The following is a 72,089-nucleotide window of genomic DNA, read 5'->3' as shown; positions in this document are numbered from 1 at the left end:
AAGTTTTTTATATATATATTTAAAAAAAAGAAAACTATTTTTTCTTATATATTTTTCTTATATATATATATATATATATATATATATAAAACTATTTATATATATCCCCATCCCATCTTTTACCCAAACACAGTATTTCACACCTATTTACCTTTGAAACCAGTTTTTATTGTGTAATATATGTCCATTGGTGTATAAATGTGTTTTTACTTTTATATTTTTATTGTCATCTCATTAAATATTTTTTATTATCATATTTACAATAATTAGTCGCCGATATCTTTTTCCATCTTTTTCCATTGCTACCCATATGTATATATATGTATATATATGTATGTGTGTATACTTTGGCACTCTGGAGGACAGGAAGCAGCGCCCGGGGTGCCTCACTGGCGCAATAAACAGTAACAGTTCATTGTCAGGTCAACAAAGTGAGTCGGCACTCCGCGGATTTAGAACAAAATATGTATTCAATGGAAAATATAATACATTGCAAAGTGCTCCAGCGTCATCAAAGTTTCATGGCCGTCCAGGCCATTCCGTCAGGATGTGGGCTGCTGAGTAAGGTGTGCAAGTGCAGGGACAGACTGGACGGCCATGAAACGTTGATGACATTGGAGCACTTTGTAATGTATTATATTTTCCATTGCATACATAATTTTGCTCTAAATCAGCAGAGTGCCGACTCACTTTGTTGACCTGACAAAGAACTGTTACCATATATATATATATATATATATATATATATATATATATATATATATACATACGCTGGCTGTGAACCGGCACTCACTCCAATCCAGGAGTTGTCAATGGCCTTTGGGTGCCTTCCGCAAGAATAATTAGGATAGAGGCGAATGAGCAGCGTCACTCAGGAGTGACGCTGCTCATTCGCCTCTATATATATATATATATATATATATATATATATATATATATATATATATATATATATATATGGATACAGAAAAGATAAGGGTGGTCAGCGCCAGGTACTATTAAACAGGAGAGATGGATAGTTAGATGGGTACTTGACACACTAGCTCCCCTTAAGTATACGGGGTGTCAGCACAGGTTTTGGTAAAAAACGGTGGTGTACCGCCTTATAGAGCACAGGTATGGTAAAAAGAATTCAAGAACCCGGCGACTGAGTGGACAAGAATATGCAAAAATGTACGAGTATGAAAAATTTATTTTCACATGCAAAACATATAGAAGAAATGTATCTAATAAAAAAGGGGGGGGATGTAACACTATAAGAAAAATGGGAACATCACGTATAGGGGGAAAGAGCACAATGCAAAAAAATGACACAATAAAAAAAACTTTTTTTGACTATATGGGTAAAAAACACTACTATGTTAAAAACCACATAAAAGTCATAAGAATAGATGGAATGAGGTACCGTAAAACAAGTAATATAAAAATGTGATCTAAAAAAGAGGCTTAACTTAGTGCAATGAGGTAGGATTTCAGAAGCTGCCCAACATGTTTCGTCGCAAAAGGACTTCCCCATTTTTATATTACTTGTTTTACGGTACCTCATTCCATCTATATTTTTTTTATTGTGTCATTTTTTTGCATTGTGCTGTTTCCCCCTATACGTGATGTTGCCATTTTTCTTATAGTGTTACATCCCCCCCCCCTTCTTTATTAGATACATTTCTTCTATATGTTTTGCATGTGAAAATAAATTTTTCATACTCGTACATTTTTGCATATTCTTGTCCACTCAGTCGCCGGGTTCTTGAATTCTTTTTACTATATATATATATATATATATATATATATATATATATATATATATATATATATATATATATACAGGACAAGGAGGTACCACTTGAGACCTTGAAAAAGACTCCAGAAGGAGTCGAAATGCGTCGGTACCACTTGAGACCTTGAAAAAGACTCCAGAAGGAGTCGAAACGCGTCGGTTTGTTGACCCAGGAAGGAAGTGCCGGTACGTGGGACCTGTAACCTGTGATTTGCCCCGGGACAATTTCACATGCGCTTATAGAACTGGCAATCAGTTCCTACTATCCGGTAATTCTTTACCTTGCAGCCAACAAGGGGCTCCCTCAATGAATTTCTTTGCACCATTGTAATTTTTACTGGATATATCTTTTAATTGTCACTGTACATTTCTGGAGGATCTGAATATGACCTACCAGAATTTGTTTTATGTATATTAAAATTTTGTTGTACCACAACGTACTTCACTATATTTATATTTCCCTCTGCATGGTACCATTGGTATACAAAACGGCGGAGAAGTACAACATATATTGAACACCTCAGCGCCAGGCTATAAGTTATGTATACTTTCTATTTACATTATGGCTATAATTGTTGGTTTACTGTTTGTTATATAACATTACACTTACTATGCATTCCTTAGATTGTCCTCATATTTTATTGCCAAGTGTGACAGAACAATGCATCTACTGTAATAAGTTGCAGCAAACAAAACCTGATAATAACCATGATCTACAGCAGTGTATTTCAACCTTTTTACCTTGCGACACACTAAATAAGATTTTAAAATTGCCAAGGCACACCATGGGATCCCCACAGGGCAAAACACATTGCCCCCCACAGGAAAAAAAATCAAACCTATTGGCCTCCATATAACAGGTAACAGGTAAAAAGAAGAGACCAGTAAATAACAGTTGAACTGGTGGTGGCTGTAAACTGGTTTGGGCATCTCTAGATCTGGGGGCACACTTGACAACAGCTCATGGCACAGTGGGGCAGATGTATTAAGCCTTAACAAGAGATAAATGGAAGAGTGATAAGGAGAGATAAACGTCCAGCCAATCAGCTCCTTACTGACTTTTTTCAAACACAGCCTGTAACATGGCAGTTGGCAGGTGATTGGCTGGACGTTTATCTCTCCTTATCACCCTTGGATTTATCTCTTGTTAAAGCTTAATACATCTGCCCCAGTGGTTGAAAAACACTGATCTACAGTAACAGATCCCATCTCATAGCTACTCTTCTGCATTCCAATGTGTACGCTCACCCTGTGAATGTAACTCTATGTCACAGAACCGCATTAGTGCATAGCAGTCAGTACACTTACCTAATGCACCCATCTCTGCAGCTGCTTATTTTCTGATAATCGAGTAATGTAGGGGAATATAAAGGTTTCTGACCATGACAAGTTGCTGTACTTTGCCGCATTCAGGAACTACCATCAAATTACTCAAGTCATTTACGATAGTATTTCATCACGTACAACTTGGTCTTGTGTCAACATTGCATCATGTCATAGAGAGTAAAAACATGTTTATTAGCCGTGCGAAACTTAAGTGGATTACTGCTGTAAATGGCAACAGGAAATGGCAAATGAGGATTGTGGCAACATTGGTCATTTATTTACTGTAAGAAGCACTTTTGCTTCCTCTGCAAGTAAAAGTCCATACACACTAGGTGATTTTGACCAGCGTGTATGGACAGCGATGATGGGGAAAATCTCTGGGCTGAAAATCGCTTATTGCATACACACTGAGTAAGTTCCCCCCTGGCCAATGATTTTCCCAGAGGTCAACGACTTTCCATAGCAGGATGTTATGGACAGGCCGTCTACTCCATCCCTGGAACTTGTGGTTCTCCAAGTCCCTGCATGCGGTGCAGGCTTGCTGGGACTTGTAATTCCTTCAACAGTACCCAACAGTTTATTCTACTCTTACACATTTATCAGCCTGGTTGCCACCACCCAGGGCCACCGGGGACAGCCCCAGGCTTTAGCATGGACCGGTAAATTCTGGAGTGGGGGACCCCACTTCCCCAGGATCCCTGACCATGCTGAACGGTCAGGGGTTAATGATTTGGCAGGGGGGACTTGTATAAAAAGTTTCTTCCCGGCTGTGGCATTACCCTGCTGGCTGGTTTGGCCCGGTGCTGGTTCTTGAAATACGAGGGACCCCTACTCGTTTTGTCCCCCGTATTTTGGGAACCAGGACCGGACCTTATACCTGGTGCTGGTTTTATAAAATGCAGGTGACCCCTACTTGGTTTGCCTCGTGATTTTATGAAACCAGGGCCGGCTCTTCACGTTGGGATTATTTTTTCTTTTTTTTGCACTGATCTGTGCATGGTTCTGTCAAAATTGCCCATCACAACCTGGTATTTTTGTGTGGTGATTTTTAGTAACATTTTCCCGAATACACATCCCATTAAAGATTTGTATACTTTTTATTGGGAAAACATCTGGATGTGAATTGAAAAATCGCCACTTCAGAATGTGCGAATTCACAGCAAAAAAGTGTGATTTTTACTGCAAATCTCATTAAGTTGGCGATTTCGAGAAAGAGTGCGATTTACTGTAGCCTGTTTTTCGCCAAAAAGTCGCAAAAATGCCCAAAATGGCATCCTATTAAATGTCACCCTGTAGCTCTATCAATCCACAACCCTCTTTGATAGCCAAGATTCTAAGCATGAGCCCTACAACTGCATTCCCCCGGTGGACCCTTCACGCCACAGTGCAACTCTGCTTGAGGACCATGGTTGGGAACCCTTGCAGTCTGTATCCTAGGAGCAGACATATACTTGCTGAGAAAATAATATAAATGTGAACGCTCCACTAATATATATATATATATATATATATATATATATATATATATGTATTTTTGGAATCCGCACACAATTCATTGGATCATCACAGTTGTGCTCACTCCAAGGCACAGGACCATCAAATAAAGTTTTTGAAAGGAGGGCACTCACCAATTCGCAGTAAAAAATTCTTTTTATTCAGTTCATTAAAATATTGAACTCAAATAGTTGTCATCAACGTTTCGGTCCGCATTTCAGACCTTCATCAGGACAAACATCAGGGCAACAAGAGATCTTACTCCAACAGAGACCTAATGGGAAATGGTCCCATGGTGAACCTATATACCCATCCAGACAGGAAGTGTCACCCACCAACCAATGGGATTCCAATCACTCCTAATCCACCTATTTAGCGATATAGATCTATTTTAGAAACCATCAGGGTATATTGACCCCATATAGAGCAAGGTATTGTTGATCACGCCACAAAATTCACAGGTAAAACGGCGGCGATACACACCACCTATATCTGATCTGGCGTGCGTTCCATTTCAATGGAACGCACCGCCATCTTGTTTCTGTCACCGGCGTATACAACAGTAAAACAATTTCTTAATAATAGCAGACATGCTACACATGCTTAATGCGCCCCCTCACCTCTATCTCCACCAATAAAAGATCTGTAAGGCTGTCGGACCGATCGTCCGCACAGCCGCCTCAGCATCATGTAGTGTATGCGTACTCCCGGAAGTGACGCGTAGCACGTATATCCGGTTGTCTTGCGGTGCACAGCGCAATGTATGCGCTCCAGCACCTAGCAACCGTGCGGGCTATGATGATTGGACACAGTGTCTATGATGTGCTCAATTAACTATATGGTGGACAGTACGATGTATATACTTCAGTACCTCGCCCACATAGGGACTACATTTGATAGGATGTGGGCATCAGGTGGATAGAATGGACATTATACAAGATATGCATGGTATGTAAGGATGGATATTAGGTTCACCATAAGATCACCACTAGCACATGTTAACCTAGTTCAATAAAGACAGACATAATACATACATACATAAAACAAAGAATCAACCCATAGGTGTATTCACCCATAGGTACTGTTGTTTATACCAGAGGGGAAAGAATTCATTTTCACCCTCCCTGCTCCACTGTACCTACAAAAAAGGGTAGATAAAAATGGGACTGTATAATCGTAGAATCCTCCAAATCTAGAGGTGCTGTCCAGACCTATAGGTAACAACATTTGAAGAGGAAGTGCACCATTATAGAAATACGCCATATGGCAAGTGTTCATTCAAACCCTTTGGTGAACATGTGTCGAGTTGCTGTATCCATTTCACTTCTCTTTGTTTCAAGAGTTTTTCGCGATCACCCCCGCGTGTTGGAACAGGTATGTGATCGATAATCATACTTTTAAGACTTGCGATGGAATGTCCCTTGAGGAGAAAGTGGCGGGCGACCGGCTTATCGGAATTTTTCTTCTCCAGTGCCTCTCTTATTGAACGTCTGTGGTTCGCCATTCTTTCTCGAAACGTTCTGGTCGTTAGGCCAACATAATAAAAGCCACAAGGGCATACCAGGAAATAGACAATAAAAGTAGACTGACACGAGACTCTGTGTTGTATTTTGATCCTCTGGTTGGTGTGAGGATGGGCGAACGTTGGTCCCACCAACATTGACCTACATGTCGTGCAATCTGCACAGCGGTAACAGCCATTTCTACCCGTCTGGATCCAATTCTTATCCTCACGGGCCGGCATCAATGTTGGCCTCATTAGCATTTGCTTGAGGTTCGGACCTCTTTTAAACGAGATCATAGGTGGTATCTTGCTAATTGCCCCCAAGGAGGGATCCCTCGAAATAATCGGCCACGATTTTTTGATGGATTTTTGCAGCCTGTGGGACGCTGTGTTAAATGTGGTTGAGTAGATCATCCTTTTGTCATCAAAGGGTGCCTTTTTGGTCTTGTCCTGAAATCTGTATCTTGCTTTTTCAAGACATCGCATAACCACCTCACCTTTGTAGCCACGGGCCAAGAACCTGCTGGTCATCTCGGCTATTTGTCTTTCAGCTGTCTCTGGGTCTGAATTGTTACGGAGAACCCGCAGGTACTGCGAAATCGGTAGCCCCTCCTTTAGTTTCTCCGAATGATGGCTAGTAGCATACAGAAGCCCATTGCGATCAGTCTCCTTTCGATAGAGTCTATAGCCCAGACCACTCGTCTGTTTGAAGACCGTTACGTCAAGAAAGTTCAATTCATCAGTCCCCACATGTGAAGTGAATCTGATTGGGGAGTCCAGTAGGTTGAGATACCGGATCATCTCATTGAGCTCCACCAAAGTACCCACCCACACAATAAAAACATCATCGATGTAACGCATATAACTCATTATGTGGGTACGATATCTAGAGAGAATGAACTCATGCTCGTAAAAATGCATATAAAGATTGGCGTAAGCCGGCGCGAGGTTGGACCCCATGGCCGTGCCCCTGTTCTGGAAGTAGTAACCCCCGCCATAACTAAAATGGTTCTTAGTCAGAACCAGCATGGCGAGTTCCAGAAGAAATTCCACAGGGGGGCGGCCATGGGGTTCCTCACCCAACGCTTTCCTCATGGATAACAGACCTCCCTCGTGAGGTATCACGGTATATAGTGATGATACGTCAAGTGAGACCAGGAGGGCCTCCTGTGGTATTGGACCCAGTATCCTAATTTTCTCAAGAAAATCTGGTGTATCCTGTATGTAACTCTCCATTTTTTTCACACAGGGCTGTAGGAAAGTATCTACAAATACTGCCAAAGGCTGCAAAACCGAACCAATGGCCGATATTATTGGACGCCCCGGAGGTGCACTCATGGACTTGTGCACCTTCGGGAGCGTGTATAATATCGGACAAATAGGGGCATCAACCGTCAAATACTTGAAAATCTTCTCGTCTATCCATCTGTTGTTAAAAGCACACTTCAGTCTACTGTCAACAAGTTTTTTCACATCGTACATGGGATTGGTTCCCACTTTAGTGTATGTTTCAAGGTCCGATAGTTGGGACATCACCTCGGTGTGGTAGGCGGTCCAGTCCTGTACCATGACTGAACCGCCCTTGTCCGCTTGGCGGATAACTATTTGGTCATTCTTTTTCAAATTGCCAAGGGCCACCCTTTGGGCTTTTGAGAGATTGTCAAATATTATAGGTGGATTAGGAGTGATTGGAATCCCATTGGTTGGTGGGTGACACTTCCTGTCTGGATGGGTATATAGGTTCACCATGGGACCATTTCCCATTAGGTCTCTGTTGGAGTAAGATCTCTTGTTGCCCTGATGTTTGTCCTGATGAAGGTCTGAAATGCGGACCGAAACGTTGATGACAACTATTTGAGTTCAATATTTTAATGAACTGAATAAAAAGAATTTTTTACTGCGAATTGGTGCGTGCCCTCCTTTCAAAAACTTTATATATATATATATATATATATATATATATATATCATACCCTCCAACTGTACCGAATTTGCCTGTACAGTACAGTTTTTTAACAGTCTGTACCGGCAAATACAGTTTGTACCGAATGTACCGATTTCACAGCTTCGCTACTCTAGCCTGTACCATATCATAAGACGTGATTCGTCAGCTGCCATCTGTGGGCGCGATGTTATTGGCTGGTTCTCCGTTTGTTAGTTGTGCAGCATTGTTATTGGCTGGCTGATGCTGCAGCGATGTGATTGGCTGGCGGCAGTGCAGCAATGTGATTGGCTGGCGGCAGTGCTATGGAGCTGAGCTGCTGCGGCTACCTCTTCTCCGGGAGTAGAGGATGCACAGGGGAGAGCTGGCGGCTGTGTGTGCTTCCCTCTCCGTTATCACTTTCCTGTACAGTGTACGGGGTGTGCTACGGCAGGAGATCCCAGGCGGCTCTCATGCCCCGGCGGGCGTGAGGGATGATATCCTGGACGTCTTTGCAGCAGTCATTACAGTGCAGCAAGTAGGTGCTCAGCCTGGCAGACTGCACTAAATCACTACATCTTTCTTCTTCTATCCAGCACCCTGTCACACCTGTTTGCCTGCAGCTCATGTCACATGGTGGCTTGGTAGGCTGCTGGCATATTAAATAAGTATATTTAATATACTTATTTAATAGCCAGCAGCCCACCAAGCCACCATGTGACATGAGCTGCATGATGTGTGTAGTAGTTGGTGCATAGTACATATACGGAAAGGGGACGTGGTTACACCCTTTTTTTCCAGTGACCACGCCCCTTTGTTCATGGCCACGCCACCTTTCCGAATGTGTACCGATTTTTTATCTTCAAATGTTGGAGGGTATGAGATATATATATATATATAAACAAATAAATTAATAACCAAACAAAAGCTTATGTGGGTTAAATAAAACTACTAAAGGCTGCTCTCAATGGCAATCTGGAGGTTGTTCGGTTAGAAATCAATAAAGGAATATACAATTAAAAAATATGGTACTTGTTTAGTTTCACGGCGGCAGCTGTATGCTACACTATGTTTGAATCTTGGCAGCATGCCAATAGCTGTCTTACTTCTCTAAGCTATGTTATCAGCGTAGCGCCAGCAGCAGCGCTAAGCTAAGATCAGCCTAATGGCTGCCTTACTTGTGTAGTTTCACGGTGGCAGCGTAAGCTAGGTTATCAGTGTAGACTGCCGCTTTGAAACTAAACAAGTAATTACCGTACTTTTGCCGGGAACTGCATCTCTGTCCCCTGCGTCCCTGGCAAGCCTAGTCAACGCCTCTCTCACACCACTGGCGCCAGCATGATCCCCTCTCTTTGGCGGAGAGGGGATCATGCTGGCGCTGAGGGAGAGCCGCTCCATCTGTTTGAGACGCAGGAGCATCTCAGACGCTCCAGCAATGATACACTCCTGCGTCTGAGTAGATATTGCTCAGATGTATGATATGGCAGGTGTGAATGTGTTCCTGAAACACCCCCACTATCCACGCCAGCCCAAAGCGTGCCGAGCGGACACATTACGTGTCCACCTGATCTTTTCATACCCCCACTATCCACATCGGTGTGGAGTTGATCTCATATAGTGTGGCGAGCGCAGCGAGCCACCGAGCCCGAAATTCGGCGAGCGCAGAAGATTACATGTAAGGTAATCCGCGTCCCCTCTCAGGGCTCGCTGCGCTCGCCACGCTTCGGGCTTGGTGGCTCGCAGCGCTCGCCACACTATATAAGGTCAACCCCACGCCGCTGTGGATAGTGGGGGTATGAAAAGTTCAGGAGGACGCGTAACGCGTACGCTCGCCATGCTTCAGGCTGCCGTGGATAGCTGCTTTGGCGCTGACTAGGCTTGCCAGGGACGCCAGGGACAGAGATGCAGTTCCCGACAACACTAAGGTAGTAACTTGTGTAGTTTCACGGCGGCAGCCTACGCTGATAATGTAGCTTAGGCTGCCGCCGTGAAACTACACAAGTAAGGCAGCCAGGGATGCTACGCTACTTCTGACTGACTACGCTAACTACGCTGGGCGTGGAAACACGAGGCCGATTCTGAAAGGGACGCTACGCTGAGTATGTAACTGCCGCCATGAAACTTGGTGGCTCGCAGCGCTCGCCACACTATATAAGGTCAACCCTACGCCGCTGTGGATAGTGGGGGTATGAAAAGTTCAGGAGGACGCGTAACGCGTACGCTCGCCATGCTTCAGGCTGCCGTGGATAGCTGCTTTGGCGCTGACTAGGCTTGCCAGGGACGCCAGGGACAGAGATGCAGTTCCCGACAACACTAAGGTAGTAACTTGTGTAGTTTCACGGCGGCAGCCTACGCTGATAATGTAGCTTAGGCTGCCGCCGTGAAACTACACAAGTAAGGCAGCCAGGGATGCTACGCTACTTCTGACTGACTACGCTAACTACGCTGGGCGTGGAAACACGAGGCCGATTCTGAAAGGGACGCTACGCTGAGTATGTAACTGCCGCCATGAAACTAAACAAGTAAACAAGTATTATAAAATATTTATTTTTACTGGTGTGTGTATATGTATATATATATATATATATATATATATATATATATATAGTAATTGTTTCCTAGCACGGCGCCACCGATCAATTGTATGACATCGGGTCCAAATCCCATGCGATGCGACCGATTCGACCCGATTTTTATTGTACAGCCACCCTGATGGCTGATTACAATGTTAAATGCCCCCCCCCCCCCTGACCTGATTTTTAATTGTATACCCACCTTGATGGGTAATTACTATGTCAAATATCCCCCATTGTTAATGCCATGCCACGATCAACGCCAACCCGAAGCGTGGCGAGTGCATCGAGCCCCTCCGACCTTTTCACACCCCCACTATCCACGTCGGCGTGGAGTTGATTTTACATAGTGTGGCGAGCGCAAGCGCATTACTTCACACGTATTCATTATAATGGCATGCGATGCGACAGATTTGTAAATTGTACAGAAACGTCTTTGAAGCCCGAAAATCGGGTCAGTCGGGTCTGATCGGGTCCCATCGCATACCTTAAGTTATGGTATGCGATGGGACCCGACGGGCGCCGTGCTAGGAAACAAGTACTATATATATATATATATATATATATATATATATATACCACATGACTGAATCATTAATATTGAAAAATTTTATTTTAAAATAAAGTATTATATTATGAAAAGGTAGGTAAGTAAATAAAAAACAAATACAGACAATATATAAAATTAGTTTGGTAAATACACTCCCAATGGATAAATATGTCCTAATAACATTCAATATAGCCAATTCCAGATATGTATTAATATTCATGAGGGAACCACCTTCAATTAAAATGTCTTGTGCTTAATTGAAATAATATCTCGTGCTGGATGATTTAAATATAGGTCTCCAATTGTAGCTGTATATCAACGAATAGTTCTACGGCTTTTAATTGTCGCAATTTACTTGCTGAAATAAATGCAGATCCGTAGGTTTTGCTGCCCAGATTATATAGAGTTTTATCAGCTGGTAATTGGTATACAGATAGGTGAACGTGACACGGCTTGAGATGAATAGCAATACCCAGTGGTGTAAATTCGTCCCAGTTGCTCAGAGGCAAGATAAATACTGGGCAACACACACACCATCTTATATAAATATATGTATGCATGTATGTATGTTATGGATATTATGTTTAGATGTTTAAAATAAAGAGTGTGTGACATCTATGGTCCTGCTAGGAGGGGGAGTCAGCCACAGAAGCGATATCAACGGCTTTCAATTAACTGAATCAAACTCACAGTGGAGGAGAGGTGCCCCATTGGGAGCAGGAGCGCGGTGGCAGATGACTCCATTGCCTCCCAGAGTTCTGCCTCTGGCAATACCTTTAGGGATCTTTGAGAGGAACAATGTCCAGCAGCAGCATTGTCAGAAGCGCACAGACAGCTCCAGCTACATCCGCCTGGCAGCCGTCACCTGTTGACAAGCTGCTGATGACGTAATTAGCAGGAAGCAAGCCGTCCTTCTCCAGGATGGTGAGTGCAGATGCGCGGAAGATAGCTGCAGTTAGCAGTGAGTATAACCGCAGTTGCGGCAATGTAAAAGCCGGCAGTAGGAGGTTTATCCAGCACAATAGAAGGTGGTGGCCGGTCTGGTTGGCTGAATAATAAGGGGAATGTGAAAGAGCCCCAGATCCTTGACGCATTTCTCCACTATATCACTGCAGCGGTTTCATCATAAGGAAGTGGTTAGAGGCAAAAATCGTGTGTATTTAACAGGTAGATCATCCAATCTAAGACCAATTATTATATCCAGGTGTATTTTAACCCACATCAGACTGGATTAGAACGTTCATAGACAAATAGCTTGTATTATTAGAGCAATATAAAATGAAATATTAAACAATACTTAATTATAAAACAATTGTTATTAATATATAATATATAGTCAACAAAAATAAAATGAATATATAGTCAATAAAAATATACAACATAAAATACAAAAAAAAGAAAAGAAATAAAAGGAATGGAATCACATGGAATCACAGCGTTAAAGGTCAATTAAAACAAAGTAGCAAAGTTCTCTATATAAGGAGCTGTGGCTCAATCAGTAGAGCTCCAGTCTCACAACCAGGCCGGACATGGAACCCCACAGGTTCGTTTCTCACATTCTGCCAAGGCTTTATTTAGTTTCTTTATAATTACATTTTTATAATGAATGTATTGAGCTGAATAATGTTTAAAGGCCCAGTGTTCATTGCAAACATGTCCATTAGGCAACAACTATACCATTATATTTATGATGTTTATCCTTCTTTATTCATTTTTGTCTGTGTGATCCTTGTTTTGTATATATATATATATATATATATATATATATATATATATATATATATATATATATATATATATATATATATAATTGGTAGTAGTCCGGCACTCCGGCAACCAGCAATACTTGGACGGGTGCCTCCAATAAACCAACCTAGCAAGGGAAGGTTCAGTATATATATATATATATATATATATATATATATATATATATATATATATATATATATATTACGCTCCTCTTTTTCATAGTCCATATGTCTTTGTTCAAAATCACTAAACATCAAGATGTCATACGCATATATGATCTATATTGAATTATTCTGCAAACTGACAGCTTGTTCCATGCCGATTTTATCATACTGAATACGTTCTGTTTAGACTACATAAGGTTCCGTGCAGAGATGATTGAACCAATATATCTAGTCAAAATGACGACTTGCTCCCTGTCGATTATATTACATAGTTACATAGTAGGTAAGGCTGAAAAAAGACTTGCGTCCATCTAGTTCAACCTGGAATAGATATCCATTGCTGATTTGGTAGGTTCTGGTATTTTACAGACAATTTATATTTCTTATTTGTACCCATGGATGTTTTTCTCCAGTAAATGTTTGTCCAACTTTGCCTTGAACGCATTTAATGAGCCAGCCGTTACCACCTCTCTGGGAAGAGAGTTCCAGAGTTTGACTGTTCTGACCGTAAAGAAATTCTTTCTACTAGCTGAATGAAATCTTTTTTCTTCTAATCTATACTCATGCCCTCGCGTCCTAGATTCCTTTCTAGTAGAAAATAGGGTGTGTGACAGTTCCTTATATTGGCCCTTGATATACTTGTACATGTTGAGCATGTCCCCCCTTAAACGTCTCTTTTCTAATGTAAATAGTCCCAAATTGCTTAATCTCTCCCCGTAGCTTAAATTCTCCATTCCCCTAATAAGCTTTGTTGCACGCCTTTGGACTTTTTCTAATTCTATGATGTCCTTTTTATAGTGTGGGGCCCAGAACTGTACTCCGTACTCTAGGTGAGGTCTCACCAATGCTTTATATAGTGGCATAATTACCCTTGAGTCCCTAGTTTCCATTCCCCTCTTAATACATGCCAGAATTTTGTTGGCCTTTTTTGTAGCTACATTACAATGGGCACTACATCCTAGATTGCTGTCTATTTGGACTCCTAGATCCTTTTCAAGTATGGAATTACCCAGTTCCTCTCCGCTAAGGTTGTAACTTGCACACTGGTTGCGTCTCCCAAGGTGCATAACCTTACATTTATCTACATTGAACCTCATCTTCCATTTTTTTGCCCACTCATCTAGAATTGCAAGATCATTTTGAAGCATGGTGACATCTTCTGGTGATTTGATGACTTTGCTAAGTTTTGTATCGTCCGCAAAGATGGATACATTGCTGAGTAACCCTATCCCAATATCGTTAATAAAAATGTTAAACAAAATGGGCCCCAAAACCGAACCCTGGGGCACTCCACTTAGTACCGGTATCATATCTGATACGGCACCATTCACAACCACTCTTTGTTCTCTATTACATAGCCAATTCCCTACCCATCTGCAGATATTTTCACCCAATCCTAGGTTCTCCATTTTATTAATCAATCTCTTGTGTGGGACAGTATCAAATGCTTTAGCGAAATCTAGGAAAATCACATCTACAGCATTTCCATTATCGAGGTTTTTGCTAACCTCTTCATAGAACCCTAGTAGATTAGTTTGGCATGAACGATTTTTCACGAACCCATGTTGGTTAGTACTGAGTAGACGGTGATGATCTAAATATTCCTGGATACCATCCCTTAAAAATCCTTCAAATAGTTTACCCACAATTGATGTTAAACTAACGGGTCTGTAATTAGCGGGATCTTCCTTTTTTCCTTTTTTGAATATTGGCACTACCTCTGCTATTCTCCAATCTTTTGGTACTATACCTGACGATAGTGACTTGCTAAAGATATAATGTAGGGGGGTAGCTAGTTCATCTCTTAATTCCATTAATACCCTCGGATGAATCCCATCTGGCCCTGGTGACTTATTTGTTTTGAGTTTGCTTAGCCTCAGTATTATTTCCTTCGGCGTGAAATCCACAATGAGATCTGGCTTATTTGTCCCGTTTGTGGTAAATGTTCGTTCCACAGTCTGCTCTCCCTTAGTAAATACTGATGAGAAGAACTCATTTAACAGTTTTGCTTTTCCCTTGTCCTCAGTAACACTTTTTCCACTAGTATCAGTTAGTGGGCCTATGTTTTCCTTAATTAAACGTTTACTATTTATGTATTTAAAAAACTTCTTTGGGTTGGTTTTGCTTTCAGTGGCTATGCACTCTTCATATAATATTTTAGCTGCTTTGATTACCCCTTTACAAGTTTTGTTTGATTCTTTGTATTTTGCGAACGCCTCCTCATTCAAGTTATTTTTATAGAATTTAAAGGCTCTGGTTTTATTGTTGATAGCTGACCTTACTTCTTTGTCCAACCATGGTGGCTTTTTTTTGTTGAATTTACCTTTAGTTACTTTAGGAATGTATTCAATAGTTAGTGAATCAAGCACCTTTTTTAGAGTATCCCACATTTCCTCTGCATTTTTTCCCTCCATAACCGTTTCCCACCCAATTCCTGTTAGGGCTTCCCTGAATAATTCAAAGTTCGCTTTTCTGAAGTTTAGTATTTTTGCAGATCCTTTTTGATGTAATTTACTGAAGTTGATTTCCAGTGAAACCATATTGTGATCACTATTCCCTAATTGTTCAATTACTTTTGTATTTGAAACTAAGTCTGTGTTATTTGTTAATACTAAGTCCAAGAGCGCCTCATCACGAGTTGGAGTTTCTACCGTTTGTGTAATAAACTGGTCTTTAAGTAAGCTTAAGAACCCATTGCTTCTTGCTGATTTACCTGTTTCGTTTTCCCAATCAATGTCGGGTAAATTAAAATCCCCCATAATTAATACCTGACCCTGATTTGATGCTTGTTTGATTTGGTTTAAAAGAAGAGACTCTTCCCTTTCATTTATATTTGGTGGTCTATAGCATACCCCTATTATAAATTTGTTTTTTGGTTTCTTATTATTGTCGGTTATCTCTGCCCACACTGTCTCCGAGTTGTCGTCTTCCAGGTCTGTGCTCATATTTTTCTCACATGATGTTAAGTTATTATTTACATATAGGCACACACCCCCGCCCCTTCTATTTTCCCTGTCTTTCCTGTAGAGTGTATATCCCTCCATGTTTAATGCCCAGTCATGCGACTCATTACACCATGTTTCTGTAATACCAATGATGTCGTAGTCATCCCTACTGATCACCGTTTCAAGTTCCCCGATTTTACTCACTAAGCTTCTTGCATTAGCCAGTAAGCATTTTAATTTATGTTTATTTTTAGATATGGCTCTAATATTGTGATTAGTTTCACCCCAGGACCCATTTGAATTCTTTACTAGCTTCCTCTTTCCCCTCTCCCCTTCAATAGACTCTCTACAGGCCTCCCCACCATGCACACTGCCTGCCCTCTCCATAGTTCCGGGAATTCTTCCTCTGTCATTCCCTCCTTCCCGTATACTAAGATCATCTGTACCTAAGAACTGTAATGGGATAACGTGACTGTTACAACATAACATTTTATTACATGACATTCCTGATGCACCCTGAGAGTTACCCCCGATTATACCCTTGTTATGTCCCAGGACTTTGTCTATGTCTCCGTCCCCCCCCCCATCTCCTTCCCCCATATGATTCCTGATCCCAGTCCGGCTTCTCTCCCTGATGGTCCCATAATGTCTTGCTGCCCCCACCCCCCCGTCGCCTAGTTTAAAATCTCCTCCAACCCTCTAACCATCCTTCCCCCCAGCACCGCAGCCCCCTCCTCGTTCAGGTGCAATCCATCACGGCAAAAAAGATGGCGCCTGACCGAGAAGTCCGCCCAGTGTTCCATGAACACGAATCCCTCTTTCCTACACCAATCCTTAAGCCACACATTTACCTCCCTGATCTCCCTCTGCCTCCCTGAGCTAGCACGTGGCACTGGTAATATTTCCGAGAAAATTACCCTAGATGTCCTCCCCTTTAATTTCTTACCTAATTCCCTATACTCTTTCTTGAGGACATCCCACCTACCATTGACTTTGTCGTTGGTGCCGATGTGCACCAAGACCGCCGGGTTGCTCCCAGCCCCTCCCAACAATCTGTCGACTCGGTCCGCGATGTGCCGTACCCGAGCACCCGGGAGGCAACAAACCGTGCGGCGATCGCGGTCCCGATAGCAGATTGCCCTGTCTGTTCTCCTAATGATGGAATCCCCTACCACCACTATCTGCCTTGGTACCTCACTAACTGTCATCCCGTTTGAGCTAGAGGGACCGCTCCTCTGGTTGCTAGAGGGAGCCGTCTCCTCCAGCTCCGTCATTTCGTCTCTATCCTCCCCCGAAACTTCGTCCAACCGGGCAAATTTGTTCGGGTGTGATAGATCAGAGATGTCGTTCCTGTCCCTCCTGTCCCTCTTGTTTCCCCTTCTAACCGTGACCCAGCTGGCTACCTGATCCTCCTCCTCTACCAGTGACCCCATCTGCAACTCCTCCACCGTTCTATTTAGGCTTTGCTCAAGATTGGAAATATCCCTCAGTCGCTGAACGGTCCGCTCTAGATCAGTGACCTGGGCTTCCAGGGCGGACGTTCGCTCACATCTCGTGCAGATGTATTCGCACTGGGACTCTTGCTCCAGGTGCGCATACATCTTGCACAACATGCACTGAGTGAGATTCTCAATCAGGGCCCCACCCATTTTATCTACCTCCCTGCGACTAACCCCCTAGTATACAGTAGAGAGTTAAATTACAATGCAATTACACACTACAAGTTAATTTTTATCAAAATATAAGAAAGTTGATACTTATCTGTTCCTGCAGCTGTGTCACACTCCTGGTGTCCTCACACCTGTATCTGTCCGCTTCCTCTGCAATTTCTTCCAGTTGCACGTTTTCCACAGTGGCCCACTCTCAGATCATGCAGCACACTATCTGCACTTTGTGGACCCTTTAACAGGTCAGGCACCTGGGCTTCAAGCAAGAAGAGAGAAAGGAGAAAAAAAAAAAAAAAAAAAAAAAAAAAAAAACAGAAGGGACAGAAGCCTCTTGCAACCTGGTTTAACCCCTTCCTGGATGTAACTCCTTCTTGGATATAACTCTGCACTTATTTAAAAATGGCACTTAGAATAAAATGGCAGTTCAAAATTCACAAGTTCATTACATTCACTTGCCCCCTGCTGTTCTTATACTGCTGCTACTAATCAGCTACCCACCTGAGCAGATAACCACTCCCACCTTCAGCAAAAGTCTGAGCAGATAACCACTCCCACCTTCAGCAAAAGTCTGAGCAGATAACCACTCCCACCTTCAGCAAAAGTCACTCCTTCTTGGATATAACTCTGCACTTATTTAAAAATGGCACTTAGAATAAAATGGCAGTTCAAAATTCACAAGTTATATTGATTACATCTAGTTTAGACTATATATAAGATTATATTATTACAGATGGAGCGTGAGCCATCTTTGCAGGGGATGGCGGAAGAATCGCCATCCGCCATCCCCCGCCAGCCGCCGTAAGGGGACGCGCACGCACGAGATGCGCGTGCGTACCTTTACAAAGGGGCTCCCCCCGGGTCCCCGCCGTCTCGCCGACGGTCGTCCCGGGTCCCCGCTGCCTTGCCGCACCCCCCCCCCCCTAACCCTGTCTGTCTCCCTGAAGCGGAGACGGACAGGGTTCCCCACACCGACGGGAAACTGGGACGCGCGATGGAGCGCCTCTCCGCCGGCGATCGCCAGCGTACAGATTCTGGCGATCCCTGGGCAAGAATGAGAGGCGCTCCATCTGTATATCTAATTAAAATACAACAACAACATAAATATGTTAAATATAAGTTGAGTCATGTACAAATTTACAAAGAGAATATACCCAATAATATAGAATACTTTAAAGCATATTAAAGAGTATTATAAAACATTAAATATAAATTAACTAAATAAAACCAAGTTCTGACTTGGCAGAATGTGAGAAACGAACCTGTGGGGTTCCATGCCCAGCCTGGTTTTGAGACTGGAGCTCTGCTGATTGAGCCACAGCTCCTGATATAGAGAACTTTGTTCTAATTAACCTTTAACACTGTCCCCAATAAATGAGATTCCATTCCTTTTATTTATTTTCATTTTTGTATTTTATGTTGTATATTTTTATTGACTATATATTAATTTTATTTTTATTGACTATATATTATATATTACTAACATATGTTTTATAATTAAGTATTGTTTAATATTTCATTTTATATTGATTTTATATTGCTCGGATAACACAAGCCATTTGTCTATGAATGTTCTATCTAATCCAGTCTGATGTGGGTTAAAATACACCTGGATATAATAATTGGTCTTAGATTGGATGATCTACCTGTTACATACACAAGACTTTTGCCTTTAACCACTTCCTTATGATGAAACCGCTGCGGTGATATAGTGGAGAAACGCGTCAAGGATCTGGGGCTCTTTCACATTCCCCTTATCATTCTGCCAACCGGACCGGCCACCACCTTCTATTGTGCTGGATAAACCTCCTACTGTCGGCTTTTACATTGCCGGAACTGCGGTTATACTCACTGCTAACTGCAGCTATCTTCCACGCATCTGCACTCACCATCCTAGAGAAGGACGGCTCGCTCCCTTCTGATTACGTCATTGGCAGCTCGTCAACAGGCGATGGCTGCCGGGCGGACGTAGCTGGAGCTGTCTGTGCATTTCTGACACCGCTACTGCCGGACATTGGGCCTTATTCTAGTTTACTCTTTCTGACAAAATCCTTCTTAGATGGACAAAAGCATGTGCACTGCAGGGGGGGGGGGGGGCAGATGTAAAATGTGCAGAGAGAATTAGATTTGGGTGAGTTGTTTTGTTTCTGTGCAGGGTAAATGCTGGCTGCTTTATTTTTACACTGCAATATAGATCTCACTTTGAAGTAAAACCTCACCCAAATCTAATTCTCTTTGCACAAGTAACATCTGCCCCACCTGCAGTGCACATGGTTTTGTCCATCTAAGAAGGATTTTGTCAGAAAGAGTGAACTAGAATATTATTACAGATGGAGCGTGAGCCATCTTTGCAGGGGATGGCGGAAGAATCGCCATCCGCCATCCCCCGCCAGCCGCCGTAAGGGGACGCGCACGCACGAGATGCGCGTGCGTACCTTTACAAAGGGGCTCCCCCCGGGTCCCCGCCGTCTCGCCGACGGTCGTCCCGGGTCCCCGCTGCCTTGCCGCACCCCCCCCCCCCTAACCCTGTCTGTCTCCCTGAAGCGGAGACGGACAGGGTTCCCCACACCGACGGGAAACTGGGACGCGCGATGGAGCGCCTCTCCGCCGGCGATCGCCAGCGTACAGATTCTGGCGATCCCTGGGCAAGAATGAGAGGCGCTCCATCTGTATATCTAATTAAAATACAACAACAACATAAATATGTTAAATATAAGTTGAGTCATGTACAAATTTACAAAGAGAATATACCCAATAATATAGAATACTTTAAAGCATATTAAAGAGTATTATAAAACATTAAATATAAATTAACTAAATAAAACCAAGTTCTGACTTGGCAGAATGTGAGAAACGAACCTGTGGGGTTCCATGCCCAGCCTGGTTGTGAGACTGGAGCTCTGCTGATTGAGCCACAGCTCCTGATATAGAGAACTTTGTTCTAATTAACCTTTAACACTGTCCCCAATAAATGAGATTCCATTCCTTTTATTTATTTTCATTTTTGTATTTTATGTTGTATATTTTTATTGACTATATATTAATTTTATTTTTATTGACTATATATTATATATTACTAACATATGTTTTATAATTAAGTATTGTTTAATATTTCATTTTATATTGATTTTATATTGCTCGGATAACACAAGCCATTTGTCTATGAATGTTCTATCTAATCCAGTCTGATGTGGGTTAAAATACACCTGGATATAATAATTGGTCTTAGATTGGATGATCTACCTGTTACATACACAAGACTTTTGCCTCTAACCACTTCCTTATGATGAAACCGCTGCGGTGATATAGTGGAGAAACGCGTCAAGGATCTGGGGCTCTTTCACATTCCCCTTATCATTCTGCCAACCGGACCGGCCACCACCTTCTATTGTGCTGGATAAACCTCCTACTGTCGGCTTTTACATTGCCGGAACTGCGGTTATACTCACTGCTAACTGCAGCTATCTTCCACGCATCTGCACTCACCATCCTAGAGAAGGACGGCTCGCTCCCTTCTGATTACGTCATTGGCAGCTCGTCAACAGGCGATGGCTGCCGGGCGGACGTAGCTGGAGCTGTCTGTGCATTTCTGACACCGCTACTGCCGGACATTGGGCCTTATTCTAGTTTACTCTTTCTGACAAAATCCTTCTTAGATGGACAAAAGCATGTGCACTGCAGGGGGGGGGGGGGGGCAGATGTAAAATGTGCAGAGAGAATTAGATTTGGGTGAGTTGTTTTGTTTCTGTGCAGGGTAAATGCTGGCTGCTTTATTTTTACACTGCAATATAGATCTCACTTTGAAGTAAAACCTCACCCAAATCTAATTCTCTTTGCACAAGTAACATCTGCCCCACCTGCAGTGCACATGGTTTTGTCCATCTAAGAAGGATTTTGTCAGAAAGAGTGAACTAGAATAAGGCCCATTGGTCCTCTCAAAGATCATCCCTAAAGGTATTGCTATTCATCTCAAGCAGTGTGGCATTCTCCTATCTGTATACCAATTACCAACTAATAAAACTCTATATAATCTGGGCAGCAAAACCTACGGGTCTGCATTTATTTCTGCAAGTAAATTGCAACAATTAAAAGCCGGAGAACTATTTGTTAATATACAGCTACCATTGGTGACCTATATTTAAATCACCCAGGGTGAGATATTATTTCAATTAAGAACAATTAAGCACAAGACACTTAATTGAAGGTGGTTCGCTCATGAATATTAATTACTGCTCCGGAATCGGATATATTGAATGTTATTAGTATATATTTATCCATTGGGAGTGTATTTACCAATTAATTTGATATATTGTCTGTATTTGTTTTTTATTTACCTACCTTGTCATAATATAATACTTTTATTTAAAATAATAAAAAATTTTTTTAGCAATATTAATTATTTAGTTATTTAGTAGTGTGGCACTCTCCTATATATATATATATATATATATATATATATATATATATATATATATATATATATATATATATATATATATAACTTGTAGCAGTGGTCCGGCACTCCTGCTTCAGGGTTAATGTGCTCCGGTGCTTGCAGCGTAGTAACAGGTAGTAGGCAGGTGGGGTGTGCTGCAGCACAATAACGGAGTCTGGTCAGCGTGGTTGATAGTAAAAGAATTTTACTGCATCATGTCAAACATCTCTATGCCGACGTTTCGGGGTCCCGTGCGCCCCGTTTTCAAGGAGGAAGAGATCTCTTCCTCCTTGAAAACGGGGCGCACGGGACCCCGAAATGTCGGCATAGAGATGTTTGACATGATGCAGTAAAATTCTTTTACTATCAACCACGCTGACCAGACTCCGTTATTGTGCTGCAGCACACCCCACCTGCCTACTATATATATATATATATATATATATATATATATATATATATATATATATACCAGTAAAAATAAATATTTTTAATTGTATATTCCTTTATCTACTTGCTGAGAAACCCAGCTTTAAATATTACAGCACTCTAATGCAATTGCAGAATATAAAGAACTAAAAGGAAATGACTTACCAGACGTTTCAAAAGGTCCACATGTACTGCTGGCCATTGTATCAAATATGTTTTTTAAGTAATCAGATAGTTACTGTATGGTTGTCTAGACGGCATAGAACACTTCGCTTCAGACTGGTTGATCGGGCTCAGTGACTTTATTGTATGCAAACAGTAACCGAATGCTTAGTACTTCCCATGTATAGGAGGAGTGTACAGCACTATCACACACACACAGCAATATTATTATATTGCTCACATTCCACACAAGTGAATGTTGTTGTGTCTTCTTGTGTGATCTCTACTTGACCTTGGCTTCTCCGATCCTAGTGTCTGTCTGTGTGTGATCTTGACAACCAGCTGGCCACTGATCTGGGTTTGCGTTTCTCAGAGCAAAATGGGGACATTCCCAGGCCACACCTCCTTTATGGAAGATGCATTTGCTGTATTAGCAGCAGTGATGTGCAGTGGTGGCTGTGTACCCCACACCCCACGTGGCCGGTTGACCCCACCCCCCCCACCACCCTCCCCACCCTCGTAAACAAAAGAGAGAGCCGGATAAAAGCGGCACTTCTAGAGGCTTAATTGACAGGGGCTGCTGTGATTGGACAGCAGCCGGATCTGATGTCCAATCACAGCAGCCCTGTCAATAAAGCACTTCTAGAAGTTCTGCTTTGACCTTTTTTTAATGGTCTTTTTAGCCCACGGCCTTGCTCCACCCCTCGGTGCTTCATCCCCTTACACTTGTCAGTACTTACTGATGCCCCCCAAACTAATTTAAATGTTATAAATTGCTAAAGAAAATACTTATGACACAAAATATGCATCATAGCATAGGTATATTCTTTGGAACAATGGGGGGGTGGGTGTGTATTAAAGTGACCCAAAATGGGATCGCTTCAAGATGCACTTCCCGGCGCTTGGCAGTATCAGAAAAATTCAGTTTTTATATATACTAATTTGTACAGCTGCAGCATAAACTTCTGTGGGCCTGTCACGACTCACACAAAAAGAAATAGGGGGGGGGGGGGGGTTTTGAAGTGAATTGCACTGCTGATTTGAAAAAATAATGAATGGAACACACTGATTGGCTGAATAAAAATGAATGTTGGACACACTGTTTGTATTTTTAAATTTTATATGATAAGGTAGAAAATTAGCAATACATATACATACATTTAATGAAGATAAAACAAGTTTATATAAAAATAAAAATAAATATAAAGCAGACAATACTAAAATTGACTAATGAGTTGGGATCCCAGTAAATATGTACAATACTAATAGGTTATTAGCAGCAGACTTTCAACAATGGGGTTTGTTTCAATATAATGATACAGTCAATTGTAGAAGTAACACTTTTATAATGAAAAGTGGGAAAAGATATCCAGGTCATATATAATCTGATTTTATATAGAGTAAGGTCGATGGTATCAATTTGCAAACATTGAGGTGCAGTCACAGACTTGCTTCGTGCCAATTTATGTAGGGGAGAGGGATGGAAGTTCTCCAGCAATCAATTACCAGGTATTAGGAGATTGGTGTCTCCCTTAGCTGATGTGCCTGGCACTCCTCTCGGCAATGAGCCGATGTAGCCTGCCGGTGGTCCGGTACGGGTTGCCCGCACTAAACACGGCGGTGAAGGAGTGATTTGGGATGTTTTTAATATTGGATGCTCCATTTGGTGTAGGAGCCCGGCTCCCCTGATGTAGCGTGGGGAGCGGCTGGTGGAAGCAGCTGATGGCCGGCAGCAGGGGGGAACGCTGCACCTCAGCTGTAGATGGATTGGGCAGTCAGCGGTGAGCCGGCAAATGGATCTATGCTGCAATAGATTCTGGTCGGCGTGGAGCGGCTGGATAGTCAGCAGCGTGAAGTAGGCTGCGCTTCTCCCATGAGACAAACTGAAGGTCTGCTTGCGTGGATCTCCAAATCAGGTGTGTTGTGACGTCAACGCGTTTCGTCCCCTTTGATCAGGTGGGAACTTTTTCAAAACTTTTCATTATAAAAGTGATACTTCTACAATTGACTGTATCATTATATTGAAACAAACCCCATTGCTGAAAGTCTGCTGCTAATAACCTATTAGTATTGTACATATTTACTGGGATCCCAACTCATTAGTCAATTTTAGTATTGTCTTCTTTATATTTATTTTTATATAAACTTGTTTTATCTTCATTAAATGTATGTATATGTATTGCTAATTTTCTACCTTATCATATAAAATTTAAAAATACAAACAGTGTGTCCAACATTCACTTTTATTCAGCCAATCAGTGTGTTCCATTCATTATTTTTTCAAATCAGCAGCGCAATTCACTTCAAACCGGGGGGCCCCCCCTTATAGGTATATTCTTTGTATTATTTTTAACAAAATTACAGGGGAACCACTGCCTCCACTGACTGCACGTCCCTGAGTAGCAGTCAGGGTTGGACTGGCCCACAGGGATACAGGGCCCACATCATGCACTATCTAATGCTTAGTCACTATGTGGGGGCTGGCCACACCTCCTCTAATGTCTGGTCACCACAGAGGCTTGTCCCAGTCTGACACTGTTATGATGCGATTCTGGCTCATGAACAATTCTGACTATCCGATTTTGGGGCAGATGTATGATCCGTCGATATGGGGGAGAAGGGTATCAGCGCACGTTATGCGCCCCTGTCCATATCGGCGCTGCTATCAAAATGATAGCAGGCCGAATGTATGAACGGTCAGCATCGCTGACCGTTCCGCACGAAGCCGGTTTTGGCTTCGCCAGCATCAGGCTGGCGAAGCCCTATCTAAACAGCAGGGACAGCGCTGTCCCTGCTGTCAGCTGTGGACTGCGCTGGGGATCTCGCGTGAACAGCGAGATCCCGCGCATGCCCAGTGCGGCCGGCCGGGGGACAGGAGATAGCGCATCAGTATTAACTGATGCGCTATCTTCAGAAAGGGACATCGCCGGAGGGGGGAGTTAGCGCTCCCCCGCTTCGGCAGACAAGATGTTAATACATCTTGTCGATGTCCCTTCCTGCTTCGCCTCGCTATTGAGGCGAAGCAGGAAGTATCATAGCGGCGCGATAAGCGCTGCTATGATACATCTGCCCCTTTGGCTAACTGCTCTTTAAGGGTTGTACACAAATGTTCTAACCTGCAAAAGTCTATTTGGCCTATTTTACCCTCCAACATTTTGCAAATAAAAAACCAGTACAGGGGGCGTGGCCACAGTTATAGGACGTGGCCCTGGGTATAGAGGGTGTGGCCACCATTGCCCAGATCCAGCCGCGCCTCCTACATTGACTGAAGGCAGCACTCAGGACAGTGATGATAGACCGAGATATGGGGAGTGTAATGGATGCACGACCCCTGGCCCAGATAGTGGATAAACGTGAGGCACATATGCCGCTCTTTCCCTCGCCTCCTTATAGCTCTGCCTCCAGTCCCACGCCACAGCCATCATTCAAAAAAAGCATGTGCAGACAGGGTGCGCAGGCGGGTCTGCTGTGCAGCTGCGTGACGTCATGACGCAACGCACACTGGTCTGGACCCGCAATGCATCCCTGGGAATGGGTGCAGGACATGCCAGGGCCAGATTTTTTTGGTGGGTGAAGGGTGACTGAGGACTCGCTGAGTCGCCACCTGTCACAGCTGCTATGGGGAGTTGTCCGTTGCATCAAAACCGGTACAATCGGTACAGTGAATTATAACCAGTACAGACTGTTAAACAACAGTACTGTACCGGCTAAATATATAGTACAGAACTGTGCTACATAGTCAAAATCGAATGTGAACACTGTAGCCAACACAGATCCAGATCGAATAGTCAAAATCGATAGCCAGAATTAGCTGTAGTTCAGTCACTGGCACAATGGGGCTGCCAACATAGATCTTGCACTGGACAGTCAGGACAGTCAGGGACACTAAACAGCGGTGGCAATTTTTTACCTATAGGCTGCAGGGCTGCAGCCCCCCCAGGTAAAATCCGCCACTGTAGTGAAGCCAGATGCAGTCGGTGAGACTGCACTGGCTTCATTGTGATCGGCAGTGACTTCCTATTGGAAGTACGACCTGCCAGTCACCAAGGCAGTCACATTGGGAGGTGTTCCCTACCTCCAGGACGCCTCTCTACAGGCTTCCAAGCGAAATCCAAAGACTGCACATGCGTAGTACCTACATCAGTACTGCGCATGCACTGTCCCCAGTGCCTGTCATGTATTATACAGGTGCCGGGACCATGATACCCCTATTTATGGGCTGTCGCTGAAGCAGCACATAGAAGCTGGCCGCATGCACAGTACAGAGGTTTTTATTGCGCATGTGCCAGTTCCCAGCGACTGTCATCATAGCACAGGCGCTGGAAACTCTGCGGGACCAGGAGGAGTGGTGGCAGCAGCAGTGGCATCAGTAGAGGGTGCCTGCATCATGTTACCCCCGAAGCAGCTGTAGCCAGCGGCAGCCCCCCTCCCCCCAAAAGGTACGAGCCACCACTGCTCAACCGTGATAATCTTTTAAACTTGGCACCATCTCTGGAAAATAGGGATAATTAGCAAATATATCCAGAGAACATTATCCATAAAGAGTGGGGAAACCAGGAACACTAGGGAAATAATAGCGGCTGCCTTAAAAATGTAATTGCAGATTTCAAGATAGTGGACAGGAAAAATAGTTTGCCCCATTCCTGAGGTTTTTTTTTTATATTTGCAGATATTTTACATTTATTTGTTTCAGATGCCGAGTAGGGAAGGGTTGATGGTGCCCAGCGATTTTAGAAACTTGGGTGTCGCTGTCGCATTTTATGGGCCTATGGGGTTATTCAGAACTGATCACAGATCCAATGACTGCACATGCATACAAATTGTAGCGCGCATGTACGAGACCATCCTGCGATAAAATCCTACTACTACTTTAATCACTGGCTGTAAGCAAGTTGATTGACAGGAAGCCGGCGTTTATGGGTGTCATCCGGCCATTTGCAGGTGTGCCCAGGTGTTTGAAGGGAGGGTGCGTGATGTCAGATTCAGCCTCTTGTTTCTATTGCGCAGGCTGAGTAAGTCCTAGGCTACGCACACAGTAGTAAATGATTAGATGGTGAGAGAGTTGCAAATGGATTTGCAGCTGATTGGAGGCCTGCAATTCTTTCAAACGCTTGAGCAGGGGCGGGATTTCACTCAGACTGGGCAGCGGCTATCTAATTGTAGGGTGATCACAGGGCGTTGCTAAATTACACTACATCGATCAGATCTGAATAACCCCAAAGTCGCTAATGAATATATCTCTGAAATAGAACCAAGGTCTAGGACAGGGTTGCCGACTTTAACATTCTCCTCTCCGGGAGAAGCCCGGAGAGGAGAGTTTCAGCAGCTGCTCAGGGGGCGGGGCTTACGAGTGACATCACTAAGCCCCACCCCCATACTGGTAAAAGCAGCTAATTCAGGGATCTCCATGGAGGGGGCGATTGTGCCGTTTTAGCTCCGCCCCCTCCTCTGAGACCCGAGGATTGCGGCATTTTAATGCCGCGATCCGGGGGTCAGCGGGGGTCCCCCCTGAATCCGGGAGGGTTGCCCACCCTTCCGGGGGCCGGGAGGGGGTACCCGATTTTCGGGAGACTCCCGGAAATTTCGGGAGGGTCGGCAACCCTGGTCTAGGATAGCGAAATGATATATTCAGTTTCTGGATATACAGTAACAGTTGGAGGCTGCTTCTTGTTGCCTTCCGGCATTTTTCAATATTTATTCAACCATGATGTTTAAAAGTTATCTCCAACCGTTTTGCAAGTTGGGCAAAAAAATACATCCTTGACTGTTAAAGCAGCAATAACACGTTTAAAAAAAAAATGTAATATTTATTTTATTTAAATAGAAAGTAATAATCATACATACAGTATAAGCTGTTCTAGAAATCACTATCTACTTTTCATAATGTCTATCTAACAGTTCACAGCGTATCATGTAAAGGCAGAGGGGGAAGATGAAGGCAGAGAAATGTACACAGAGCAGGAAGAGCTGATTGAGCATTGCAAAGTCTCTCTGCTAACTACATGTGACTGTGGGTGTCATGGTAATATAGAATAATAATCTAGAATAATAAATAACAAATAACAGCCTGAAGTAGCTAACAAAGAAAAAAACGTTAAGTACTATTTATTAATTTAATTAATTAATTAACAATTAATCATAGTATATATATGTTTCACCCAGAAACCAGGAATTGTAAATGTAGGCAATTACCCTGGTGGAAGTATAAATAGAAGTTACAGTATTTCCTGATGGTTGAAACCGTATGAAAGCCGTATGGTCATACAATCACTTTTGAATGGAATTTGGAGCAGATACTCTGGGTGAGATTTAATAGGATGAGAGATTCAGAAAGTGAGAGATTTGGGAAGAAATCTCCAGATTTTGCAGCGTAAATGATTGCCGCTTTAAAAAACCTCTCATCCTATTAAATCTCACCCTGTATGTTCAGGTTTTTGTTTAATAACCAAACCATTTGGAATGTATATAATAAGATCCAAAACGCTGAAACCTGTTTTTGTCATATGAAACCATTTATAATAAAATAAAACGAAATAAAGTAGACTGAAAGTCGAATTCTGGAGAACTTAAGAATTACAGTCAGTGCACATGCGTAAGTGGTTACTGTCATGACATTGCTACCCGCCATCGTGGCGCAGTGCAGGTTTGCAAGCCCGTTTCAGTGTTTAAGGGCCTGATTCAGACCTGATCACTAGGCTGCAAATCCTCGTAGCCCAGCGATCATCAGGTAAATGCCGCCACGCCGAGAGGATCCCCACCCATGGGCAAGGCTGCAAATGTGTCCACAGATGTGCACACAGGGGGAAATCCATTCACAATCACTCACCATCTACCGGATATCCCCCTGATCGCAGCCGCCAAGTATGTCAAGGCTTACTCAGCGCTGCAATGGCAGCGGGCAGGCGGAGGCCGCTGATGTCATCAGCGGCCCTCCCTCCCAATGTCCGGGTGCCCCCCTACATTTTCTGGAGCACTACCAGATAATGCTAGCGTGCCACCCACAAATGCCGATTGGCTGTCAATAACCTTATGAAAGGCTTGCCGTTGCAGACACCGCGCATGCGCACTACATACCCAGCGCATGGTTGTTCAATTATTGCTTCGCCTGTGAATTTGCAGGCCAGCGATTGGGTCTGCATCAGTGTAGGGGCGGGGGGTTCCTTTATCAGGTTCTTTTTATATAGTCTTATCTGTAATTGATATTAATGCTACCTGTATATATTGTACATACTGTAGTTCCAAGTTGATCACTAATCGGCGAATTTGCAGATTGAGCAATTATCGAATGACTACGTATGTGTGACGTACACATTGCGCATGCACGAGGGGAGATAGCAACAGAAATTGTGCATGGATCATAAAAGTGGCCGGAGCTTGGCTGGCAGGAAGCTGGAGTTTGGGAGCGGACACCTGTCGTTTTTTTTTTTGCTAGTGTCAGTAAAAACGCAGGCGTGGCCAATCGTGTTAAGGAAGGGTCTGTGACATCAGTGCCGATCAGTCTCAGAGTTCGATAGTTCATGAATAGCGATCCATTGGTAAAAGCTGACACAAGGCGGGTTTTCTTTCTGTCTGGATAGCGGCTATCTACATGCAGTCCTCTGCAACGTTTCAGATCAGCGATTGGATCCGAATCAGGTCCATAGTGTGGTATAACTAGTGTATATGTATTAGATTTGCTTTTGTACCATAAAGGAGCCAGGTGCCATACGAGAACTATAATCATTTATTTTCTCAATGTTTCACTACACGGTTCTCTAAAATAACTTTTTAATAAAAATAAATATAAAATACATACAATTACACGTATATGAAAAATGAAAAAATAATAAAATATTTATCTCGTATTGTGTGAATCAATATAGTTATATCTCTCGCTTTGAGCTATATATGTAGCAACAGTCCCGTAATTGGGATGATATATTGTGGCTGACGAATATATAACCATCCAATGGCTCTGGTTGTTGGGTAGCCAGGAGTGCTGTGACGATTGTGGTTCTAGATTAGCGAGGAAGCCGGAGGTTCCGGGGAAACTCGTTGAGCATTCCATCATTTCTGACTACATCCACTAATCAAAAGTGACCTGGTTGATCATCATCCCGAGACGTCCCCTCGAAAATCACTTGGACATTCCATTTTTTGGGTTACAACAACATCCCTAATTATCCAAGGAGAGGAGGACGGCCTATATGGGACCCTTGAGCCTTTGAAATCATAAGGCAACTAGAACCACAATCGTCACAGCACTCCTGGCTACCCAACAACCAGAGCCATTGGATGGTAATATATTCGTCAGCCACAATATATCATCCCAATTACGGGACTGTGCTACATATACCTCAAAGCGAGAGATATAACTACTGTATATACTCGAGTATAAGGCGACCCCAATATAAGCCGAGGCACCTAGTTTTACAACAAAAAAAATGGGAAAATGTATTGACCCAAGTGGGACCATCACTCGAGTATAAGCCGAGGGGGGCTTTTTCAGCATAAATTTTTTTCTGAAAAAGTAGGCTTATACTCGAGTATATATGGTATATTGATTCACAGAATACGAGATAAATATTTTAATATTTTTTATTTTTCATATATGTGTAATTGTATGTATTTTATATTTATTTTTATTAAAAAGTAATTTTAGAGAACCGTGTAGTGAATTATTGAGACAGCAGGCGCTGGCACACATCCATTTCTTTTTTTGTTAATAATATTATTGGGTTCGTGACAAAACCCGGTGCCAGCTGCCATTAATTGCGCAACACACACCATTTGCTCTTTTTTTCTTTTCTCAATGTGCTGGTGGGAAAAAGATGCGCACCTGGTATCCTCACACTTCCAGCATTTATGAGATGCCTGGTAGGCTGCAGGTGTCTTCCAGGATAATCTTAATACTTTCATCAATTTCACCTTCAAGGCAGTGCTTGAGAAACAGTTTCTTTACATGGTGTTCTGTACTATAGGCAAGGTAAAAACCTTGATTCACCGATGATTCAAAACGGAAAGAGGTTTGTTCTGTAGAAAATACTTTTTGGTAGAAGATAAATTCGCTCGCCTTTGATGGTATTTGTTTTGGCAATTCACATTCCTATTATATAAAAGAAACGAAATTGGTTAATCAACGTAATTATTATTATTACTATTAACAAATATTGTATAGCGCACATATTCAGCAGCACTTTACAGAGAATATTTGGCCATTCACGTCAGTTACTGTCCCAGTGGAGCTTACAATCTATATTCCCTACCACACGTACATGCATACAGACATTCTAGGGTTAATTTTGTTTGGGAGCCAATTAACCTACCAGTATATTTTTGAATTGTGTAAGGAAACCAGATTAACTGGAGAAAATCCACGCAAGCATGTAGAGTATATACAAACTCCGCACATGAAGTACTATGATGGAAATCGACCCCATGACCTCAGTGTTGTGAGTCAGTAATGCTTACCATTGCGCCATCAGTGCTGCATATAACGCTAAATAATAGATTGTTGCCACACTTACACATGTTGCTATGGTAGAAACTATGCTTCAGTCTACTGTGCACCATAGATGCCGACTTCTCAGCTGCCCTTTCCGGGAGAGGGCAGACAGTTACAGAAAATTGGGGGTGGGGACAGCGACCGTGGCGTAAACTGGACAGGGCCATGGACGGAGCTACCCAAACTTCATTTGGGACGAAGCCACTAAATTTGTCAAATTCAAATTCCTTCCTCTTTGCCCCTCCATGCTGCTGCAGCGCCATCTTTAAAAAAGAATTGTTCCTCTTCTCCTACACCCTCATTATTCTGCCTAAATAAAAATGTTATAAAGCAGTGCGGAAAGGGGAGAGGAACAATTTTTATGAAGCTCCGCTGCTGCCTGGAGGGGGGGAGACAGAGCCTGAGCACATTTAGTAAAATAAAAACTGCGTGGAGTGGATGGAGAGAAGCGGAGGGCAAGCAATGAAGCAGACAGCCGCTAGCTTACTTACCATCTCATTGCGGCACTGCCCTCTGCTGCTCGTGCTTCTCCCTCTGCCACTAGTCTGCTTCTGCTCCCTCTGCTGCTTCCACTCCCAAAGCAGCTTCTTGCTTTGCTGCCACTGCGACCAGTGCTACCACTATGTCCCATAGAACCCCGCGTCGCCCGGCACTTAATAGGACAGTCGCGATGTCAGTTATGACATTGCGCTTATGGAGCCCACACCCCTGCACTTCGTGACGCGTGCATGGGCAGTCACAGTTTTCCTCCAGGCAGGTTAAAAAACCGTGAGGATCTCATATATTCCCAGGAGAAAGAATCAAAAAGCGAGAGACTCCCGCTAAATGCGGGAGGGTACGCATCCCCGCTGTGCACACAACAATTTTCAGAAACATGGCGCCAAGCCATTTTCTCCCCCAAATAAACGAGACAGTCCCGTGAATAACAGGATATTTGGAAGGTATGAGTATGTGGTGTGGGCTACTCTCAGGGCAGGTGCAAGCCTCCCCCCCCGCCCCAGGCAAATCCTCCGCCCGCCGCCCAATGCACCCCCCCCCCGCACGCGCGCGCCCGGGGGAGGGGGGAGCGAGCGATACTGCTGCGGGCGGCCACGCTCCGGGAGGAGGTGGGGTCCGGGTGATACTGCAGCCGGTGCTTCGGGGGGGGGGGGGGTTGCAGGCGATACTGCAACGGGCACCTGTGCTGCGGGGGGGTGTGAGGGCTATACTTTGATGGGTGCCTCCGTGTCCAGGGGGGGGGGGATAGCGTTGATTCACGGGCGAGATGGGGGGAGGTAGAGGGAAGCCCACTGTCTTACCTGTCCTGCTCCCAGCTTTCTATGGTACCTCTATGGTACCTCTCCTAGGCGGCTCATTACCGCCCTCCAATGGCCGGCGCCCTAGGCAAATGCCTAGCTCTGCCTAGTGGTGGCGCCGGCCCTGGCCACTCTGCACCAAAAGGCTGCATCTATAACACACCCTGCACCCATTAAAGATAAGCACATGGGGATAATGGGGGATAAACACAATATTTTATTTTTGAAAATGCATGACAAACACTATACAATCTACCACAGGCATAGGAAACTAAATACAATTCTACATGCACATGATCAGGTGCTAGTGCTACTATTTACACATTTTTATGACATTTGTACAAGCAGCAGTTTGCCTTCTACAAAACATATTAAATATCCAGCAGCTTGAACAAATATTGTAAGAAGTTACAGCTTCACAAAGCAGGTGTTCCACTTATGGAACATTGGCAGGTTAAAGGCTTAAGTGCACCCTTTAAGGCACCCTAACATAGGCCCTTATTCTGATTGAGTCGGACAGCTCCGAGTGCGGTCAGATGGCCGATGTTTCTGTGCACGTCCAAACACGGCGTGAATTCCGTACAGAAAACGATCGGTCAGAACAATACGAGCAAAGGGTGGAGAGGGGCGTGAAGGGCTCTTTGGGCACATTACCATATGCGTACGCCCCACGTTTCATGGGCGTTTCCCATGAAAACGCTGGGCGTACGTATGGTAATCTGGCCGTGAAGCACATGTCGGGGGCAGACATAGCCGGATGCCAACTGCCCGCCCATATCCCTGCTTTCGCACAGAGAAATGTCCGAGTGGCCTGGAGCACTCGGAGCTGTCTGACCGCTCGGTCCATCATTCGATGGTCGGCGACCATCAGAGGATGGGGGAGGTTCCCACAGATGGGGGAGTTGTTCACATAAAACATCCACAAGAGGTCCGTTTGCTTGGCATCTTACCGCATTCGGATGGTTTGGGGCTAAGAACAGTCGTTGGCCGTCCGAAATACGCATCCGTCTGAGTCAACTAGAATAAGGGCCATAGTAAGGATTTCCATGCCTGTGCTCAAATGGTATAATTGAACTGTCTGATGGACTAATTAACCCCTTAATGTATAGAGGCTACAACAATGGACAGCTATTTTTAAGTCACTGAGGGATATTCAATCCCCGCCACTATTTCTGATGGGGGAAATAGCGGCCGGTGCCTATTTCCCCCATCGGAAATAGTGGAGCAGATCAACAGAATGGTCCCGACTTTAAAAGCTGCCAAGAACGGCCATGAATTGTCGCGACCACGTCCAGATCATGACAATCCACGGCAGTTTACGCGGACATGCCCCTTTTCTGTGATCAGCAGGCAGGACATTGAATCGAAAATGGACCAGGGTCACGGCTGTCGGGACATGAACACCCCCCTAAGTCTCCTATAAGAAACAATTAAAATGATCTTTTAACATGATTCACTAGTGCATGGTGTCCTCTACCAAACCTCGAAGGTTTGCCACCTTTTAATTCCTAAAAAAATCTAAATGATCAAAATAAAAAAGGTGTGCAGAAATGTGCAGCACTTATGGGTTATCTGTAAAATGTTTGTATTCAAAGACTGTAGGGCAGGTAAATAGATAAATTCAAGGAAAGTAAAACTTAGGGCATAATATGGAACATTCATTTTGCTCTTACTTAATTTATTTTTCCCACAGTTAATCTAAATCATACGTCCATTTCAGTCGACTTTATACAATACAAATTATGCAAGGCTTTCACTGGCATGTAGTATAGGACTATATATATTGAGTAAAATATACAAAATGTCGATTTTAGATAATTTTTCTTCAATTTAGAATATATAAAAAATCAACACATTCATATATAAAAAACTACTAAAAAATGTACCTTTTTTATTCCCTACAACCCAACATCGACTAAGATAGATTTTCATTGGTTTTCATCAATTAAAATGAATGAAAATTGGCCTTTAGTAAATATACCCCTAAGGGGGTATCCAATAAGCATTGGGAGCAAAAAACGGTACTGCTTTCCTAGCACGGCGCCCACGATCTAGATCAGTGATTTTCAACCTTTTTACCTTGCGGCACACTAAATAAGATTTTAAAATTGCCAAGGCACACCATGAGATCTCCATAGGGCAAAACACATTGGCCCCCACAGGAAAAAACCAAACCTATTGCCCCCCATATAAAAAACAATCACACTGGTCCCCACAGTTAACACAAATAAAATACATTTGCCCTTTACTTGAACAGAAGAGACCAGTAAATAACATTTGAACTGGTGGTGGCAGTAAACTAGTTTGGGCATCTCTAGATCTGGGGGCACACTTGAGAACAGCTCAAGGCACACTAGTGTGCCACGGCACAGTGGTTGAAAAACACTGATCTAGATTGTATGTGTGGGGCTGATATCTCAAGCATCTCATGCATCTTACGTGTTTGTGCGGCATAAGATGCATGAGATGATGCAATCGACGAGATGGATGAGATTGACGAGATTTTTACATTGCAAGCATCTCATGCATCTTATGTGTTTGTGCGGCATAAGATGCATGAGATGATGCAATGGACGCAATCGATGAGATTTTTACATTGGAATCAATGTAAAAAGGCCCCAAAACCCCAATTTTAATTGCTATCCCCCCCTCATGGGTGAAATGGCCCGCCCATTGTTAACGCCACCCCACTATTGACGCCAACCCGAAGCGTTGAGTTATGGATATGATTGAGGTTTATAGGTGTATATTTACTTCTTATATTCTTAAAATGATATTTGCGAGATATCCCCTGACAGAATCCATAGGATAAAGCATGGGAGAATCACAGCAGATATTCCTACAATTACAACCACAAAGCAGCCCCCAAAGGTTTCTATGCAGTTGGATATACATTATTAGAGATATTAATCTTGCTAAATGAGGTAAATACTGTTTGCGTAGAACAATAGACAGGTGGCATATAAGTGTAGATTACATAGTTACATAGTAGTTAAGGCTGAAAAAAGACTTGCGTCCATCCAGTTCAACCTTGGTTCGTTAGTGTAGCCCTTGTTTTATGTAATGAATACTGATATTTTATTTTAAAGACAGATTATTATTCTTATTTGTACCCCTGGATGTTTTTAACCAATAAATGTTTGTCCAACCTTATTTTAAACGTATTTAATGTGTCTGCCGACACCACCTCACCTGGAAGAGAGTTCCAAAGTTTGGTTGCCCTGACCGTGAAAAAACCTTTTTTCTTCTTATCTAAACTCGTGCCCACGTGTCCTAGAGTCCTTCCTTGTGGTAAAAAGGGTGCTTGACAGTTCCATATATTGGCCCCTGATATATTTGTACATGTTAAGCATGTCCATAGGCGTGATTCTGTGGGTGCTCAAGGGCCCGAGCACCCAAGGAAATCGATGAACACCCACGGGCACGAGTCCGACTGGGCCTCTGTATTAATTTGCTAATTTGTGGCTGCAGCACCCACATCGCCGGACCCACCGCCTGGGAAAAAGTATGCCGGGACAGGGGGAAGAGTGTATTCTGTCCGCGGAGTGATACGTGGACGTGGGTTGGGCCAGCCTGTGCATGCTGTGCAGAGCCGACATCTGACGTCAGACGCCGCACAGCGCACACTGACTGAGTAGCTCAGCAGCGGGCCCCATTTATGTATTTGGCATTGTGGGGGCATTTATGTACTTGGCACTGTGGGGGCATTTATGTACTTGGCACTGTGGGGGCATTTATGTACTTGGCACTGTGGGGGCATTTATGTATTTGGCACTGTGGGGGCATTTATGTACCTGCACTGTGGGGGCATTTATGTATTTGGCACTGTGGGGGCATTTATGTACCTGCACTGTGGGGGCATTTATGTACTTGGCACTGTGGGGGCATTTATGTATTTGGCATTGTGGGGGCATTTATGTACTTGGCACTGTGGGGGCATTTATGTATTTGGCACTGTGGGGGCATTTATGTACCTGCACTGTGGGGGCATTTATGTACTTGGCACTGTGGGGGCATTTATGTACTTGGCACTGTGGGGGCATTTATGTATTTGGCATTGTGGGGGCATTTATGTACTTGGCACTGTGGGGGCATTTATGTATTTGGCACTGTGGGGGCATTTATGTACCTGCACTGTGGGGGCATTTTTTTGAATTTGGCACTGCTGCCGTAATTTGAATATTGGAGACAACTGTGCTGCGTAATATAAATTGGTATTATATTGTGGCCACACCCTTCCCCATGAAGCCACTCCCCTATATTTTTGGCTTGAGCACCCACCAGCAAAAACATAAATCAGCACCTATGAGCATGCCCCCCTTAAACGTCTCTTCTCTAGCATAAACAATCCCAATTTGTTCAATCTGTCCTCTTGTATGGCCCTGCTTATATGCTTACCTTAATAGTAATTGAACAATTGGTTGTAGCACACATGAGATACTTCTTGTTGCCGATTTTGCAGCTGATGGCAACTGGCAACCCTTTTTGGTGAGTTGCACTTTCTCTGTATTTATGCAAGAAAAACATGCCTTTTTCCATTGAATCTGAAAAGAATAAGTAGGTCAGCTCATGAGAAAATGCCTTGTGTTATTATATGTTTCATTATCTGTCATGAACTGTGCCACTCAGCCTTATGTGCCCCTGTATCTCCCCTGTCTGTCTCGCACTCTGCATAGCAGCCTAAAACTGTACTGTCCCTGCTTAACTGTTACCTTCCTGGCTGTTACAATGACCAGTGGCGCCGCTGTTGGCTACCTAGGTACTGTGCAGCTCAGCGAGTATGTTCCCTGCATCTACAATCCCCAGGGCACACCAAGCGTATACCTGTATGTGTTATGTATATCTGTACTGTCACTGTTTCAAAAAGTTGCATAATTGCTTCCAGAGCTGCCTTTGTGGCTGGGCATCGCTCAGACTTTGCCCGACTTCCCCTGTACCCGACAGTGCGGCCCTGAGCAGCGTGACGAGGTCATAGGTCACGCTGCGCAGGCTGCACAGACAGCCTAAGAAGTGTCCTGAACGTGCTGGCTCCCCACCCGGCTCACGGAGAACTCTCTCCCCCACCCGGCTTCCTGCTTGCTCCTGTCCTGGACATGCTGGCTGGCTCCCGGAGACCCTGCCCGGCTCCCTGCTCCCAGAGACCCCTCCCGGCTCCCCGCCTACCCTTCTGGCGACCCCACCCGGCAACCGGCAACATCACCATGCCCAGCCACCCATCGGGCTCCATGTAAGTAAACATGCGGGGCATTTTTTTTTTAGGGAAGCCAATCCCGGGAATCCCAGGAATCCCGGGATTTAAAAAATGCCCCGGGATTGGCTTCTCTAGTTGGAGATAAATCAAAATTAAAATCCTTTCAGATTTCAGAGATTAACAAAAAAAAGTAATGGTAAACATTATTCAAAATAAATAAATAATCTGAAAATGCCGGGAATGCAGTTTATTTGCAATTGGTTTTGAATATATCATATTTTTTTGGATTGTAATAGATTTATGTTCATTAATGGTTCTTGTTCGATTTTTGTAGACCTCAGCTTTCAGATGACCTGTTGGCTGTGTAGAGGTGCTTAATGAAGCTGATGAGAATTGATTTATGGCCAGTAATTAACATTTTGCATGATAATGAATGTAGCAAGACAAATGAAAGTAAGCATTGTTAAGAAATGGTAGATATTGCCAGAAATGACACGCTGTGTGACACAAAATGGACTCCTAATGTGTATCACGAATGATGGACACCATATTGGCCTCATTCTGGTTCACTTTCAAAACCAAGTTCTCTCTCTAATGGACAAAACCATGTGCACTGCAGGGGGGGGGGGGGGTCAGATGTAACATGTGCAGAGAGAGTTCAATTTGGGTGGGAATTTTACTTCAAGCTGATATCTACAGTATATTGCAGTAAGAAACCAATTGAAAATAAACTCTATTCCATGAACGTTTAGACTATGTACTAGCATATTGAATAGCAATTACCATGCCTTTTTCATTAACCTTTGACCCTTCTCTGTGAGAGATGTGCAAAATATCCGCAAAAAATGCCGGCGTCGCTCACATTTGTCATATAAATTCAAATAAAAAATGTGCGAGAAAAGATTTAATTTCATATATAAGGTAAACATCACAGGTCATTATGATGAATAAAAATGCCAATTTTTACACCTATTTTGACAAATTCACTTGACACTCAAAGGGTTAAAATCTGGGAGTTCTTTCTTTCTTTTGCCTACCTCGTACATTAACTCGGGCTGTCCCTGCTCTGCTCTTCCTAGTGGGTGTTGTGTCCAGTGCATGGGCAAAAAGGGACTTTTATTTAGCTGTGTCGTGGGCATAACCAGGCATGTTATGGAGAATCATGACCATACGTTTTGCCCCTGCTAACTCAGGATGGAGAGGCAAAATGCCACAAGCAACCTGCATCAAGGCACATATAACAGAGTGGTTTGATTAATACACACAATAGGTTAACCTTAGCCATGTCGACTTACTTCATTTGTCAACCTAAACCATGTCGACCCAATGCATATCTAATATAAGTCGATCCAATATGGCAGATGTATCAATCTGCCTATAACGTTTTTTAAATAACGAGTCCCGCTTCTCCAGCATAACATGGAGAAGCGGGCAAACGTTGTAGGCAGATGTATTAACAGCCGATAAGAAGAGCCGTTATGCCCAGCGTGAATGGCTTATCGGCTCCCCAGGCGCCCTGCGCATGCGCACTCGTGGCTTCCCCCCCGGCCGGCTTTCTGGGCATGTGCGAGATCTCGCTAAAACCGCGAGATCTCCAGCACAGTGCAAGCCAGAAGCAGGGCCACAGTGGGGGATAGGACGACGCTAGCCCTGAGCTGGCGACTTAACGCCTGGGCGGCTGTTAATACATCACCCCGGCCGCTAATCACTAGCGCACGTTAGGTGCGCTTGTAATACATTGGGTATACCTCCCAGCTGTCCCGCTAAATGCGGGAACGTCCCGATTTTTGGGGACGGTCCGGCGTCCCTCCCGCGGCCGTCGGTGTCCCGCTGCGGGGGCAGTTGGGAGTTCCCCCAAATCTGACCGAATAGACGCTGTGCGAAAACGGGAGCGCGGCTTAATTAGTATAAGCCGCGCCCTCATTTGCATAGACAACGCCCCCTTTACGGGCGCTTGCAGTGTCCCTATTCTGCTATGAAGAAAGTTGGGAGGTATGCATTGGGGTAAACGTAATCTCCCCCCACCCCCCAGTTAACCAGCGTTAAGTGCAGAAATGCACTTAACGCTGGTTAGTACATCTGCGCAATGACTCATATCCGCTCCACTATGTTATTAAATAGAAGGTGAAACCAGTAGACACTTACTGCAAAGCATACCATCAGTCTCATTAACGGACTGAAACGTGGCAATGCTCTCCTCTGGGCACGCAATCAGCAGCTCATTGTGGTAATTCTTCAACATTAGTGGGATGCCACACTCTGTTCCTTTGAAGGCATCTACTTCATCTGAAAGTACCAAACACAACTGGATGTAAATAATTTACTGACACAACATCTTCCAGAGATCGGCTGGGGTCCAGCTTCTGTAATACCCAACAAAGCATATCATTAGAATACCATTTTTGAACACTTGTAAGCAATATTGCAGGAATACATTTCCCTTTTCAGCTTAAACTATATTAGTATATAATAATATATCATTTATAAGATAGTGAATCCGGAAGGGCTTGGTGCTATGATTCATTGTTATTTCAGCCATGAATATGAGTAATACATTCTTGGCAATACTAAGTTGTTTATTGGCTGCATTTCAAGATTGAAAATGATGTTGCCATCATGTTTATGAATGACAGTTATTATGATTACCTGTAGAACAGGAAAACGGTAAAGCTGCCCATACATTACAATGATTTCAGGCCTAAATGCACGATTCCGACAGCTCATATGATGCGTTGTGCGTGTGTTTATTTGTGCACATCGTGAGGTGTTTTGGTACGATTACAATCTGATGTGCAGACCTGCGGGTGGTGAGATGGATCGTATGGTCTTATGTACTGCAAACATGGGGCCAGGTGCACTAAGGCCATTATTCTGGTTCACTTGCAAAAGGCAAATTCCTTCTCAAATGGACAAAACCATGTGCACTGAAGGTGAGGCAGGTATAACATGTGCAGAGAGATTTAGATTTGGGTGGGTTATTTTGTTTTTGTGCAGGGAAAATACTGGCTGCCTTATTTTTACACTGCAATATAGATCTCACTTTGAAGTAAAACCCCACCCAAATCTAACTCTCTCTGCACATGTTATATCTGCCGCCCCCTGTAGTGCACATGGTTTTGTCCGTTTGAGAAGGAAATTGCCTTTGCGAGTGAACCAGAATAAGGGCCTAAGGCCCTTATTTTTGATGACTCGCAAGGCTGCGAATTTCACACCTTTGCGAGTACTCCCTACCCATCTCTGTGGTGTCTCACATCGACGAGCACCTTATATGGAAAGTGGGCGGGCAGCTGAAATCCGCTGACATCAGCGGCCCGCACCCACTTCCCCGGGCCTTTACCATGGAAACGCTTAGCATTTTCATGGGAACGCCCATGAACCGCTGGCCATTCCCATGGACTACAGTCCAAATCAAATCGAATGAGCATTTGACCCATGGAATGAGTAAGGAAGTTGTCAAGACGTTTTGTTTCTGCAAACCCTGGTACACAACATTACATGTATCAAGTACTCAGCAGGGCCGCCTCTACCATTAGGCAGCGAATTCGCAGCCTGGTGATCAACCAAAATACCCCCCAATGTGTAATGAACAATATGGGGCACATTTTTGAGGCACGCATTTGGCACTGCCAGTTTTAAGAAAAATCTTTTTTTTTTTTTAAATGTATTCTTTGCTCAATATATTTTGTCCAAGACCTTCCCCGTAGGGAAATCTTTAGACACATCTTATCTTTTATACATCTTTCTAGTGTGCGGGGACCTAGGCTGTGGGCAGAGGTCTTACACTACTTCCTCTGCAAATAACAGCAACTGGAGAATGCCGACTGTACAGTGAGGTCTGTACAAATAGGGTCTTTTTTGCATATGGCAACTGTTCAATGGGTTCTATCCACTGGGGCAGTGGCGTAACTACTGTAAGGCAGCCCCTGCTGCCACTTGGGGGAGAAAGCAACAGTGGGGTCTGTGTGGGCGCCGGCACCTGCCCGGTGCACTGACATGGTGCTGCCTGCCGCTGCCCGCTGGATGAGCACCGGAGGCGAGTCAGCCTTGTCTCAGGTGCGGCCATGACAGTCAGAGACAACAAATCCCCCCACTCATTCAATTGACTGTACACAGAGCTGGCTATTGGCTGCTTTGTACAGGATGGGCGGGTGGATCAGGGGCGGCCTGGGACACGTTGGAGTCAGGGGAAGCAGCAGTGTCTGCTGGTCTCACTCTCTGCCTCTCTCCTGCTTCAGCTTTTCCGTTATGAGTGTGACGTCATCACGTCACACGCTGGGGAAACAAGCTGGAGAGAATCCGGGAAGCCAGGCCAGCAGAGAGGGAGCAGACAGACAGTTCCACCCAGTGGCGTAACTATAGCTCCGCAGCCCCCGTGGTGGCGGGGGGCGCAGAGAAATTGGGGGCGCCGCCGGGGGGGGGGGGGGGGCTGCGGGGCTATAGTTACCCGCGGTCTGCGTCTCGTCCGGCTCTCTGTCGGGACCTTCCTGACGTCACGGTCCCGGCCGGCTCCTGCTGCAATGAAAACTGACAATTAGAAAATGGCTTCCCCCATCCTGCAGACAGTTTTCTGTCTGCAGTATGGGGGCAGCCATTTTCTAAGAGTCCGTTTTCATTGTAGCAGCAGGAGCCGGCCGGGACCGTGACGTCAGGAAGGTCCCGACAGAGAGCCGGGCGAGACGCAGACCGCGGGTAAAAAGGGGGGGCAGGTTAGGTGTGTGTGTGTGTGGGGGGGCGCTGAATAAACGTGCGGCGGGGGGGCGCTAAATAGTTAGTTACGCCCCTGGTTCCACCCACAAACTTTTTGGCAGGGGGGAGCTAAATTTATAATTACGCCAGTGACTTAGGCCATAGCAAATAACAGAAATTACCGTAATGTATCATCTTCTCAAAATGACAATCTGAAAAGAAAGGAAAAATAAACACTCTGAAATTCATAGTGACACATAATAATTGTAGTCATCCTTTATAAAGTAATGCTAGAAGCATTGCAATGATTTCCATTCAGTAAGTTGTCACTCAGTAATGAGCACACTGCAGTTTTCCTATAGGCTGACCATTATGAATATACTCTCCACCACTTTTTTGAAGACAAGGACAGGTTATGCTGAGGCCAGGTGGCTGTAACTATTAAGGATAATGCCAAAAATGATAACTACGTTTGAGATGGACGTTCAGTGGCATCACCAGTTCCTTATCTGATATCGTCAGATTTGGCGGTATCTACAGAAAACGTGGTGGATCGTGCATCATTAACAATACAGTGGGTACACACTAATTTAAATTCACAATGGTATCGTTAATGATATTGTCGTTATCATGCATGGGGTATACTCAATTAGTGTCGGATCCATTCCGACATTCATTTGATCCGACACTACCTACTCAATCAGCAGCCAAATCCTACTGTTGGATTTGTCTGCTGCTGCTCCTGCTCACCTGGCCATATCTGGGATTGGGTAAGCAATAGGAGGATGGCCGACGGGACGACGTCGCTATGTGAGCTGCTGTTGCTCACCCGGTGCCATCGTTCCTGCCTCAATCCCCCTTTTTTAAAGTCGGATTGAGAGTAGTAGTATAGAACAGAATTGTAGAGGAGAGTAAACATCAATGTCCTCCCGCTTCCCTGATATGGCCTGAATGTTCCACCAATAGTAATAGAACTGGAACTGAAAAATTACTTTGTCACTTGGTTTAATACGTGTCCTTACACTGTGGGGGAGGGGTGGTGGTAGAAGATCATATGAGTAAATCAGGGCCGGTGCAAGGCACCGGAGCACCCCAGGCGAGTCAGGGTGGGGGCGCCCAGGTGCCGGGGGGAGGGAGGGGGTGGGGGGTGGTACCTGTATAAAAAATAGCTGTCCTGGCGTCCCTGCAGTGCTGGGGCGGTCAGGGGTGTCCGTGCCGTAGGGGTACCTGCGGCGCCGTCATGTGTATAAGGCTGGCTGCGGCCGGCGGGGTCCTTGTAGTGAATAGCTAATAACTAGCGCTTCTGGCGCCGCCGAGCGCATAGCGCTAGTTATTTGCTATTCACTACAGGGACCCCGCCGGCCGCAGCCAGCTTTATACACATGACGGCGCCGCAGGTACCCCTACGGCACGGACACCCCTGACCGCCCCAGCACTGCAGGGACGCCGGGGCAGCAATTTTTTTACACAGTTCGCTGGGGGTGAGGGGCGAACTGCTGCCCTCCAGGTGCCGGCGCCCTAGGCAAATGCCTAGAGCTGCCTAGTGGTGGCGCCGGCCCTGGAGTAAATCCATTTACTAGGGCTGTCCCATCTCTGTCTTTCACAGTGAGATTGGCCACCAACTGCTCCCACCACAGTGAAGGAGACAGGACAGAACACCAGTAGAAGAGAATAAATCAGGGTAAGTACTGTATACACAATAACATGTTCATTGGGGAATAACAGTTTATCTGCAATCCATGGCCATTAGATTATCAAAGCTAAAATCTACCAGGTGAAGGGTCAGAGTAAGCACTGTGACATAGGGATAATTGATTTGTTTCGATTCTCATTTTATCTATTTTTGAGGATAGTCACCCCTGCTGACCATCTCCGCGCTTTTGAACCTTATCCGTGATGCTCGCCAGTGTACTCATAACTAAGAACATAGAAGTGGAATGTGGAAAAGTGGGTGCGACAATCAATATTGGACCCGAGGGTTTCAAAAATCACCAAGGTTTATTCATACATGAAAACTTTAAAGGTATAAAAAAACATGTTAAAAACATTTAGATGGGATATTCTTCTTACCCCTAAGGGTATTTGGAGCCAGCAAGGATGGAATGGGGCAGGATGCAGTCTGGAATGTGCACCCTGCTTGCGGCTCCAAATACCCTTAGGGGTAAGAAGAATATCACATCTAAATGTTTTTAAAACTTTTTTTTATATACCTTTAAAGTTTTCATGTATGAATAAACCTTGTTGAATTTTTAACCCCTCGGGTCCCATATTGATTGTCACACCCTCTTTTCCACATTTTTTTACTAAGCCTTAAGGTCTGAGGGTGACCTGAGTGACAATTTGTAGGCAGCCGGGATAAGAGCGCAGGACCGAGTCCCTCCAAAAACCATGAACCAAGAACATAGAAGTGTTGGATTTAAAGAATCACATGATCAAAAAGATACAAATCCGCCACAGCGCTAAGGAGTGCCCATTAAAGATACAAAAAAGGAAATGTACTGCCCTTTTTATTCTGGAGGAGCAAATTCCATGTAGGATTTTCAAAATGGTCCTTATAGTCACAATCTGAAAGACACAGACTCCCCATCCATAGGAATGGGAGACCAAGGAAACAGGCAATAGTGCAGAACATTTAAAAAACATGATATGAATTTAATAAAGTGCACTCACAAAAGAAGACAATAATAACAGCATAAAATACAAGTAACCCAGGCAAAGCCGCTCACACGTCAAGTACATGGAATAAGTCACTGCAGTTCCGGATACAGCAAAGGACCTCCTGGTAAGCGGGGTGACAGCGGGTGGGTGATTCACAGCAGACCCACGCTTAATGCATTTCGGATCCAGTTGATCCTTCATCTGAAGCGTGACTGTGGCTCTCCTAATAGCAGTTTTTTTTATCTCTCTCCCAGCTGTTTCCAGCAAAGTCCTGCAAAGTCTGGAGCTCCTCTGTTAGCAATAGAGGTGAACTCAGCCCCTTCCCTGGGAGCATCCCCAGCTGCAGCTGGGGATACTCCCAGGGTAGGGGCTGAGTTCACCTCCATAGGAGAGCCACAGTCATCATTCTCCAAGGCTTAGGGTCTGATTCATGGGCTGTAGCATGGCTGCGAATATGCAGCCCTGCTGATGATCGGGAGAACGCCCATGTGCATGGCACGCGGTGCTCATACGTGAGGTCCCCCTGTGAATGAAGCCAGCGATATCTAGCCATCGCTTATGTGGCACCCCAGGGGGTACCCCTTTTATTCCTGTACCCCCAGATTGTTAACATTGCAGCCAATGCTGCCAGAACAGGTCCTTTCCCCTGTCAGCAGGGCTGTGAGGGGTTAACAGAGTCAGCTAGTCCCAGCTCCCCTGCACATGTGACAGGAAGCTGGGAGGTCAGAGGGGATCCCAGCAGCAGAGTGAGAGAGAGGACATGTGGAGAGAGGGAAAAGCTTTGTGAAGAAGCTCTGCAACAACCCCAGTGTCAGAGAGAAGAGGACAGTGCTGCCTAAAGACAGAGGGAACAAGTGCACTGAGGCATGTGAAAGGAAGATAAAGGAGGTTGCTGTCCCAAGTATGAGCAGAAGGAAGAGATAGAGAGAGCACACTGCAGCACCCAGAAGAGGGGCCAGACAGCATGCAGCAGTATAGCCAGAGATTCATGTGGCAGAAGCCAGCAACACCCAAGGTACTGATTCAGTCCCCCTGAGACAGCATCTGCACCCTTGTAAGGGGATATCAGGAAATAGAGCCACCTCATAGACTCCCACTACAAAGGCTAGTACCCTATTGAGCTCTACAGACAGGACAATGTCTGCCTAACCCCAGTAAAAGGATATAGAAGCAGGGCAGAGAAGTGCCTGCTAGATTCACCCTGTCCAGGACAGCTCTATATTGAGGCTACCCCTGCAGCCTGTTTTACAGTTACAAACAGGAGGTTACCCCTGAGCCGGGAATCTGCCTGCCCCTCAGTGAGGATTGTTTTTGTCATTCACCCTTCCCTGTGAATCATAAATAAGTGTGCACACTATCATAGGGACATACCCTTATATGCTTGAGGACCTGTCGACGAGGGACCATTGGTTTGAGCCAGAGACTGGTATTCTGTGGCAGTGTATGTTAATTGATTTGTTAGAGTATATTTAGATTTTTGAATCATTTAAATTGATGGCTGAAGTAGAGAGTGATTATTGTTTGATTTTATGCTTTACTATAAATGCCTGTTTATTGAGTATTTGTTACATCATTTGCAACTTATTGAAATATTGCAGCGGCCAGTCAGTGTAGTGGTAAATAAAATTACTGTCGCTGCTAATTGTGGTACTGTTGCTTTTGTGGGTCCTCCTTGGGTTATGCCATTCCCTGCCACAGGTTCATCCAAGAAGAGGCCGTGAAGATCTGAAGCCGGCAAGTCCAGAGTCCAGGTGCTCATCACACCACCCCGCGGCAGTGAGGCTGTCACACTTGGCGTCATACCGAACAGGATCGGACATGGAAGTGCATAAAGGCAACCCCACCACATATGACCAGTCCATCAGTGAAATGTCTGTCGCACTGGATGGAATCATCAAGATGATGACGGAGATGAGGAAAACCCTAGCTGACCAGAGAATAGAACAGGAGGAATATGAGCATAGAAGATGGCGACGCGAATGCGACAGAAGGCGCAGACAGCAGTGGAATCCCCCATTGAGGTCAGAACGACTACCCTCTGACCGAGTCATCGTATGCCCACAGACTGCGAGAAGACACGTGAGAGGAGGTCCACCGGCAGTGTTTCAGAACGGTGTGATACAGTCAAGGGATAGACCGCGAACCAGCCCAAGAAGAATGTCAGGTCGTGTCCTGTGGTTCAACGTACCACGCGGGTATGGCTTCATTCAACGCACAGATACCGGGCGAAGCGTGTATGTGCATTACACCGCCATTCAGCATGCCGACCCTGAACACAACTTCCGGAGCCTGAGAAATGGCGAAGCCGTAGAGTTTGAACTGGTGAACGGGAGGAGAGGCACCAAGGCCGCCAACGTGACCGGTCCAAATGGAATCCAGGTGCACAGCAACAGACACGTTCCAGAGCAACATTGGCGCAACCCGCACCATAAAGAGCCTCCACAGTACCATCAGCAAGGCTACCAGCACAACAGGACAACAAATGGCAAGAGTGACAGATTTACCGCCAACCCTCCTGCACCGGAACAGATGCCCCGCCCACCGGAACCTGACGTCACGAGGCAACGTGAACCGCTGAGAGAAAGCGAGAAACCGTTTGTGCTGAGTGAGGCAGTCCACCAGAACTGCCAAGAAGTGACCAGGCCTCACCTTCCCCCTGAGCCTACGCGGGAGTGCATACCCAGGATGAACAATGCCGACTACCGGGTGGCAAACCTAAGGCAGACAAATGCCAGGGTGATCGACCTGCAGAGAAGCCCTGAGATGGTGGTCCACATGGCTGCGACACAGACAGTGGAGCCATCAGAAGAAGAACGAGCAGAACCAGCTATGCCACCACCCGAACCCAAGGCTGAGATAGAAACGCCGAAGAGAGATGAGAAGGCCGAGACCTGTTCCATCAATGGGAAGCCTATAACGAACAGAGAATATACAACCATATCAGGAGAAGAATTTGCCTTCAGGGTCCAGCAGGCGATACTGAGATCTAAGAAGCAAGACCGAGAGGCGAGATGTGCTTAGAGCCGATCGCACACCATGAGAGTGGGCACCATCCATGGACGACAGTGACGCACCTGGACCGCAGAGGGATGGGAGTCCTGTGGCGGAGGGATGGTTGACCCAGGGAGCCCACATTGGATAATCAGGTGACAGAGAGGTAGCGATGTATATTTGTTGAATGTGTGTATGTTCACCGTTTTCTGTTGTCATTCAAATAGTTTGTCATGGACATTGAAAGACTTTACTCAGGATTTAATGCCCCTGGTTGGTTGCCTGGGGACAGGCAAGTTTCTAGCATGGAGGTATGTGGCACCCCAGGGGGTACCCCTTTTATTCCTGTACCCCCAGATTGTTAACATTGCAGCCAATGCTGCCAGAACAGGTCCTTTCCCCTGTCAGCAGGGCTGTGAGGGGTTAACAGAGTCAGCTAGTCCCAGCTCCCCTGCACATGTGACAGGAAGCTGGGAGGTCAGAGGGGATCCCAGCAGCAGAGTGAGAGAGAGGACATGTGGAGAGAGGGAAAAGCTTTGTGAAGAAGCTCTGCAACAACCCCAGTGTCAGAGAGAAGAGGACAGTGCTGCCTAAAGACAGAGGGAACAAGTGCACTGAGGCATGTGAAAGGAAGATAAAGGAGGTTGCTGTCCCAAGTATGAGCAGAAGGAAGAGATAGAGAGAGCACACTGCAGCACCCAGAAGAGGGGCCAGACAGCATGCAGCAGTATAGCCAGAGATTCATGTGGCAGAAGCCAGCAACACCCAAGGTACTGATTCAGTCCCCCTGAGACAGCATCTGCACCCTTGTAAGGGGATATCAGGAAATAGAGCCACCTCATAGACTCCCACTACAAAGGCTAGTACCCTATTGAGCTCTACAGACAGGACAATGTCTGCCTAACCCCAGTAAAAGGATATAGAAGCAGGGCAGAGAAGTGCCTGCTAGATTCACCCTGTCCAGGACAGCTCTATATTGAGGCTACCCCTGCAGCCTGTTTTACAGTTACAAACAGGAGGTTACCCCTGAGCCGGGAATCTGCCTGCCCCTCAGTGAGGATTGTTTTTGTCATTCACCCTTCCCTGTGAATCATAAATAAGTGTGCACACTATCATAGGGACATACCCTTATATGCTTGAGGACCTGTCGACGAGGGACCATTGGTTTGAGCCAGAGACTGGTATTCTGTGGCAGTGTATGTTAATTGATTTGTTAGAGTATATTTAGATTTTTGAATCATTTAAATTGATGGCTGAAGTAGAGAGTGATTATTGTTTGATTTTATGCTTTACTATAAATGCCTGTTTATTGAGTATTTGTTACATCATTTGCAACTTATTGAAATATTGCAGCGGCCAGTCAGTGTAGTGGTAAATAAAATTACTGTCGCTGCTAATTGTGGTACTGTTGCTTTTGTGGGTCCTCCTTGGGTTATGCCATTCCCTGCCACAGGTTCATCCAAGAAGAGGCCGTGAAGATCTGAAGCCGGCAAGTCCAGAGTCCAGGTGCTCATCACACCACCCCGCGGCAGTGAGGCTGCGGTTCGCAAGATGGTTGACAGGCGGTGGGCCTTTGTAGGCGGCAACCCATCATTTTCTGGGAGTGCCAAAAGAAACGCAGACGGATACCAGCCGTTGGAAGGGAGGGGCGCTAATTTCAGCAGCGGGCCAGATCTCCCCTTGGTCATCGCAACACAGAGAAAAGTGGCACTGCAGAACTTACGTGGCGCTGCACATGGGGGGGGTTCATTTTATGGTTAATGATTATGGGGGAGATTCTCTAAGAATCTTCGCCGCCCATCGCATTTATAATTATCGCATATGTTGTAACATATGCGATAATTATAGCAAAGGACAGCTCTTGCGTTAAGAGCTGTCCTTTGCGGTGAGAGTCGCCGGGTCCCAGCAGGTCCGGGCGGCTCCCCCCTCCCTCACACACCCGGTGCTGCTGCTGCTGCGCTGGGCTCTCCTCCTCCCTGCACCCGGAAGAGGATCAGTGCAGGGAGGAGGTCACAGGTCCGGGCAGCACTGCGCTGTGCTGCCCGGACACAGGTGAGGGGGGAGGGGGCGATGCGGGGGTCCATGAGGGGCGGCGGGGGGTCGGCGCAGGGCGGCGGAGGGTTGCGGTAGAAGCCCATTGGCTTCTATGGGGCATCACCAGATTTTTCTGGCGATGCCCCCGCCGCGGTAACCCGGCGAGGGATGCTTATAGCATCCCAAAATGCAGTAAAAACCCAGATAACAGGGGTATTACCGCATTTTTAGCTTAGAGAATCTCCCCCTTTGAGTGGATTTCCCACTCTTTGCAAGGCTGCGATGCCATTCGCAGCCATGCACAGGGGAGGGGTTTCACTCTAGCAGGCCCCCTTAGTACATCTCCCCTTAAGTGTGTGTGCCACAAACAGTAACCAAATCATGTGAGTTAAAGAAAAACCAACATATTAATACTCTCAATGTTTTGCTTTGGAACGTGGCCAGATATACTGATACAGGTACAGTTCATGGTAAATGTTTGTCTTATTCTCCTGAAGATGAATCGGCATAGTCTGAATATTTTATTTTGCCGCACTTTGCAACAATTGTACCGCAGTTAATCCTATATGATAAAAGGCTAACACTGCTCCTTACCTCTACAGGGGGAATTCAAGAGTTTTGAGGGCCGGCAGCCACAAGATGGCACCCAACAAGGCAATTCGGGTGTTGCTCCGATCGGGCGTGCGCAACCATTGGTGCTGACATTAGTGTCGCGTTTTTCGGCCATTTTGACGAGCTGGTAACTAGCACCTGTATATGGTAATAACATTTGTTTTAGAGTAAATAAAGTTGAAATGAATATTCCGCATACAATTGGTAATTAAATGTTTCCGCTTACCATCATGATGCAAAATATTGTCAGCTAGATCATTCGGGATATAAAAATCATCCATCTCCATCTGCTATAAGGAAATGAGAGAAAACACTACAGTACTTCTGTGAAATATATATTTAACTTTTCCTTCTTTATAATATATAACTTATCACTTTGTTTTCACAATACTTACAGCAAGCAATTTAATTAGGTATTAATTAACTATTTTTGTCGTTACATATGATTTACCTATGACAAAGGCGGTTATGGGTTATTAGATCTACGGTTTCTAGGTCTACAATCAAAAGGTCAACTACTATTGGTTGACGTGGTTGACATTCAAAAGGTCAATGTTAAAAAAGGTTGACAACAGTTGACACAAGTATTCGTGGTTTTTGTGCCTATGTCGTCATGGACATCGTATAAATGTACAGCATCCTCTCGTATGACTCACTGCTCTCGCCATGCTTCGGGCACGGTGCCTCGCTGCACTTGGCACACTAGTATAAGCTACTGTAGCTCTTTGACCGCAAGGATGATAAAGTATTGTTTTTTTACAAAAAAGATCATGGAAAAACTCATGTCAACCTTTTGACTGTCTACCTAGACAATGTAGATCTACTGACTGGAGGCTGAAAACCCAAGCAATTTTTTCTATTCATTTAATAGATTTACCATGGGCCCAATTCAGAGGAGTACTGCTGAGGGAATTTGCAGTGGCCGCCTTGCTATAGTGAAATCCCACCTTGGAAATGAATGTGCTATAAGCTATCGGATAATTTGCAGCCGAGTGAAGGACCAAAGCCATTTGTTAGACTCCCACCATCGAATGATCTTTCCACTGAGCACCACTCGATGCAGGGCCTGATTCTGGTTCACTCGCAAAAGCAAATTCTCTCTCTCTCTTTACACTGCAATATTAATATCAGTTTAAAGTACAAACCCCACCCAAATGTAACTCTCTGCACTGCCTCTGATTAAAAACCCTCCTATGACAAGGCCACTGCTGCTGCTGCTATCCTCCACGGGCATGAGAAGCATATGATGAGCTCCACCAAGCAGAGCTAAGCACAAGCCTTTCAGCCTCTGACCTCTTGTGCAGTCTCATGGAACTTCAACTCCCAGTAATGCACTGCACACTTGTGCAGTCAGTGTGCCTCAGCTCCCAATGCTCAGCACCATTAATTATTGTCACATTGGCAGATAGGTGAAGCTGCAGCACTACCCCACGCCCATGCACAAAACCTTTCGCTAAAAAAAAAAAAAGGTTAAAAATCCATGCCAACCACAGGTGGCCCCTAGATAAAGGGGGCCCTGTGCCCCTCCTTTAATCCGGCCCTGCTGCTGGGTCACTCCTGAGTCCCGCCGCCAGGCATCTCGCTGTGCATGGCACTTTAAGATGTAAATGTTAACAATTTAATAAACAATTACATTGAAAGTCCCTAGTTATAATCATTACTTTGTAATGTGACCTGGTGCACAATAATGAAGGACTTAATGGTCATTACCGGATGTCAGCAGCCCGTCCACTTCCCCCTGAACGCGCACGCATATGTCAGCTTCCTCAGAGCAACCTTACATATGCGTCCACCTTCCGCATCTTTCGATGGTCGGTGACCAGCAAAAGATGTGGGAGGTTTCCACTGACATGTGACTAGATGTTTATGTGAAACATCTATTCGCATGTCGTGCAAACATACGCGCCCTGCGAATGGTGGACCGGCGTACCATCATCCGCAACGCGGGATCTGGTTGACTCGCAAGGATGCGAATTTGCATCCCAGCGATTCAACCAGAATAACCCCCTAAATAAATATTTTTCTCTCTCTCTCTCCTCTTTCCTCTCTCCTCCTCTCTCCTCTCCTTCTGCTGTAATCCTAGCCGCGTTCTGTTTTGTATGGTGGAGGAGAGGGATGTTTTTGTTTGAGATGACTGTCTGGACTGCTGTTCTTTTATTACAAAATGCTTCCAGAACAAATAACGACAACATGAAAAATTCTATAATACTGGGAGGGATGGTCAAATAAAACATAATCTCCAGGATTTCTAAGGAATGCACGGAATGAAGTTGGGGTGAGGGCTGGGAAATGCTTGATTGCAGAAAACCAAAAAGGACTTGCTACCATAAGCCTGCAAAAGACGCATTGCCTCTATAAAATGAAGCGCAGCACTTGATGCTCTGGCTGTTAAAACTGTAATATAGAGTAACATAGGCCCTTATTCTGGTTGGTGCGGTAATGTCCACGTGCGGTCGGTCCGCCGATGTTTTGTGTCTGCGCATGTGCAGAGGCGTCTCTGCGCATGTGCGAGCAGGGCGTACGGCCAAATCCCGCATGAAATGTGAACACTCCGAACAGGGGGTGGAGAGGGGCGTGAAGGGCTATTTGGGCTCATTACCATATGCATACGCCCCGCGTTTCATGGGCGTTCCCATGCAAACGCTGGGCGTACGTATGGTAATGCGGCCGTGACGCACGTGTAGGGAGCGGACATATGACATCGCCGGATGTCGGGATGTCGGGATGTCGCCGGGAGCTGGTGGACCACTCGGTCCTGCATTCGATGGTCTGCGACCATCGAATGATGGGGGAGGTTCCCTGAGATGGAGGAGGCGTATTCCATGAAAAATACACGTGCGGTCCGTTCGGCCAGCTTCTTACCGCGTACAGACGGAGATGGCGATCCGTATGGAAGGCGGGGTTTTGCACGCACGGTCCTGGCCGCATATTCGGATCCGGCCGCACCGATCAAAATAAGGCCCTTAGTCTGGGAGCAACAGCATTTACAGTGTACAAGAAATAATGGGAATACAAAATAAAAAGGCAAAAGTGAGACAGGGGCGAGTGTAATAGGGGGCGATTTTTAGCCATGTTTTAAAATCGCATGCGAAAAAATTTGCAAATTTTTTGAAAAACTCGCAAATAATAGGGTAATAGTAATAGGGTGAGATTTTTTTAGACAAAGTTGGAATTCGCATGTGAGTTAATGTGATTTTTTTTATAAGAAAAAAATGCATTTTTTAGTAACGAAAATTAGTTTCAGAAAACATGTGAATTCGGCCATTTTTGCATAAAAATCGCACATGTCTAAAAAAATTGCACCCTAAAACATTTCGCCCCTGGGGTGGATTGCAAACTAAAAGTGGCCCTAGAAAAACTTCTAGAAGTGGCTTTATGTGGGTGGCACCAAATCAAATGTAGGCGGGACCAACAACAAAATAGATGGGATTAATACATCATTACACCTGTATCTCAAATAATAATCCACCTCCCCCCACTGAGGCTGAACACAGACCACAAAGCCTCTACCAAGCAGAGAAATCATTACCACAATCCCCATATATCACAAAAATTCCCACCCCTTAACGAGAGAAGTCCAAAAAATTCCAAAAATTGTTACACTCCTGGATAGCGACTATTCCTGTGCCTTTAACAGATGTCACAATGGTCATAGATGGGCGCCCGCCTTAGATGAGTATTTGTAACATCCATGTATTCTGCTCTATGAACCAGCAGAAGTTTCTAGACAGGAGGACATGGGGCCACAACTGGCAGATAGCCTCCCAGGTGCATTGGCCTACCTGGAATCTTCCCTGTAAGGTTTATGGCCAACCGGCCCCTGTGTGAGACATGACACATGCCAGGAAAGTAATTGCAGAGATAGGTAGTACAACTCATCCTTATTTGAGGCTGTCAAGACTGAAAAGAAGACATACATTTAGTACCCAGTCACATGATAAACATTTACCATGTTTACTAGGACGGTTACAGAACCCAAGAGCTGAAGATGCAACTGCCGCCAGGACTGGATAAGAAACAAATGGTCCACCAGGGAGTTTGGGTCAACTTGTCATCCGTTTAGACATGAATGTAGACATGCTAAGCATGTCAACATTTTGGCCATGTCGACATGCTCATGTCGAACTAATGAATGTCAACATGACCAATCCTTGCTGCATTTGCGATCACAGAACTGCGACTGTGTCTTGCGATGCAGTACTTGGCCTCACCACTCCCGGAACTCCATCTGTCAATGAGGCAGAGGCAACATGACGGCGGTGAAGCTGTGCACTCCCAAAAAGGGCCAAGCACTCATTCTCCTTCACTATGGGTTTATGTCCACAGTCTATCAACTACCACCCCCCCCCCCCCACACACACACACACACACACACACAGTGGAACACTACTATCTGCAGGTGGGATAGCGCTAGAGTCCCATGAAAATCAGGACAGTTGGGAGGTATGCATTCACGGTACTGCAATTTGACCGCATTGACCTGTTCTGCACATGCACAGAATGGGTCGTGAGTACAAGCAGTTTTCCGGTAATTGGGAATCTTTGCTACTGATTGTGGATGCTAGTAGTGACTGAGGGCCCTTGTCCCCAGAGCTGGAGCCATATGTTGTAATCTGGGCACGACAGTACCTACAGTATATGAAGATTGTACTTTATCTTGTTATTTGTGGGACTTTCATCCAGGTGTGCCGGTTTCCTCCCACATTCTAATATCATCCTGTCTAAACAAATTCCGATAGGTAAATGTTAATGTGTGGGTGTTGCGTCGTATAGCATTTACACTTTAAGTTTTATTGAAACCAAAAGATTTGAGTAAACATTCTCTGTAAAGTGCTACGAGATATGTTGGTGCTACTGTAAATAAACGAAAGTTTATGAATAATTTACCCAGAAACTTCCTAACCCTTAGGCTAGAACATAACCCATCTGCTATCTTGTTCCTGTACAGAATGCTGGGAAGTAACAGGCAGTAGTTAATAATTACAGTTGTAGCAAATGTGACAATTATAAAGTGATGATAGTGCCAACTAAACCGTCCAGGTTCCACGCAGAAGTGGTTCTCCTCCCTGATAGTGACCTTTAGCTGCTTACACATTGGACAATTTTTTAAAGGATATACACAATAACGACCAGTCATAACAATATTTTTGTGTATATCGTCAAGTTTGTATGCATTACATCGTTAACGATGTGCATGGGTCATTAACGATGTGTAGGGTTACCACCTAGTCCCTTTAATTCCGGACACATATTAATTACGCAGGTTCTGTGGCTGGCTGACTTCAAGACTCCACTTCACCTGATTTTAAACTGCCACAGAACCTGTGTAATTAACATGTGTCCGGAATTAAAGGGACTAGGTGGTAACCCTAACGATGTGCATGGGTGCAATCTGAAGTATCATCAACAGTTTTATTTACAGTTTCTTATATAGCGCAGCATATTCCGTTGCGCTTTACAATAGTAGACAGTGATAAAACAAACTGGGTAGTAACAAACCAACATAGAGGTACAGATGGAGCCGGCCTGGTCTTTGCAGGGGATGGCAGCAGAATCGCCAGCCGCCATCCCCCACCAGCCGCCATCTGCTCTGCAAAAGGGGACGCACACGCACGAGATGCGCGCGTGTCCACTTCCGACGGCGCTTCCCCTGGGTCCTCGCCGGCTTGCCGGCGTTCACCCGGGGTCCCCACCGCCTCCCTGCTCCCCCCCGCTGCCTCCCCTAACCCTGTCCATCTCCCTGAAGCGGAGACGGACAGGGTTCCCGTCGCCCCGCCGCCCGAAAACTGAGACGCACGCGCGTCTCAGTCAGATGGAGCCAGATGGAGCGCCTCACTGCTGGCGGATCCCCAGCGGAGACAGTCTGGCGATTCGCCAGCAAGAGGGAGCCCGGCTCCATCTGTAGGAGGGCTTTGCTCACAAGCTTACAATTAGGGTGGCCAATCCCAGGATCGGGATCCCGATATTTTGGCCCCAAAATCACCAGGATTTCAATCCCGGGATTGGAGTGCGCATGTGCATGTCTAATGCCTGGTAGAGTCTGTGTTAGGTATTGGGTGTAACCCCGCAGCCGGGACTGCTGTTCAGGACAGCCACGGCAAACCCTACTCTCACTCTGTTGTACCCCCCAGGCTGGGTGACCGACCTCTGCAGGTGTTCTAGTCTTCGCCTGTAGCCGTCACGTTTGGGAGGGCGAGTTAAGCCCGCCCTAACTCCGGTACAGCCAGGTGTTATGTATAGACAAGAAGCCGGGGACCCCCCCAGGGTACAGTCAAAAGGAAAACTAACTACACCCTAACTGAGGTTTAACCAAAAAATGGCGACTAGCCAGGCCCTGGCTAACGCACCTATGCGCCCGCGACCTGGTCGCTACGACTTTACGACACCCGTCGTAACACAACCACAACAAACAATAAATGGACAATGCCAGGGAAAAAGGGGTACGAGGAAGGCGGATGATCCTGCCCGAACCAAGGAATAAAAGAAGATTAGCCTAACCGGCAAAAGGTAAATAATAAACCAAGGTAAGAACAAGAAACAACCCTCTGGAGGGTAAACTCACGGAACCAGGGGTAATAAGAGGACAAGGTATCCACTGGAAACATTCACAAGGAGGATCCACTAGGAAAAGCACAAGCAGGTGGATAGAACCAGGAAGAAACTATCACCGGCGGGGAAGTGCTGGCCTGGCTTCCTTAAATGAGCCAATGAGGCCAATGAGGCTGGAGAGTCCAGCCCCACCTACATTGATTGCCCCCTCCGGACACCTGTGGTCCGTTTGTAAGATGCGCTGGGAGCCGCACTGTTACCCTGCCTGGCGGCGTCATCCGTTGCTAAGCAACGGCGCCGCCGTAAGCAGGAGGTTCCCCCAGCGTCCGGCAGCTTTCCAGGTTGCTGGGTGACGCTGGGACGGAGGGCGGGCGCTGTGCCTTGCCGCTGCGTCCTCCGGCGTCCTTGGTTACCCGGCAACCTGACGTCAGAGCCGGGAGGACGGACGGCCGCACGGAAGCGCCGCTCCGTCCTCTGCCTGCGCCCAACAGTACCCCCCCTTGAGGAGGGGTTAACAAACCCCTAAGACCAACCTTATGGGGAAACTCCTGAAAGAATTTAGCCTTAAGTCTGGGTGCATGCAGATCAGAGTCCGATACCCAGGATCTTTCCTCTGGCCCATACCCCTTCCAATGGACAAGAAAATACGGAAAACCCCGAGAAATTTTATAATCCAGAATTTTCTCCACCAAAAATTCTGTTTGTCCATGGACATCAACCGGAGAGTTGCCTCGACCAGTCTTTCGAGGGAATTTTTTTGAGGCAACTGCGGGTTTGAGGAGAGAAGCATGAAAAGTATTAGCGATCCTTAGGGCCCTGGGGATCTGTAACCGAAAGGCGACAGGATTGACTTTTTTTATGATGGGAAAAGGACCAATAAATTTTTGGCCGAACTTAGAAGTACCCTGTCGGAGTTTAATATTGCGTGTTGACAGCCAAACCTGATCGCCCACTTTAAACTTACAAGGTCGCCTTGACCGATCAGAAAAATCCTTCTCTCGAAGAGCAGCTTTTTTAAGGGCAAGATGCACGTCTTTCCAGATGACCCTTAATCTGGTCGTGGTGGAAGATAGGATCACAGGTTCCTCCAGACCAAGTGCACTGGCCTTTGGATGAAAGCCATAATTGGCTAAAAAAGGAGAAGTCTCCGTAGCTGAGTGGTGAGAATTATTGTAGGCAAATTCGGCAATAGGAATAAAGTCTGACCAGTCATTTTGTGTCTTAGAGACAAAAAGGCGCAAATATTGCTTCAAAGACTGATTAAGGCGTTCCATTTGCCCATTTGATTGAGGATGATAGGCGGAGGTCAGACTCAGTCTAATTTTTAAGGCTTTACAAAACAGTCTCCAGAACCGGGCAATAAATTGCGGACCCCTATCGGACACGATATCGGTCGGCAGACCATGGAGTTTGAAGATATGATGTAAAAATAACTTAGCTAAATTGCTGGCCGAAGGCAACTGAGGCAAAGGAACAAAGTGGCCCATCTTACTGAACCTATCGATAATTACCCAGATTACTCGGAACCCTGATGAGGGAGGCAGATCAACTACAAAGTCCATGGCAATATGAGACCAGGGTCTAGAAGGGATGGCCAAAGGAATAAGTTGCCCTGTAGGTGACATTCTAGGAACTTTATGCCTGGCACACTGGGGGCATGACTGGACATATTCCTTGACATCAGAAGTGATGTCCGGCCACCAGACACACCGGGAGAGAAGTTTCAGGGTCTTTTTGACGCCAGGATGCCCTGCAATTTGACTGTCATGGAACTCTTCCAAAACTCGCCTTCTCAGGGACTGCGGAACAAATAAACATCCAGCGGGTATTTGTCCGGTTGCTTGGTCCTGGACTTGAAGGAGTAAGTCTTTGAGAGTCTGCGTAATTCCGGAATGAATTATAGACGCCGGAAGAATGGGCCGAGGGGGCTCCCGAGGTTCCTGTTTAGGAGAAAAACTACGGGACAATGCGTCTGCCCTAATATTCTTTGATCCAGGTCTGTAAGAGATAATGAAATTAAAACGAGTGAAGAATAATGCCCACCGGGCTTGACGGGCATTTAGGCGCTTGGCCGACTCTAAATATTGCAGGTTTTTGTGGTCCGTAATTACCAGAACCTGATGGTTGGCTCCTTCCAACCAATGCCTCCATTCTTCGAAGGCCCATTTGATGGCCAATAATTCACGGTTGCCGACATCATAATTGACTTCGGCAGATGAAAATTTGCAGGACATATACGCACAGGGAAAAAGGAGGGAGGACTTGGGATCTTGTTGAGACAAGACTGCTCCTGCCCCTACCTCAGATGCGTCGACCTCGACCACAAAAGGTAGCTGGGGGTCGGGATGTCTCAAGATGGGTGCAGACACGAAAGCCTGCTTAAGTGCAGTAAATGCTCTATCCGCCTGCGGAGGCCACTGAGAAGGATCCGCGTCCTTTTTGGTGAGGGCCACTATGGGGGCTACCACGTCAGAGAAGGAGCGAATAAATCGCCTATAATAGTTTGCGAATCCTAAAAACCTCTGGATAGCCTTAAGGGTTATGGGCTTGACCCAGTCCAAGACGGCTTGCAATTTTTTAGGTTCCATGTAGAATCCTTCGGGAGATATTACGTATCCTAAAAAAGATACTTGGGAGATCTCGAATTCACATTTTTCGGGTTTGGCAAAGAGGCGATTTTCCCTGAGCCTTTGAAGAACCAGACGAACCTGGTCGCGATGCTCCTCTAACGACCTAGAATAAATTAAAATGTCGTCCAGATAAACGACTGCAAAGACTCCCAAGAAGTCCCTTAAGACGTCATTTATAAAATCTTGGAAGACTGCTGGTGCGTTGGACAGGCCGAAAGGCATTACAAGGTACTCGTAGTGCCCCGTTTGAGTACTAAAGGCAGTCTTCCACTCGTCACCAGCCTTGATGCGGACTAGATTATATGCACCCCGCAGGTCGATTTTAGAGAAGATCTTGGCTGTGCGAAGTTGATCAAATAACACAGAGATTAATGGCAGTGGGTACGTATTCTTTATGGTGATCTTATTGAGTGCTCTGTAGTCTATGCAGGGTCTTAATGATCCATCTTTCTTTGAAACAAAAAAGAACCCCGCACTTAAGGGAGACTTTGAGGGTCGGATGAACCCCTTAGTTAGGTTTTCCTGAATATACGTATTCATGGCCAGTGTTTCTGGTTCCGACAAGGAGTATAACCTGGCTTTGGGATATTGTGCATTGGGGATCAATTCGATGGCGCAATCATAGGGACGATGGGGAGGCAACACATCGGCTCCACCTTTAGAAAAGACATCTGTGAAATCAGCATAACAAGCTGGTACTCCTTCTAAAGAGACCACAGCCCCTAAATTTAGCCGCTCAAGGCAGTGGTTAGAGCAGTGCTCACTCCATCGCACAATCTCTCCTGTCTGCCAGTTTACATGTGGGTTATGTACTTGAAGCCAAGGATGACCCAGTACCAGGGGAATGGCTGCACAAGAGATCAACAAAAAGGAAATAAACTCTGTATGCAAAATACCAATGCGTAATGATACTGGCAGGGTTTGATGCAAAACCACACCATTGGCTAGTGGACTGCCATCTAAGCCCCGCATAATTATAGACTTTTCCATAGGTAACTGAGGAATTCCTAACTTCTCAGCGACCTGAATGTCTAGAAAATTTCCCGCTGCTCCACTGTCTATGAAGGCGGTTAAAGACATCTTGGATCTCCCTATCTGGATTTCAGCAGGGACCAATAGGGCATTGTGAGGGGTGATAAGTTGTGAACCCAAGTGAACCCCCTCTGTATTCACTTGGTTTTGGCATTTCCCGGCTTGTTGGGACAGTTGCGCAGGTAATGCCCCTTAGTCCCACAGTAAATACATAGGCCAGTATTCATCCTGCGGGCCCTCTCATCCGGAGAGATACGGGATACACCTACTTGCATAGGTTCTTCCTCGTCTTCCGAGGGCATATAACCAAGAGAAGTGGATCTAAGACCTGACCCCCTTTCAGATCTTCGTTCTTTGAGACGTCTATCAATTTTGATAGATAACTCCATCAATTTGTCCAGTGTCTCTGGTGTGGGATATTGAATAAGACTGTCCTTGATGGCTTCCGAAAGCCCCAGTCGGAATTGGCTACGTAGCGCTGGGTCGTTCCAGCCACAATCATTCGCCCATCGGCGGAACTCTGTGCAATACGCCTCAGCAGGATTTCTACCCTGTTTAAGTGCACGTAAATGACTCTCGGCAGATGCTTCTCTGTCCGGGTCATCATATAGGAGCCCTAATGACTTAAAAAACCCGTCAACTGAGCGCAAGGCGGGATTATCTGGTTTTAACCCGAACGCCCACGTTTGGGGGTCACCTTGTAATAAAGACATAATTATACCAATCTGTTGTTGTTCTGACCCTGAAGACCGGGGTCGAAGCCTGAAGTAGAGTTTGCAACTCTCTCTAAAATTGAAAAAATCTTTTCGGTTCCCCGAAAACCGATCGGGGAGATTCATTTTGGGTTCTGGTGGAACCTGAAGACTTCCCTGTGCCCCATCCTCCTGAGATTTTACCCTCAGGGATAAATTCTGGACCATCTGGGTTAATCCTTGCAGCTGACTGGCAAACGCCTGAGCCTGACCTTCAGGAGTGGGATTCATACCAACAGGAAAATGACCACAATACAACACCCAAAGCTACCTGCCAAGGACCAAACAAGGAAAAATAGGGTGACCGACCTCTGCAGGTGTTCTAGTCTTCGCCTGTAGCCGTCACGTTTGGGAGGGCGAGTTAAGCCCGCCCTAACTCCGGTACAGCCAGGTGTTATGTATAGACAAGAAGCCGGGGACCCCCCCAGGTACAGTCAAAAGGAAAACTAACTACACCCTAACTGAGGTTTAACCAAAAAATGGCGACTAGCCAGGCCCTGGCTAACGCACCTATGCGCCCGCGACCTGGTCGCTACGACTTTACGACACCCGTCGTAACACAACCACAACAAACAATAAATGGACAATGCCAGGGAAAAAGGGGTACGAGGAAGGCGGATGATCCTGCCCGAACCAAGGAATAAAAGAAGATTAGCCTAACCGGCAAAAGGTAAATAATAAACCAAGGTAAGAACAAGAAACAACCCTCTGGAGGGTAAACTCACGGAACCAGGGGTAATAAGAGGACAAGGTATCCACTGGAAACATTCACAAGGAGGATCCACTAGGAAAAGCACAAGCAGGTGGATAGAACCAGGAAGAAACTATCACCGGCGGGGAAGTGCTGGCCTGGCTTCCTTAAATGAGCCAATGAGGCCAATGAGGCTGGAGAGTCCAGCCCCACCTACATTGATTGCCCCCTCCGGACACCTGTGGTCCGTTTGTAAGATGCGCTGGGAGCCGCACTGTTACCCTGCCTGGCGGCGTCATCCGTTGCTAAGCAACGGCGCCGCCGTAAGCAGGAGGTTCCCCCAGCGTCCGGCAGCTTTCCAGGTTGCTGGGTGACGCTGGGACGGAGGGCGGGCGCTGTGCCTTGCCGCTGCGTCCTCCGGCGTCCTTGGTTACCCGGCAACCTGACGTCAGAGCCGGGAGGACGGACGGCCGCACGGAAGCGCCGCTCCGTCCTCTGCCTGCGCCCAACAGTCTGAGCACCCACTCAGACGCTGCCCAGCTTCTCCCATCGCCGGCATGCGGCTCTGTGCAGCGTCACATGATGTCAGTGGTCACAAGCCGCACCGCCGCTCCTGAGCCAATCAGTTCATGGCCGAATCGACTTACAGCCGCATCGCTACATCCCCACCCTTGGGAACGCCCATCGTTTCATGGCTGTTCCCATGAAAACGCTAGGCGTTCCCATGCTAATGCGGCCGTGACACGGGGGGCGGGCAGCTGACATCACCGGATGTCAGTTGCCTGCCCTGTTTCTGTCGAGGGTGCATGCATTTCTAAGGGACTTGAGAGTCCCTTAGATATGAGTGTACCTTCAACATTCGATGATAGCTGACCATCCAATGATGTGCGTGTCGCCCCATAGGCTGAGAATGGCTGTTTTGCCAAAACATCCATTCACAATCGTGTGGGAAACCTGATGTGCAAGGGGGGGGGGGGCGGTCGGACCTGCAAGCGGTGGGCGGGCGGACCTGTGAGTGGTGGGCCAGAATAAGGTCCAATGTATATGCACAATATTGTTTGTCTAGAAGTTCCAGGGAGTTCAAGGGAAATCAAGAGCAACATTGTATAGTCGTTTAATATGTACCCAGCTTAACGGTGGTTAATTAATCTAGTCCTGGTAACTATCACTGACATTCTGATGCAGCTCTGCTTCCTGTATTGAGTAAGTAAAAAATACATTGTTTCCCCCAGCTCACTGAATGGTATTAGTAACCAATCTTGAACACTACATGAAAATAGAATTCAGAGATATTGACAGTGACTAGGGTTGCCAATCCCGGGATCGGGATCGGCGGGATCCCGGGATTTGGCCCCCAAAAGGCCGGGATTTCAATCCCGGGATTGGAGTTTCCAATCCCGGGATTTCGGGATTTGACTGCGCATGCAGACGCTCAGACGCTGCCCGGCTTCTCCCAGGCAGAGCAGCACTGTGCAGCGTGACCTCTCAGCGTGATGAGATCAGAGGTCACGCTGCACAGGCAGGTCACGGCCGGCAGTATGAAGAAGCCGCGCCGCTCGCCCGACTACCTAGCACGCCAGCCAGTGCGCCAGACAGCGCACCAGCCATCCAGTCACTGCCGCAGCATGACCCGGGTCCTGAAGCTGACCGCCCATCCACCCACGCACCAGGAAACCCATCTGTCCACGCACCCGGCAACCCAGCTGCACCTGCATGTAAGTAAATGCGGGGCAGCCAGGGTGCTTTTCTATTAGGAAAGCCAATCCAGGGATCCCGGGAATCCCGGGATTGAGCATTTTTCAATCCCAAATCCCGGGATTGAAAAAATGGTGAAAATAAGCAAACGGAATCAGACAAGCTGTCACAATGAAATCCTTATACAGTATATAGACTGTGTTGGTTGAATCGTACATTGAACAAATCTCAGTAGGTTACTTTATAAATTAATGAATGAATAATGGATGAATAGATGAATGAAAGTTCTTTAGTAAGATTCAAACAGTCATTAGTTTATGGATGAATGAAGTGAATAGATGGATGAATGAAAGTCATTTTATGAATGAATGGATAATGAATGAATGAATAGACGAAAGTCCATAAATGAATCTTTTTAGGATAATGGATTGTTGTTAGTATAAGAACAATTCAATATATTTACCACTCCTGCCAGCGAATTTGTAAGTGCAGACTTTTGTCCAGCCGAGTTCAATGTGCACAGGTGGCCACCTAGCTAATAGTGCAGTGATGGTGGTGGCTCCAGGCTGGGTTAGCCCTGCTCCAGCCATATCAAGATCTACCGCCATGTCTAAGCACCACGCTATATAAGATGATGGTACCATATAACGGCTTTTACGAATTTCTCCACCTAAGAAATGCTCGGCGGCTTCCTCAGAGATCGTCAGAATTAACAGTGCGGCCAACCGCGTTAAATAGCCGAGCGAACAAGGCGAGTGAAATGGAAAGTCCTTGGGTTGACAACGGTAGGAAGATCTCTAGCGACAAAGGTACGGGCCTACCACACGCACAGTCTGATAACTTCACATACAGGTTTGGGCCAAAATGTACTTTACATAAGATCAGCCTAATTTTAAAGTCACCTGTGAGTGCCTTTGTTTCTAAATACAATATATACCCCTCTGTCTCTCTCTATCTATTTTTATTTAATCGATACACCCCGAGACCCAGTTCCTGGAACTAAAAGTTTATAAGGGCCCCTATATACCATCCAGTAGTGATAAATGCATTATAACACATGTAACTTGCACAAGGAAGGTGGGCCTCCTTCAACTCTGGGCCCCATAGCAACTGCACCAGACTGCACCTATGGTAGTTACGCCCTTGGCACTTTGGCCCTTATTCTGGTTCACTCGCAAAGGCAAAATCCTTCTCAGGTGGGGCAGGTGTAAATTGTGCAGAGAGAATTAGATTTGGGTGGGGTTTTACTTCAAAGTGAGATCTATATTGCAGTGTAGAAATAAAGCAGTCAGTATTTTCCCTGCACAGAAACAAAATAACTCAGCCAAATCTAAATCTCTCTGCAGCTGCAGAACTTCAGAAGAATGAGGAAACAAACAAGTGACCTGTCATTGTGCAACCTGTAAATGCCTTTGTGTTACCTGTAAGTAAAAATTGACATATTTTTAGCTGTTTTCTCTTACCGTAGTGCTCTTGGAAAAGCCTGTAGTATCTCTTCTCCGCTTTATACTGTCTACTGAAGCGGGTTATAAAGAAATATGGTATGTTCTGCAAAACTTTAATTCAAAGTAGTTTATTACAGATTTGCAGGAGGGAATATCCCTCGTGATTTTCTACCTATCATGAAAATGTGACTAATGGGGTTTTCCAGATTACGCAACCTAATGGCTTGTGAAGCTCGGCAAATAGGATTGGTTTTCTTTCCTCTTTCTATAATGCAATTTCCTTTGTCTCCAATGGCAGCATTCCACAGACGTAGGCATGTTATCAGTGTTCCAGTTCTGTTATAACAGCATGCTGATGTAATCCAACAACTGCCAAAGCGCCACAGTTCCCATGTTAATTTGTGGGGTTAAATTGTCTAATGCTGTGTACACACTGTGAGATTCCTTTGCTTGACTTAAGATTCGATCGCTGTGCAATCTTTGCTAACTCTGTGCTATTTACATACAGGCCTTTCTTCTGGTTCACTCGCAAAGGTCAAATGGACAAAACCATGTGCACTGCAGGGGGGCAGATGTAACAGGCGCAGAGAGATTTAGATTTGGGTGAGTTATTTTGTTTCTGTGCAGGGAAAATACTGACTGCTTTATTTTTACACTGCAATATAGATCTCACTTTCAAGTAAAACCCCACCCAAATCTAATTCTCTCTGCACAAGTTACATCTGCCTCACCTGCAGTGCAGCATGGTTTTGTCAATTCGAGAACGAATTTGCTTTGGTTGAGTGAACCAGAATAAGTACCACAATTCATGCTATCTATATTCGCACTGTAAAGTCATTGCTGCACTGTCTATTTGGCATTTCGATTTTAGCTGAACGGGAACGCACATCGGCATCGAATCGGGATAGAAAGTTTAAAAACATGTTCTATCTCCATACGATGTCTATGCGATACCGATTCGATTTTGACTATATAGCAAATATTGAATGTCAAATTGTACAGTGTGTACACAGCATTACTCAGGTTGCATCATTTCTTTATTTTTCTCAATGTTCCTAGTTCTAAAGATAAATAAATAGTGGCTTCTGTGGTTTATAGGCAGACAACACTCGCACCTCTCTCTCTAAGGTTTCAGCAGAGGTTAGGGTTTTTTAATTATATATAACTTCTGCTAAAAATGTAAAAATTCCAGTCAACTTGTCACCCTAGTATGCACATGCCCAGTACATTTGGGTTCTGTCACAGCTTGGCCTCACATTTCCGTGTACTTCCTCACTTCCCATTTTGGCATCAGGATGATGTCACAAGGGCCAACTATTAGAATTATGCTGAGAAATCCGAAACTAACGCGTTTGTCTTTCTTAATCAGTATCACATGCGTATGTTGACTATAGCTGTATAACTATATAAGCATCTCCTCTAAAGACATCCATTTTGGTGTTACCCAAAATAAAATGCACCCAAATGTGTCTACAGGGACCTCAACAAATATTGAATATCCGCTCTGATCCCTGGGTTCAATTTGCAAAAGCATACCCCATAGAAGCCCAAAGGGAGGTGCTTTCCTGTTGAATTTTAACAGATGTGTCTTATTGTGTTGTTACTGTGATGATCATGCGCATACAACACGTGACATAGGGCGTTATCTAGGTCCGTTCGATGTGGCCGTTCGTTTGCACGGGGACTGATATTTTGTTACTGCTCATGTGCATAAGCAAGGTGCGTGCACCCACTGTGAATACTCATGCATGCACCCAGGACAGCGGGCGGAGAGGGACGGCGGGTGGCCTCATTAGCATATGTGAATGCCCAGCGTTTTATGGGCGTTCCCATGGTTGTTCTCATGCTAATGAGGCCATGACATGGTTGCCAGGGGTGGGCAGCTGACATCACCAGATGTCAGCTGCCCGCCCACTTCCTTCTGAACATGCACCAATATGTAAGGCTGCCCCAGGCGTGTCACCATCCGCAAGGCAGGATTAGGTTGACTAGCAAAGAATAGTGTAGAATTCGCATAGAATTCGCATATGATCCCATTTATTTGAAAGGGACCTAGCTGTGATGCAATAGAGCGCGGCATGTCATGCTGCATTCGCAGCATGATCCCGTAAAGCTGCTATACACAGCAACAAATTAGTGGGATACATCTGGATGTTACATATTGCAAAAAGTATTGGACGTGGGACCTGTAGAAATCCCTCCCCTGGCACTCACCAATCATCCATGTGTGGTTGGTAGATCACAGTGGGGGCGCTCCCCCACTGAAGCAATCATGGTACCTTGCAGTGCAACATGGTTTTGCTAAGGTACTTTTCTCCCAACCTTTGTGGCTCCTGTTGCCAGCTCCAACCACAAATAGCCTATTATGCAGCGAGTGTCAGGGAAAATGCAGGGGTACCCAATAATTTTTAGGAAGGGTGTATGACTCCCTCAGATATGCCTGTTTTCATCGCAGGCACCCAGTAAGTCTCTGGCTACTGTGTTGATTAGTTACACATTTAAAACATAACTTTTAATCATTTTCGTTGAAATAGGTTTACAAAAAACATACTTTTGTGTACCATACAAAACATTTATCGTTTGCATAATCTTAAGTAATCTTAAGGGGCCTACACACGGGGAGATGTTGCTGAGGGATCTGAGCAATGTAGATTGCTCAGCACACAGCGCTGCACAGCAATGTGTCAGTGATGTGTGCTGAGTGATCTGTCAAGGTAAATGTTCTCCGGTAAAAACATTGGCCCTTACCGCTGACCTGACTACATTTATCCTGCATACAGGATTTGAATCACCAGGAAATAGCGATGTGTGGGGCAGTGCACCGCTACTGCTATTGCCTCTACACACAAAGCGATGAAGGTCATTTTCAAAGCGATCTAGTCAAATAAGTCAGACTGCTTAGAAAATGTTCTGAAATCGCCCCTTGTGTAGGCCCCAATACACTGTGATACATGTATCCAAGGCATAACACGATATCATATACTTTAGAGAGGGCGCGATACAGTGCAGTATATCTTTAGCATACAAAGAATCAAATTGCATATTCTCATAAACATTAGTTCTGAGCCAGTGAGTCATATTGGTCAATGAAAGCCTCAGAGTTTCTAGTTGTGGAAGGCATACCAAAGTGCACTATATCATGGGAGCGCCATAAACAGACATTCTTGGGCTTCCCCCTTCCCTCCCCTTTCCTGAACGCAGGTTCTAGACATCGCTTATCACTGCTTCATACATCTACCCCTGAGTGGGCTGCAGAAACAGGATTTCACCAGCAGCCGAGAGATTTTAAATTCTTTAAGAGACTCCTGCTGCAGATTGAGGGCGGGATGTATTAAAATACATTGCCACCCTTCGCCGGCTGTCCGCCGCGATGGCAGCGCATATGTACTATCATATGCGGCTGGCATCGCGATGCGGTGACGGATCCACCCCCCCTGCGCGATACCTGTACTCTGGTGTGCGGGGGGTCTCCGTCACCTCTCTGCTGCCTGGCTCTCCCCCCTGCAGCCAGAAGGATGTCCGGCTACTTCACTAGGGGGAGGAGGGGTTTACCTTCCAGGGTCCAGGAGGACCCTTCAGGAAGGTAAGCCAGAGGGGGGGTCGGCGAGGCAGCGGGTTTGCGTCGGAGGCGGCGAAAAGAAGCCCATAGGCTTCTATAGGGTATCGCCACCCAAAGGTGGTGATACCCTTCAATGCGGTATCGTTCTTGATACATTGGAAAATGCTGTAAAACCGGGGTTTTACCGCATTTTCCGTTTGATACATCTCGCCCTTTGTCTTTATGAATGTTTAGCTGATAATCAAACCATCTGTGAGCGGCTATTCATGGGCGACAGTGGGAACTGCCAATTGCCCCCCCACTGCGGGAAACTGCCGGCCCTGGGGCGGGATGCGGGAATGTCCCCAAAACTAGGACATTCCCACGATAAGTGGGACAGTTGGGAGGTATGTTTTAATCAACATGGGTAAGCTGAGTACACAATGATTTATTAGGCAATGTATCTAGCAGAGGTGCGTACAGACACTCCTAAAAGCATAAATTTGGCATTACGATACGCTATAGACTTCCGGTTCCGGCAACGGGATGAACTCCGCTGCCCGCTCAGCTCATCTTCACCCCCAACGGCTATTTTAGAATCCACTCACTGCCTCATTCACAGCTCACCTGCTCAGCGCACCCTGCAGTGTATGGAGAGGTAATTCTCAATGATGCCCAGCTCAAAACAACACTCCCAAAAGGACGAGACCTCACGGACCTCTGCATCCAAGATGGCGTTAGTTCGTTCCAGTTGCCCGGAGGCAAGATATATATTGGTGCCCCCCCCCCCACACACACACACACACACACATACAACCCTATATAACCTTATATAAAATACATATATTTCTGTTCAGACAGATAGATAGATAGATAAAACATATATATTTCAGAACTCAGCCACAGAAGCAATATCGTTGGCTTTTAAATAACTCATTTAAACTTCCAGGGGAGGAGAGGTGCCCCCTTGGGAGCAGGAGCCCGGCGGCACATGACGCCATTGCCTCCCAGAGTTCTGCCTCTGGTGCTGGACTCAGTCACTCAGCGGCAGGGCCGGTGCAAGGCACCGGAGCGCCCCAGGCGAGTCGGGGTGGGGGCGCCCCAGTGCCATGGTGTGTGTGGGGGGGGGGGAGGTACCTGTTGCGCCTTCTGGGGAGGAAGGGGTGTCTATTCCGGGATCTGACAGGAGCATGCGTGGGTACCTGTCCTGCGACGCTTTGTGTATAAACCTGGCGGCGGCGGGGGTCCCTGCAGTGAATAATAAATAACTAGCTCTATCCGGCGGTCGGGCGGGAAGCACATCTGTTTTGAAAACACTGGCCGCACCTGATTGGCTGAATCAGCGTGCGGCCAGTGTTTTCAAAATAGAAGCGCTTCCCGCGCCGACGCATAGTGCTAGTTATTTATTATTCACTGCAGGGACCCCCGCCGCCGCCAGGTTTATACACAAAGCGTCGCAGGACAGGTACCCGCGCAGGATCCTGTCAGATCCCGGAATAGACACCCCTTCCTCCCCAGACGGCACAACAGGTACCCCGTGGCATGGGGGGTGAAATGCCGCCCTCCAGTGGCCGGCGCCCTAGGCAAATGCCTAGACTTGCCTAGTGGTGGCGCCGGCCCTGCTCAGCGGCTATAACGCAGACCTCCTTTGTCGCAGCACTTAAGAGGCACACATGCTGAACAGTCTGAAACCTCAGAGGATGACTCCCAGCTTGCCTCTTCAGTACACCCGGACAAGGTAATTACCCATATGGATGCTCCTGCAACTAATGGGGATATGGTCAGTGCAATCAGAGCTGCAATAGGTCCCTTGCTATAGGAACTTGCAGACATTAACTAACAAATTGCCCAACTTCAGAAAAGGGTCCTGGACACTGAATGCAAGATGGGAGAATGCTTCCAAGACACACCTACATTAAAGCCTGTAGCTTCACAACAGACTAAAGACATACACTATCTCCATAATAAATTAGAGGACCCAGAGAACAGGTTATGCGCAATAATCTGCCTGAGCCTGTTAAAGGACCTATTCCACTTTATCCGGACATCACTGCCAGAATTTCTACATGCTCAAAACCAATGCTCTGACCTAGTCGTAGAGTGTGCCCATAGAT

General features: G+C 45.6%; 2 protein-coding genes and 1 long non-coding RNA gene across 3 annotated transcripts in view; 1 reads left to right on the top strand and 2 right to left on the bottom strand.

The window, feature by feature from the left end:
- Nucleotides 1-3,185, bottom strand: part of LOC146042068 (interleukin-18-like) — a 12,274-nt gene extending 9,089 nt beyond the window's left edge. The window contains exon 1 of the mRNA XM_083161977.1: nt 3,086-3,185. Within this exon, the coding sequence (XP_083018103.1) occupies nt 3,086-3,098 (13 nt within the window). The 5' untranslated portion in view covers nt 3,099-3,185. The remainder of the gene's footprint in view (nt 1-3,085) is intronic.
- A 28,164-nt stretch (nt 3,186-31,349) lies between these two features.
- Nucleotides 31,350-51,928, bottom strand: LOC146042066 (interleukin-18-like). The gene is made up of 6 exons (XM_083161976.1): nt 51,870-51,928; nt 51,626-51,781; nt 43,531-43,560; nt 40,808-40,948; nt 37,870-38,015; nt 31,350-31,777 (listed from the first exon to the last, which is right to left on the bottom strand). Exons 1-6 carry the CDS (start codon nt 51,922-51,924, stop codon nt 31,535-31,537), a joined length of 771 nt encoding a protein of 256 aa, XP_083018102.1. The 5' UTR covers nt 51,925-51,928; the 3' UTR covers nt 31,350-31,534.
- LOC146042067 (uncharacterized) lies at nt 44,954-66,417 on the top strand. Its single transcript, XR_014463728.1, has 3 exons — nt 44,954-45,029; nt 51,634-51,790; nt 66,339-66,417. It is a non-coding gene; the product is annotated as an uncharacterized LOC146042067 (long non-coding RNA).
- Nucleotides 66,418-72,089: the final 5,672 nt, after the last annotated feature.

This window comes from Crinia signifera, chromosome 19 (genome assembly GCF_055691185.1).
Source record: "Crinia signifera chromosome 19, ASM5569118v1, whole genome shotgun sequence".
Classification (NCBI taxonomy): domain Eukaryota; kingdom Metazoa; phylum Chordata; class Amphibia; order Anura; family Myobatrachidae; genus Crinia; species Crinia signifera.
Note: the sequence above shows the minus strand (reverse complement) of the source record. Positions and strands in the feature narration are given on the sequence as shown.

Bases quoted from the DNA above. Each gene is read 5' to 3' on its own strand.
- LOC146042066 (XM_083161976.1), bottom strand. From the start codon at position 51,924: ATGGATGATTTTTATATCCCGAATGATCTAGCTGACAATATTTTGCAT. The intron at 43,561-51,625 runs GTAAGGAGCAGT...CTTTCTTTTCAG, and splicing joins CTTGAATTCCCCCTGTAGAG to ATTGTCATTTTGAGAAGATG. The intron at 40,949-43,530 runs GTAATTTCTGTT...TGGTACTTTCAG, and splicing joins TGAGAAGATGATACATTACG to ATGAAGTAGATGCCTTCAAA.